Here is a 72,089-nt window from a genome sequence, read left to right on the forward strand (position 1 = left end):
GAAGGGAGCGGGGAGAGAGAAGACGGGTAAGAGGGGTTAAGAAAAGAAAATTTAAGTTAGGGTTATTTTTAATTAGGTTGGGAAAGGGTTATGGGAAATGGGCATGGGTTATTATGTGAGTTAAAATGGTTATTTGGGTCGGGATCAGTGGGTAAAATTAACAAACAAAACGAAAACGAAAAAAAATTTACTTACCTGGTACCCAAACCAGTGCGTCGCGCTAGCTGAGTGTTGGCTGGGTAAATTCCTTCTTGATCCAGCGCCAGTGTGGCGCAGGGAACTTTCCTGGACGCTGGATTGTGTGTCTTTTCTTTTATTAACTCCACGTTCTGCCCGAACAATTCATATATCACTTGCACGTATCAACACCACTCCTACCTACGATTTCTACAACTACATAGAAAAACAAAAACACTACTCTACTCTAACTAAAAAAAAGAAAAACTAATCTACGAAGGCGATAAAAATCGGGTTGCCTCACAACAAGCGCCTGATTTAACATCGGGGCACGACGTATGGCCTCGTTTACTCATTGGCTAGTAGCACTTTTGTCTTATGACGATCAATCACACCTCCCCAATAGTGCTTGACCCTTCTCCCATTCACCAAAAAATGCTTTTCTCTATTTAAAGCGCACAACTCGATTGCACCATCTGGGGTGACTTACACCACCTCAAACGGACTTGACCACCTTGATTTTAACTTTCTAGGAAATAACTTGAGCCTGGAGTTGAACAATAGAACCTTTTGTCCTGGTTCAAAGTGATGGGGTTTGATACGCCTGTCATTCCATATCTTGGTTTTCTCCTTGTAAAGCTTAGAATTTTCATAGGCGCGTACCATGAACTCATCTAACTCATCCAACTATAAGAGCCTCTTCTCGCCCGCAGCTTCCAAGTCCATATTCAACTTCTTGACTGCCTAGTATGCCTTATGTTCAAGTTCAACTGGCAAATGACATGCCTTCCCATACACCAGCTTGTACGGAGATGCTCCAATTGGGGTTTTATATGCAGTTCTATATGCCCATAAGGCATCATCTAACTTTGCTGCCCAATCCTTTTTGTTCACACAAATTGTTTTCTCTAGTATTTATTATTTCTCTATTTGACACTTCAGCTTGTCCACTTATTTGCGGATTATACGCAGTGGCGACTCTATGACGGACCCCATATTTGGCTAGAAGGTTATTTAGAAACCGATTGCAGAAATATATTCCTTAATAACTAATCAAGGAAAGTGAAGTCACAAACCACGAGAATATGTTACTATTCACAAAAGTAGGCACCACCTTGGAATCATTGGTCGGCAATGCATGTAGTCCACTACTAGCAAGATGTACTTGTTTCCTCTTGATAGTGGGAATGGTCCAATGAAATCTATGCCCCACATATCAAAAATCTCCACCTCCAGGATATAATTTAAAGGCATCTCATGCCTTCTCATGATTGTTCCTGTTCTCTGGCACTGGTCATACTTCTTAACAAATGCATGGGCATCCTTGAATAATCTTGGCCAATAGAACCCCCATTGCAACACCTTTGTAGTTGTTCTATCACCTCCATGATGACCCTCATAAGGCGAGTCATGGAAATCATACAACACTTGTTCCACCTCCTTTTTAGGAATGCATCTCCTCATCAACTGATCACCGCACTGTCTATACAAGAATGGCTCATCCCAGTAGTAAAAGTTCATATCATACAAGAACCTCTTCCTGGCATCAGATTGGATTTCAGGAGGGAGAACTCCACTTACAAGGTAGTTCACATAATCCGCGTACCACGGAGTAGGGTCATGTGTGATGGAAAAAAGTTTCTCATCAGGGAATGTCTCCTTAATTTGTCCACCTTCCTCCACGTGCTCATGATTTTCCAGTCACGACAGGTGGTCGGCCACTTAGTTTTTTGTGCCCTTCCGATCTCATATTTCTTTGTCAAATTCTTTCAATAATAAAATCCATCGAATCAATCTAGCTTTGGATTCTTTTTTCAAAAAAAGATACCTAATTGTCGCATGATTGGTGTGGACTATGACATTTGTTCTCACCAAGTAGGCCCAACATTTCTCGAATGCCCACACAACTACCATCAATTTCCTCTCAGTGGTGATGTAATTCAACTGTGCATCATCAAGAGTCTTACTCGCATAATATATGGAGTAAAACATCTTGTCCTTTCTTTGACCTAGTACTAGCCCAATAGCATGATCACTTGCATCACACATAAGTTCAAACGGCAAGGACCAATCTGGTGCCACAATAATTTGTGCAGCCAGCAACTTTCCTTAAGCTGCTCAAACGCCTTCAGACATGCCTCATCAAATTTGAACGTCACATCTTTTTCGAGAAACCTGCACAAAAGAGTAGCAATTTTAGAAAAATCTTTAATAAAGCGTCTATAAATCTCTGTGTGTCCCAAGAAATTCTGAACACCCTTCACAGAGATGGGTGGAGGCAATTTTGCAACTGCCTCCACCTTCGCCTTATCAACTTCAATGCTGCTCCTTGAGACTCTATGGCCCATAACGATGCCCTCTCGCACCGTGAAGCGGCACTTTTCCCGATTTAGCACAAAATTTGGTTTTTCACATCGTGCCAACACTTTGGCCAAATTTTTCAAACAATCATCATAAGAAGACCCAAAGATTGAAAAGTCATCCATGAAGACTTCTATATATTTTTCCACCATATCGGTGAAAATGGCTATCATGCACCTTTGGAAAGTGGGCGATGCACTAAATATATCGAATGGTATTCGCTTAAAAGCAAAAGTACCATAAGGGCATGTGAAAGTAGTTTTCTCTTGATCCTCTGGGGCTATTACAATCTGGTTGTACCCCGAATATCCATCAAGGAAGTAGTAGTACTCATGTCCAGCCAACATGTCCAACATATGTTCAATGAAGAGAAGTGGGAAGTGATCCTTGCGGGTTGCTTTGTTGAGTCTTCTATAATCAATGCAAACACTCCACCCTATCACGGTGCGAGTGGGAATTAGCTCATTGTTTTCATTCTCTACAATAGTCATCCAGCCCTTTTTAGGCACACATTGCACTGGGCTTACCTAATTACTACCAGAAATAGAGAAGATGATACCTGCACTGAGTTTACTAGAAATCTCTAAGTACAATTGTTCCGAAATAGAAAAAATTAGTACAAAAGTAAATTTCAGAAGGTGACTCTGAGGCCTGCGAACGTGACGACAAGTATACCTTGAAGTCTCCACAACAATACTCGATCAACTATCTAATTATCAACACGCTCCGAGGTACCTGGATCTACACAAAAATATACAGCAAGCGTAGCACGAGTACACCATAAGGGTACCCGTAAGTATCAAGACTAACCTCGATGGAGTAGTGACGAGGAACAGTCAAGACACCTACTAGACATAATAACCTGTGCAAATATGAATGTAAAACTAATAGGGAACAATATAAAGCTAAACATGGTAAGAATAATGTTACAATACTTACATTAAGAACTAGAAACAACAATTAACTACAAGGAGCCAACAGGTAAATACGCCGTAAAATAAGCAGAATACAGATAAAGTCCGGTGAAACTAAGTAAAGGAAAACAAGTAACATCCCAATAAAACAACCGCTTTCACACAAGGTTTATAAAAGAACTTCCTCGAGGTACCATACCTTATAACCACAATTCATAGGTCCCAAGTCACGAACCCTAAATCACAAACCCTAATCACTTGGCACCTTGTGCCCACATTACAAATTACAACCGCACGGACAACTCACGTGCTACACTGATAACTCACGTGCCATTACCATTAATACCTCATATCTGCACGGACAACTCACGTGCTAGCAATAAAAATATCTCATAACTGTACGGCCAACTCACGTGCCAATAGTAGCAATATCTCATATCCGCACGGACAACTCACATGCCAATAGTACAACTCTCACACAGAAGGCATGTATACAAGAATACATGTAAATGATCATCAAACATCAAGGTTCATATTCTCGGACTAACATAAGTGACAGATTATGGTGTATGCTTGTGTAAGTGTACTATCACAGCTCGAGTCAATCAAGTAAGATTAGAGACAACGAATGGCACGTAGGATATAACACAACAAAATCGTAATATGCATGACTCACACAAAGCAGGTACACCACTATACACATATCATCAATAACAATCCCCCCAGGTCATCACAAATCATCCCCGACATAGCCCCCCTTGTCTCATCGCGTGCGCAATAATAAAGTAAATTCCTGCCTTGTCTCGCCACACACGCATAATAAATTAATAACATTCTCACCTTGTCTCGCCACATGCGCAAACCTACATATATAGCCCGCCTTGTCACGTCGCATGTGCAAATATCGATAATAACAATAGTACAGACAACTTACGTGCGAACACCCCGACAAATCCTCTCAACAACATCACGTGTGCCAAAAACATAACAACACAATATAATAACTCGCACCACATGTGCCCATATGCCACAATATTTCCTTACAAACAAGTCCATTACCACAACCACACATAGCCCTCGATGCAATAATACTGAATACAACAACAACAACAACAACAACAACAACAACAACAACAACAACAACAATAACTTGGGAGTATGACAAGTAAATCAACATAAGAATTACAAAAAGAGAGATAACATATATCAATGATTTCAAGTAAGGATAAATCGCAATGGAAGAGATAAGATGTATCATAAGAATTACAAAAAGAGAGATAACATATATCAATGATTTCAAGTAAGGATAAATCGCAATGGAAGAGATAAGATGTATCAATGACTTCAAACAAGGATAAGTTAACAATGGAAGAGATAACATGTAATAATGAGTGCAAATAAGGATAACCAATTACGGAAGAGATAACATGTGACAATAACTTCAATTAAGGATAATCAACCACGGAAGAGACAACATGTAACAGTAAAGAGGCAACAATACAATTAAAGCATGTGAGAGTATATTTGGAAACAAAAGAGATGGCATGAACCAATCAACTTCAAACAGGGCATGTAAGGGTAAATTTAACAATGGAGAATATAACATGATAAGGCAACTTCATTCTAATGTACATAAGAACTTAAGAGTCTAAAACGGTCAATATTTCACATATAAGCCGTGTACACACTCGTCACCTCGTGTACACATCTTTCACGAAGTTCAAATAGTGGAAACAAACCAATCTCTACGAGGTAGTTCCCCCACACAATGTTAGGCAAGATACTTACCTCAAAAGCCCATAATCAATACTCTAAAATAGCCTTCCCTTTACAATTCACCTCTGCCAGACTCAAATCTAACCAAAATCGACTCAATAACATCAAATAATGCAAGAGAAATCAATTTCAATATGTTAAAGCTATGGTCTTTACACAATTCCTCAAAAGTTAACAAAAGTCAACATCGGGCACGCCTAGTCAAAACCTAGGTCCAAGGGTAGATTCCGACTACCCATAACCCCACGAGTCCATACATGTATTTTGTTTCAAAATCCGAGTCCAAATTAACTTTCAAAACTCAAATTCTCATTTTTCAAAATATAGACAAAGTTTCATAAAATTTCACTTTGATTCTCATAACTATTGATGTTAAAACTCACATATAATCATGTAATATAGTTGGAAATTGATCAAAATCACTTACCCAATGATTATAGATGAAAATACCTCTTCAAAATCGCCTCCTACCGAGTCTAGGATTCAAAGATATGAAAATGAGACTAAAAATCCTGTCCCTCAGCTTTTATGTCCAGGCACAGGTGTCGCAAATGCGACCTGGGTTCAAAAATGTGAACCTCGCAAATGCAAGAAAATTATAGCAAAAGCGAAACACCTCACATCCCTGCTGTCATCGCAAATGCGACGGCATGTTCGCAAATGAGAACTTTGGACCATCGCAAATGCGATCACTACTGAGCCCAGATCACCTTCGCAAATGCAAACACAGGGTTCGCAAATGCAAACCTAGCAGACTAAGCCATTTATTGCAAATTCGATCTCCCACCTCGCATATGCGAGTACCACAAATGCGAACATATTCTTGCATTTGCGAGACCTGCAGCACCTGTTCAACACCAGCACTAAAGCTCTCCCAAACACTCTGAAATGCCTACGAAACTCACCCGAGCCCTCGGGGCTCCATACCAAATATTAACACAAGTCTAAATATATAACATGAAATATCTGAAACCACGAATCGAACCTCCAAAACACATGAAATCAACATGAAACTCAAGAACTTCTAAAAATACAACCGCACGTCTGATTCCTATCAAATCAACTCGGAATGATGTCAAACTTTGCGGACAAGTTTCAAATGATGAAATGGACATATTCCAAGTCCCAAAATAGAAATCTAAATATGATAGCTATGAAGTCAACCTACAGTTAAACTTATCAAAATTCTAAGCCTTTAAATTGCCAACTTTCAACAAAACAATACAAATCAACCTACGGACCTCCGAATTCGATTCCGAGAATATGTCCAAATCCAAAATCATGATTCGAACCAATCTGATCCATTAAAACACCGTTATAGGGTTGTTTTCACAAAAGTCAAACCTTGGTCAATATTTTTAACTTAAACCTCTAAGGTAAGAATCACTCATCCAAATACATCCTGAAACATCCAAAAATCAAATCTGATTATACACACAAGCCATAATACACAACATGGAGTCATTCAAGACCCCAAACCACTGAACGGATTGCTAAAGCTCAAAATGACCGGTCGGGTCGTTACACTTGCTCGGTCCTTCCACCAACTGGTCCTTAATTTCTTCTTAATTCCCTAATAAAGCTCGTTCAAGGGGGTCTGTGGGGCTCATATAAGGCATCACTAAGGTCACATCATTTTCCACCATAGAAATCATGGATAGCTCTTCATAGTAGACTGACAACTTGAGTGCTTTTAAATATTGAAGACCTCTACTCGATCGCACACTCTCATTGTCATTTGTCCTTCACCAACATCAGTAATAGCTCGGCCCGTGCAGCCCGTGGCTAGGAATGGACACCCCAAGATAAATTGGACTTTCTGATCAGGCTTAAGTCCAAGATAATGAAATCAACTGAGAATATGAAAGAACCCAATTGCAATACCACTGCATTAGGCCACTTCTCGCCCAATCCCAATTGCTTGAACATAGATAGCGGCAATAAATTAAAGCTCGCTCCAAATCACATAAGGCTTGCTTGATAGTGTGTTTACCAATCGAGATCTGGATAGTGAAGCTCCCTGGATCCTTCAATTTCTGAGGTAGTTTGCTTTGAATTCTTGAACTACATTCTTCTATGAGTGCCACTGTTTCGTACTCGGCTAAACTTCTCTTATTTTCCACTATGTCTTTGATATATTTTGCATGTTTGGGCACTTCCTGCAAGATGTCTACCAACGGGATATTGATTTACACTTGCTTCAAAATGTCCAGGAATTTCTTGTAGGCATCATTGTCCTTCACTTTCTGTAATCTTTTTGGGAAAGGGGTGGTGGCTTAGCCACTATGGGTGATGGTGGCTTTGCCAACCCCTATTTAGCTAGCCTTTCTACTACAGTCTCTTATGCTACCTCATCTTCCACATTGACCGGTTTTCAGCAAAAGTGACTTATTTTCTCTCTTTGGACGGCACTTCCTCCAACACTCTTCCGTTTCGCAACGTCACAACATTAACATTAGCCTTAGTATTTTCCTCAGTGTCACTTGGAAGTGCCCCAACTGGCCGAGTATTTTGGGCACTAGCAAGTTGCCCCATTGTCGCTCTAGATTCCGAATGGTTGTTAATGGGCTACCGCTTGGTCCTGATGGATAACCATCATCTTCTTTAGCATCTCCTCGATATGGATTATTTGGTTTGTTGGTTGTTCAGACTATGGTGATCTATATTTCTATTGAGGAGCTTGTGGCTTGTATTGATTCTGAGTACCTTGATTCGCACCCCGTGAAAAGTTTAGGTAGTTCCGCCAGTTTGGATTGTAGGTGTTCCCATACTAATTTGCCTAGCCTCAATTCGCATTACCCATAAAACATACAGACTCTCAATTTGTTGGGCATCGATCAGTCGTGTGACCCTCTCCAAAAACTTCACAAAATGCTTGAACATGTTGCACCGGCTGAACTTGCTACTGATTGAGAACCATGGCCATATTATTAAACTAGTTAGCTAATGTAGAAACCTGCACCGATAATGCGAAAACAACAACTAGTTCAAGGACCCCTGTAGTTTTGTGGACAGTATGTCTGCTGTCTCTCCTTGCAAATCAGGATTACTTTTGGAGAATTGTTCAACAATGCATAAATCTCATCAAAGCTTTTCTCCAACACTTGACCATCGGATACATCATCTACCACAATCTTAGTCTCTGCGTGTAACCCTTCTATGAAGGTATGAGCCAACACTTCATTAGTTTGGTTATGATGAGGACAATCCCGAAGCAGCCCATTGAACCTCTCCCAAGCAGAAAATAAGGACTCACCCTCCTTCTGTTTAAAGGTGACTATCTCACTTCTGATATTTGCAGTTGTGCCTGAAGGGAAAAACGTGCCAAAAATTTTCGAGCCAGATCATTCCATGATGTAATAGAGTTAGCCAGTTCCACCTTATACTATATTCTCGCTTCGCCCAACAGAGAGAAAGGGAATAGTGTGAGCCTCACATAGTCCGGTGTGACTCCATTCGTGATATAAGCATCACTAATCTCCAAGAAGTTCAGAATGTGCTTTTGTGGGTCCTCATGTGGTAGGCCCATGAATTGCCCGTTTGCATGTAATAGCTGGATCATGCTCTATTTAAGCTCAAAGTGCCTAGTGATTCTTGGCTTCACAATTCTAGAGATGACATTAGCAATGCTGGCATTGACACCTCCTGTACCGCCGAAGGTTGCCCGTATGCCATATCCACGGGTAGTTGAACAAGTGCCTGGTTATCTGTGTCCCTTGCTTCTCTCAACCTTCTGTGAAATATTCTCTCAGGTTTGGGGTCAAAGCCTTGAAGTTTATCTTGGCTCTTGACCCTTCGCATTCAAACAAAGTTCCTGAGAGCAGAGCAACCAATAAGAAATATTAGACTTGTCGAAATAAACAACAAAAGTTAAAGCTAGTAAATAGTCAATATTCAAGTCCCCGGCAACGACGCCAAAAACTTGTTGCCCCCAAAACGCAAACGCAATTATACGTGGTCAAAAAGTAATATAATGTTGAGTAGAGTATTGAACCCATAGAGACTTATGTTTAACTACTTACTAATTTCACTAAAATTGTTATTCAGTAGAGTTAATCAATGCTGAATTGTGTGATTTCTAACTGATCAATAAATGTAACAATTAACTAATTTAGCAAGAAGAAGATGGTTGTTGAGAATTCAGTAAAAGATAAACACTCCAGGGTTGTGATCGATTCACCAATCCTATTATGTTCTAGCTAACTCTTTTTTCATGCAATTCGCTTGTGATTGCTAATTAATCGAGCAAATATACTCGTAGTATTCTCCCAAATTACTACTCGCCTGCCCAAAATAGATTAACGCCTATATTTCTATGAAATTAATATATCAAGAACGCATTAAGATCACGATATTAAATTAAGTATGGTGATTATGTATATTCCTATCTTAGTCACACCCCCCCCCCTCCCCCCACTTTGGAGTTAAGATCATGCTCTCTTCAATTCTTCTCTAATCTTAATGTAGCTTTCCTATGTATAATTCAGATAATTGATAGAACTTGACCGTTTACCAGGCAATCAAGCAATTAAACACAGAATTAAAAAACCAACCAAGTAATAGAAAATTTTAATCAAGAAGAAGTTAACGTCAAACAACAGTATTAAAAATTACAACCCTAGAGCTAATGGGTCTTAACCACTCATGATAATGTTAAATAATTTCATAAGTATTTGAATTGTTGAAACTACTAAGAATAATGAAGAAAAACTGAGAATTCTTGCTCCCGATGTTCCGTGCTTGTGTTTTCCTCTCAAAGTGGCGTCTCCCCCTCCAAAATAGGTTTAGTACGAGTTGGGGTCGTGTAGGGTCGAAAAACCTTATTTTGAGCGAAGTAGGAAAAATCCTCGCCCTCAATGTCCAGTGCAGCGCAACGCGCTGGCCCTGCGTTGAGGTGCGGAACCAAAAAACTTCACGCCTGGTTTCTGCACCCCAAGCAGCGACGTGCTGGCGTGGGCAATTTTTTTCTCTTCTCCTCTTTTTGCTTCAAATCATGCACTTTCATCCCACATTGCGTCCGGGTGACACCTACACATAAAAATACCATAAATTTACATAAATCATTACATTACACATATAATTTTACGAAATTCGAGTAAAATGCGAGGCGATATTCATATAAATATATAAAGTTTAAGCCAAATATCAGACAACCTATATTAGTTCAAATAAAGAAAGATTTAGTAAGCAAAATTTTAGTTGATTTCAAATTTCTAAATATTAGGTAAATAATTTTATTACGATTGTGTCCAATACAAAATCTATTTTAAAGGATAAAAAAAATGAACGACATTTCGCCAGGGGGCTTCGTGCTTTTAAAATAGTAGCTTCATTGCACGTGTCATCTTGCTTAAATAGTTAAAATTTTCATTTGACAAGAGAGTGAATATTACATTAACGGAGGAGATAATATAGACGTTTAAAGGTATAAAAATAATAATTCAATTGCGTACTAAATACACATTGTCAACCAAAGCACATAAAGTCCCACTGATGTATCCGAGAGTGATAGTCATATGGAATACAATATATAGTTTAACAAATACTATAAAAGAAAAATGCAAAATAATGAAGGTTGTAAAAGCTTGGGTAGTTACGCACCATTTGCAAATATTGTATTATTAATTCAAACTAAAATGAATTTGACTTGCCCTAGGTATTTATAAAGTTAGACAGTGTCCCAACAAAATAGTTAAAATAAAAATACAAAGAGAGGAAAAAAGACCTTCATTATAATGGTTTAATTAAAAAAGAAAAGAGACAAGAAATGGCGAACATAGAAAGGGGAACTAAGAAGCTTACAAAGAATTTTATTGATCAAAATTCCAGAAAAAGTTCATGGCTTTTGCAAAGGCTCTAGATGTCTCTTTAGCCGTGTAATCAGTCTTTCCCCTCACACAATTTACTGCTGAAACTCAAGAATGCAGTTTCCATAACTTTGCCATCAAAAGCAAGTGTTTGTGTGTGTTCAATGTTTAAACAGCTCGAATACGAAATTAAATATTACTCCCATTGTATTTACTTTTGTGATATTATAATTAGCACCTGCTTATCAGTCGCGGAATGAGCATAAAATATTCCAAATACCATGCAATCCGGATCAAATCACACAAGATATGAAGCACGACCATACTCAAAAACATGTATTTTTGCGGATTATCAAAATACCTGTACTATCCCAAGATCTCTCTTGATTGTTAATGAAACTCACAAAAAGGAAAAAAGAGAAACCAAAAGAAAAAGAAAAAGAAAAAGAAAAAAGACGAGCAATGGCAATTATCCAAAACAGAATGTAAGGCCAAGATTGTTGAACTCAGGCTACGTCGTATTAGCTCAAGTAGTTAACAGTCAAAAGGCGCAAAATAGCCAACAATCCTAGTTTAGAGGAGAATCCGCTCCATGCAAATACTTGTCAACTAGAAGTATATTTCTTATGTCTCTGCAAATCTTTCACAGTATTACTCCTCTATCTTCGCCGTCGACGTCGAATTTCCCGTCTACGCAGGTTCTTTCTCGGTTCGTCCCGGCGACAAGTCATGTTAGTAACTGCTCTAATAAATCACCATCAGTTGGCTTATCGGAATTACAGTCCCAATTCAAGCCCCCGACTGACGATCTCCGTCCTATTGAAACAAAACCTAGTAGCAGTAGCAGTAGCAGTTCAGATGATACACCTGAGAGTGAAGGAATTTCTGGTATTAAAGTGCCCAGGCAAAGATATATTGCCGCCTCCAAATCGCAGCTGTTAGGTGCCATCACTTCTACCATGTTTAATTCACCGGAGGAAGCCGATCAATTTCGTCATGTATCATTGTAAATTTCTCAACTTTTTGCTTCCTTCAACTCCCTTTTTCCATGTGCATGTATAATAACAAATTGATTTGACTTAATTACTATTAAAAGTAGTTGCTGATATTTTGATTTGTTGAACGTCTGGAACTTTGAGGAAAGTGTTCTATTAGCAAATGTGGAGTACATAATGATGCTAAGTTTTCATGTTTGTTGGTGATATACTGCAGATGGAGCATTTTCTTAAGGATAATGCTCCTACAATTTAAGGTTTCTTTGTTGGCTATTCACATTTGTGGGAAGGGAGGGGAGGAAGAGGGGGGGGGGGGAGGAGGGATGCTATTGGGAATATCCTAGTTCATTACTTTGTCGACTTGCTAGTTTAGCTTATGCTTTTTGAATAAGCATTTCACTATAGTGTAAACCATTCAACAGCTCAACTGTTGGCCAGTCACACAGATGTTGTAGAGCCAAGTTCTATTATCGATTGGGGAAGGGGAAGTGACAGCACGAAAGCAAAGAAAACCGTAAAATGAATGCGAGAAATATAGTTTAAAGGAGGAGAGAGGGGTAAAGATCTTATTGATACCATATTTTTTTAGATATCGTCTGTATAATATGGAAAGAATAACGTAGTGGAAGACTTGAGAGATTTTGTGTCGGTCCTTTTTTATGGAGAGTTTGGGGGGGGGGGAGAGGGGAGGCTCCCTTCCCTTTTTATTCTCTAGTCTACGACCATGTAGAGGAAGTGTAGTATTTTGTAGGTATGTGAGAGGAGACGTCCTCTGCTTGATGCCTATTCAGAGAGCTAAGCAATCTTATTTATAGTGAAGAATCCAACTACCCACTACTTTTGTAGGTGGTAGGGGAGGTAAAAGTGGAGTCTTATCGCAGAGAAGTGGGGGAGTGGCTTCTTTTTTCCAAGTAGTGCTTATGGAGCCCTATCCCAAAGAATGGGGGAATGGCTCCTCAAGTAGTTATTTTTCCTTGACTTAGTCTTAAGAAAAATAAGTTGGCACGGATGATTTGTGGAGTATGGTCTATATGGCTAGTGGAGAAAGCAATTCATGAAGAATATGGTTCCATAGATAGGCCGGACGTCCGTGAGGGCCTGTATTTTCTTTACAAAGGATGTTTGGAACCTCATGCATGCGAAATTCATGATGACTAGGCGGAGGTACGCAGGATAATCGTGGATCATTCTAAGACACGTGTTATTGGGTAGAGTCCAAGTTCCATACATGTGATTTGGTTGAGCGAGATCATGGACCAACTATCTTAGGGGTGGTTGATGAGTAAGTTGGAATGACAACCTTCTCCTTTTGGGCTCGGTCAAAGGCTATATCGTGGGCGAGCCATGGGCCTGACATGTGGAGGTCACAACTTGTATTCTTAGACCCATGCATAGAGCTAGTCAGGAAATTGTCAGCGAAGCCCATGGCAGGCATGTGCTATTTTGCCTACTAAAGGTAGCTGTTGGAATAGCTATGTGAATATATACATAATTAGTCCTAGTCCCGTATGTAATAAGAGTAGGTTATATATTATGTGTACTTATAAATAGGGTTCTTTGTATTACAATTAACATAAATATTTGATTTTTTTCTCGTGCATTCTCACACGGTGTCAGAGCATCACTGAGAAAAGATCGTTGTGCGTCATTCCAGCGACATCCGAGAAGAAAGAACTCAGTCACCGTGCAATTTTCCGGTGACCTAAGTGACTGTTTGCGTCAAAGTCACTATTTATCAGTGTTGTGCACAAACCAACACCACCACAAAGTCCGTCGTAGTCCCGCGACCAAACCCCAGAAAACCGCACCGGAAAAATCTTACCCACGCGCCCTCACGCGCCGAAATTTTTCGGCGAGATCTGTGCACGCGCCGGGCGCGTGAAACCCCTTCCAGCTAGATTCCGACAAACTTCCTTCGGGACAGCTTACTCGCGCAGCAATTCCAAATCCACCAGTACTATTTCTTACAGATTCCGACAACTTTGGAATTTTCCGGCTAGCTAAAGCATTTTCTGGCATGAACAGTGCTTTCTGGCGTAAAATAATGTTCTTTTTCTCTGCTGTGAACAATGTTTTCCCAGATATTTCTTCGAGTTACTGATTTTCACTATTTCAAGTTAACCCAACAATTTTTAGTCAAGAATTTGAGAAATTAATTGTAGAGAAATGGAATCGAATATTATGAATAGTTGGATGGTTTCTCTACCAGATTATATTGAGTTCCTTCAGTACAAAGCATCTAAACAGACATTTTCAGAGACAACTTTCGTTGTTCAAACATGTAATAGCGTGACTTGTGTCTCCCAATCTTCATCCTCCGTTTCTTGGGTCATTATTTCGGGTTCATATGATCACATTTTTGGTAATAAATCTCTTTTCACTATTATTTCGTATTCTCAATCTCTTCCAACAGACACAATGGCCAACAGGTCTCAAACCATGGCAACTAGAATAGGTCAAACAAGTCCACTTCCTTCCTTACTTTTAGATTCAGTTTTTTATGTTCCCGGTAGTCCTTTTAATTTCATAGCCGTTAGTCGTTTAGTCAAATCACTTAAATGATCTGATACCATGTGAGAATGCACGGGAGAAAAATCTATTATTTATGTTAATTGTAATACAATAAACCTTACTTATAAGTACACATAATATATAACCTACTCCCATTACATATGGAACTAGGACTAACTACATATATATTCGCAATTAGCTTGCAAAATACCTCATTTGATAACGGTTATCGAGCTAGCAAACAAATCCCCCCACCTCCCCACCCACCATAAAAGAAAGAAAGATAGAAAAAAAATTCCTTTGTGGATTTTGTGTGTCGTGTCCATTTATAGATCTGCAGTGCAGTCCAGAGTTGAAATGGAAGGACTCCAGTTAATTTAGCCTTAATAGGATGTATATGACTATATAGGTTCAGAATTTAAGTACACTATTGGAGTATCTAATTTCTTGTCAATTTTAGCATGCGAGGAAACATAGGGACTCCTTTACCCATCAGTTATTACTACTGTGAGAAAGCACGGGAGAAAATATATTATTGATATTAGATGATAAATAAAATACAAGAGGTCCCTATCTATAGCTATACACTACAAGGAGATATTACTCATCTTCCAATATGGGACAAGACTACGCTATACATATCTGTAAACTAACACTCCCCCTCAAGCCGGTGCATATACATTATATGTACCGAGCTTGTTACACATGTAGCTAATATGAGAACCAGTTAGAGACTTAGTGAAAATATCTGTTAGTTGATCATTCGACTTTACAAACTTTGTAACAATATATCCTGAAAGTATTTTTTCTCTGACAAAGTGACAATCGATCTCAATGTGTTTAGTCCTCTCATGGAACACCAGATTTGACGCACTATGAAGAGCAGCTTGGTTATCACACACTAGTAACATCTTGCTGATTTCTCTGAACTTTAACTCCTTGAGCAACTGCTTGACCCAAACTAACTCACACGCCACCATAGCCATGGCCTGATATTCAGCTTAGGCGCTAGATCGAGCAACTACATTATGTTTCTTGCTCTTCTATGAGACCAAGTTATCTTCTACTAGAACACAATATCCAGACGTAGAACGTCTATCAAAAGGTGATCCTGCCCAATCAGCATTTGTATACCCAACAATCTGCTCGTGGCCTCGATCCTCGAATAGTAATCCTTTGCCTGGAGCTGACTTTATATACCGAAGAATGCGAACAACTGCATCCTAGTGACTATTACAGGGAGAATCCATAAACTGACGTACAACATTCACCGGAAAAGAAATATCAGGTCTAGTCACTGTGAGGTAATTCAATTTGCCAACCAATCTCCTATATCTCGTAGGGTCTCTAAGAGGATCCCCCTGTCCAAGTAGAAGCTTAGCATTCGGATCCATAGGAGAGTCAATAGGTCTGTAACTCATCATTCCAGTCTCCTCGAGAATGTTTAAGGCATACTTCCGCTGTGAAATAACAATACCTGAGCTAGACTGAGCGACCTCAATACCTAGAAAATACTTCAATCTGCCCAGATCCTTAGTCTGAAAGTGCTGAAAGAGATGTTGCTTCAGATTAGTAATACCATCCTGATCATTGCCAGTAATAACAATATCATCAACATAAACCACTAGATAAATACACAGATTAGGAGCAGAATGCCGATAAAACACAGAGTGATCAGCTTCACTACGAGTCATGCCGAACTCCTGAATAATTATGCTGAACTTACCAAACCAAGCTCGAGGGGACTGTTTCAAACCATATAGTGACGTGCGCAATCTGCACACACAACCATTAAACTCCCCTTGAGCAACAAAACCAGGTGGTTGCTCCATATAAACTTCTTCCTCAAGATCACCGTGGAGAAAAACATTCTTAATGTCTAACTGATAAAGAGGCCAATGGCGTACTGCAGCCATGGACAAAAAGAGACGAACAGATGCTACTTTAGCCACGGGAGAGAAAGTATCACTATAATCAAGCCCAAAAATCTGAGTATATCCTTTTGCAACAAGACGAGCCTTAAGCCGATCAACCTGGCCATCCAGGCCGACTTTGACTGCATAAACCTAACGGCAACCAACAGTAGACTTACCTGCAGGAAGAAGAACAAGCTCCCAAGTGCCACTCGCATGTAAAGCAGACATCTCGTCAATCATAGCATGTCGCCATCCTGGATGAGATAGTGCCTCACCTGTAGACTTAGGGATAGAAACATTGGACAAAGAAGATATAAAAGCATAATGAGGTGACGACAGGCGATGATAACTTAAACCGACATAGTGGAGATTAGGATTAAGTGTGGATCGTACACCTTTGCGGAGTGCAATTGGTTGACTAAAAGGAGACAAGTCCGCAGTAGGTGCAAAATCTGATGTGGGGCGTGAATCACCCGTGCCTGATGCTGGATGTGGACGACGATGATAAGTCAAGAGTGGTGGAGGTGCAGAAGGTTGAATTGGATTATGTGGAGGAACTGGAGCTATAGGTGGTGGAGCTACAACTGGAGCTGTAGGTGGTGGAACTAGAGTTGTAGGTGGTGGAACTGGAGCTATTGGTGGTGGAGCTACAACTGGAGTTGTAGGTGGTGGAGCTGGAGTGACTGAATCTCCAAAAGATGAAACTGGTAGTACCTCAGAAATATCTAAGTGATGACCTGAACCTGTGAAGTATGATTGGGTTTCAAAGAAGGTAACATCAGCGGACATAAGGTACCGCTGGAGGTCAGGAGAGTAGCATCGATACCCCTTTTGTGTTCTCGAGAAACCCAGAAATACGCACTTAAGAGCACGAGGAGCTAACTTATCTGTTCCTGGAGTAAGGTTATGGACAAAACAAGTGCTTCCAAAGATACGGGGTGGAAGAGAGAACAAAGGTAAGTGGGGAAACATGACAGAGAATGGAACTTGGTTCTGGATAGCTGAAGATGGCATACGATTAATAAGATAGCAAGATGTAAGAACTGCATTCCCTCAAAAACGCAACGGAGCATGAGATTGTATGAGTAGGGTACGAGCAATTTCAATAAGATGTCTATTCTTTCTTTCAGCTACCCCATTTTTTTGAGATGTGTACGGACAAGATGTTTGATGAATAATCCCATGAGATTTCATAAACTGCTGAAATGGGAAAGACAAATACTCTCGGGCATTATCACTACGAAATGTGCGAATAGAAACCCTAAATTGATTTTGAATTTCAGCGTGGAAGGTCTGGAAAATAGAAAACAACTCAGATCGATTTTTTATCAAAAAGGTCCAAGTGCATCTGGAATAATCATCAATTTAACTGACAAAGTAACGGAATCCCAAGGTGGAACTGACCCGACTAGGACCCCAAACATCTGAATGGACTAAAGTAAAATGTGACTCTGCTCGATTATCAAGACGTCAAGGGAAATGGGAGAGAGTATGCTTACTGAGCTGACATGACTCACACTCTAGAGCTGACAAGTGAGATAAACCAGATACCATTTTCTGGTGAATCAGTAACAGGACAAGTTGTAGAAGGAAGACAAGATGTGAGTCCATGTGATTTAGCAAGGATAAGGTAATAAAGTCTGTTTGATTCACGCCCGGTACCAATGATCCACCCCGTACTGCGTTCCTGTATAAAAACATGGTCATCAAGAAATAAAACAGCGCATTTAAGTGATTTGGCTAAACGACTAACAGCTATGAGATTAAAAGTACTATTGGGAACATAAAGGACTGAATCTAAAGGTAAGGAAGGAAGTGGGCTTGCTTGACCTATTGCAGTTGCCATGGTTTGAGACCCATTGGCCGTTGTGACTTTTGGAAGAGATTTAGAATACGAAATAGTAGTGAAAAAAGATTTGTTACCAGAAATATGATCTGATGCACCTGAATCAATGACCCAAGACTCAGAGGATGAAGATCGAGAGAAACAAGTCACGCTATTACCTGTTTGAACAACATTAGCTATCTCAGAAGATGTCTGCTTACATGATTTGTACTGAAGGAACTCAATATAATCTGCTAAAGAAACCATCCGACTATTCAAAGCATCGGTTCCCATGTCGCTACGAGATGTCTGCTTACATGCTTTGTACTGAAGGAACTCAATATAATCTGCTAAAGAAATCATCCGACTATTCAAAGCATCGCTTCCCATGTCGCTACAATTTGTAGTAGTAGGGTTAACTTGAAATAGTGGAAATAAGTAACTCCTGCGAGAAAACTGAAGAAATAGCTTGAAAAACACTATTTACAGCACGAAAACAGAACACTGTTCTGCGCTGAAAACGCTCTTCACGCTGGAATCTACTATAGCTCTCCGGAATCTACTGTAGCTGACGAAAAAACTCAAAGTGGTCGGAATGAAACAAAACCAGTGAGGGTAGGATCGGAATTACCAGGCGATCCTACTGTTCAACTGGAACTTTTTCAAATTCTGGCCGGAACAGTGCCCACGCGCCGGATCTCGCCAGAAAATTTTTCTTTTCCAGGCGCGTGGACGTGTGTTTTCCGGTAGGGTTGACTGGGGTTTGGTCGCCGGAGCCTGAGGAGTCTTGTGGTGGTGTTGGTTTTTGCACAACCCCAACAAAAAGTGATTTGCTTACGGACAACCTTCTAAGTCGCCGGAAAATTGCACGGCGAAGAGGTCTTTCTTCCCGGAAGTCGCTGGAATGATGCACAGCGACGGGTTTCTCACTAATGCTCTGATATCATGTGAGAAAGTACGGGAGAAAATATATTATTGATATTAGATGATAAATACAATACAAGAGGTCCCTATTTATAGCTATACACTACAAGGAGATATTACTCTTCTTCCAATGTGGGACAAGACTACACTATACATATTTGTAAACTAACAACTACCTCTTACTAGGTACCACATGTGGGATTAAGTTTGTTGTTGTTGTTGCACTAGGTGCATGTGTTAGGATGGTCTTGCATAAATCCTTAATTAGAATCATTTTCTTCAAACTAGCAATTGTTTTTGGGCCCCCTAAAGGTTTGGTCCACATATTTATACTGTCAATTTTCTAAAGGGGCTATTTAGTTAATAATATAGTTTGCTAACAACCTTATTTTCCCACCTTTCCACTTTCCAGTAAGGTCTGGCATAAGTGTAATGAATATGTGAATGATTTGAAGAAGTCTTCTGTCAAGGAAATGAAAGAGCTAATTCCTCTTCGAGTTCTGCTCTAGAAATAGGTAGACTGCCGGATAGGACTAATATCTTACTGCGGAAGAGAATTATTAGCTAAGGCTAGGTGATGAGAGGAGGACAACCTGTCTGCTATATCATGGCTTTGGCCCTGGTTTTTCCAATTGATATAGACTGCTTTTTATAAACGTAAATGCTATGTCTCATTGTTCTTATTAATGATGAATTATGAAATCATGTTACACCTAAAAAGGTGACATTTAATTGATGGTAAAACTATGCAAGTAGAACTGACGTATTTCAGCTCTCAAATGCTGCAACATAAAATGTAAGAACAGTGGTTTAGTAAATATTTACTTTAGAACTGTGAGATCTTTCACTTACTGGAAATAATATGATGAACGCCTTTCTCTTGGTCACACGTCAACTCATACGAGCTACTCCTCTGTCTCATTTTATCTGGCACATTTTCCTTTTTAGCCTATCTAAAAAAGAATGACACCTTTTTATATTATAATCAATTTAACTTTAAATTTCATTTTTAGCCTTAATGAGATGGTTATAGCTACACAAATGTGTATGGCTTGTTCTAAACCACAAGTAATGTCTATGGCTTGCTCTAGACCACAAGTTTCATAGTTTTTCTTTATTTCCGTGACAAGTCACCGTCACATAAAATAAGACGGAGGAGTATGATTTTTTGCTATGCTGACTTGAAACTTCTTCACAGTAAAAAACCCCAAAAATGTTGGGAGAAGCCAAATTAAACTCGGAAAGTCTTTCAATTGTCCACTTGCTTTCTCCAAACTTATGTTTTATCTTTCAAGTGGAGCTAAAGAGAAGATTCATTAGAGCTGTAATTAGAAAACATATAACTCAGGGGGCCTGCATTATTCCACTTAATTTATATGACCTTACAGCACGAGTAAGAATTTTGGAACGTAATATTTCGACATCTGAATGATCTACTTTGTCAAATCCTAAATTCTAGCATGTTACCCTAGAATTCTAGTCACTTAACCCCTTCTATGGTTGTGTAAATTGAAAGTTAGAGCTTTAATTGTTGAATACATTTTTTTTTCACTTTCAGGTTTGTGTTAAAAGAATTTCTGTAATTGCAGATGCCTGGACCTGATTCTCCATGCTGAACACAAAGTCATCTTAGAGGAAATACGAGTTGATTATGATCGATCGCATGCCAATGATAGTTGTAATAAAACTGCAGTTTCATCTGGGCAAGAAAGAAATTTCACGCCAAATGGAAGTGGTTCCGACATTATGATGAGTGATGTTGAGAAGGTCGAAGACATGGATAAATATGACTGGGATATGGAACTGAAGAATCTTTGGCGTTCTGGTTCTGATCAATTCTCAGGATCTCCCTATGTTTCTTTTCTCAAATTTGTCAACAAAGACACTCTTGAGGAGTCTAGGTATGTTGCTATCTTCTATAGTAGCGTGTAATATCATAAAGTTTAATAATTAATTTAAGCTGTGTCACTATATAAGATCGAGAAAAAGAAAATGAATGCAAAAAGCTTTAAAATCTGGTACTGGAACTGACAACCGAGGTAAAACATCTAACATTAAAGAAAATAATGTATAGAACTGTCTATTGGACAGAAATTGCTATTTTGAAGAATGCCCAATCGAAATTCTTCCTGAGGGTCACAAAGTGCTTTGCCAATCTTTAATCCGCATATAGTACTGTTTCAGCATGAAGATACACTGTTGAGAAAAGAAAAAGAACAAATTTATAGTATTGAAGGCTAGAGAGTCGGAGATGCCTTCTAAATCGGAGTTTCATTATAACCATAAGAGAGTCTTAATTTGATAAGGGTTGACAAGTCAGGAAAGGAGATTTCCCAGTTTCCGTTCACAAGGTTGGCTGTAGGAATTCTCCTAATGTTGTTTGTCTAAAAGCTGAGTCTTATTATGGAAATATAGAAAAATGAAAGAAGCTGAGGAAACTTGACATGGGTTTAGACTGCTTCTAATTGAGGGAACATGACAAAAGATAAGGACATATCACTTACTATTTTATTCGAATGCTTTAGGAAAATGAGAACTATGTGAACTTAAAATACATTTTGTTGAGCTCAAGCAAGAGATCTGTGAGAGCTGCAAAAATGACCACAACTATACAACAAATATCTATTAGAACTCCTGCAGTGTCTAATATCATATGCTTTTGGTTTTTACACTGGGGTTCTCATGATAACTTTTGGTGGACATTGATTTTGCATGTGACTTAACATCTGAAATTTCCTGTAGAACTGCTGTTTCCAGTCGTTTTCAACATGCTTTCCTGCAGCTGCTTTCCAATGCGGGGTTTGAAGAATTGTCTGCTAGAGATCTGAGGCTGACATCTGCTCTAAATACTGATTATCTTCTTACTTTGCCTATATCTGTTGACTGGAAGAGGGCATCTCAGTCCAGTGCCATATTATTCAGGTTAGTGTAAATAACTTTTCTTAATTAGAAGAGAAAAGAGGAAACTCGTATTGAAATTGGTTGTTAACTACATACAAAAGGGCTCGTTATGTATGAGCTTTTTGCTATATAGCATATGAAAAATAATAATTCATTATCCAATTATTATCTTCTAAGTTGCTTGGACTCGGGTGCGGGTGTTCGATACAGGTGCGGATCTAGATGTCGGATCCTTCATAATCTAAATTTTAATATTCGACGGTACGGATCCATGTACGGATACAAGTGCAGGGATTCGACTAAAAATAATTCAAATATCTAAAAATAGAGTTATTAAAATATATCTAAATTATGAGACATTATGTGAAAAATTTATAAGGTATTTTGAGAAAGAAAAAATATTGATCAAGAGGAGAATCTGAGAAGGAGATAAAAGGGAAATGACTGACATAGAAACTTCTATATACAATTTTCTTCAATTTCACTGTAACCTTTGTTTTGATTTCAAAAATTATTGTATCTGTTCTGAATTTATCCGTTGATTTTCGTCAAAGTATCCAAAATCGGTTGACCATATCCGGTACGGATCCCACACCCACACCCATATCGTGTCGACACGGGTACGTCACCGAAAGTGAAAAGTCCGAGCAACTTAGATTATTTGACTTTCAAATAATCAATAAGAATATTTTACATGATAGCCTTAATGATTTTTTCTTCACTATCTCGTTATCCACTCAACCTCAAGGTGGTAGCAACTTTGGTTGGCAAGAAACTATGTTGCTCAGACTCTCCGAAAATGTTGTCGGGTGCGTGTCGGATCCTCCAAAAATAGTGTATTTTTGGAGGATCCGACACGGGTGCGGCATCATTTTGGAGGGTCCGCGCAACATAGGCAAGAAATACTTAAAAAATCACTGCAATAATGAACAATCGATTGTAATGTGCCTGTAACAATGAACTTGAACTTGTAAAGTATCTGTGCATCCAACCAAAACCTAAAACAAGGAGGAGTAGCCCATCACCATTATAAACTCCTTTAGGATCCCCATGATCAATGAAGAAGTGCATTCTTTAATATCATTAACCCGATTCTAGGATATACACATGTATTGAAGATCTTTTTCTCTTTAAATTTTCTTGAAAAACATTTTTCTACATTCTTCTCTGCCTCTTTTGATGGCTTTTGCTGATTGTGTTAATTTAGTTAGCATGATTTAAGAGACGTAATTATAGGAATAGAATATTTCCTTCTAGTGTAATTGATTATAATTGATTGCCTCCTTTATTTCCTTCTTCACTACTGTTTTCTTTTTCAAACCTGCTGAGAGGTGCTTTCTTTAGCTATCGAAAACAACATTTCTGCCTCTTCGAGGTAGGAGTAAGGTTTGCATACACACTGCCTTCCCCAGACCGCACACTGTGGGAATACACTGTGTACATTATTGTTGTTGTTATATTGTAATTAATTATAATTGATTGTCTTTCCTTAATTAGTTATAGAATTCATTGTATATATTCCCTTTCTCATGGAATGTAAAGACATATAGAAGCTTTCTCAATTTTAACATGGTATCAGAGCTGTCACGCCCCGAACTTGGGAAGCATGACCGGCGCTCAACCGAGTAAATCCGGCAAAGCAAGCCTAACAACATCTCATCATAACTCATGCATGATTTACCATAACGTAATTAGATCATGACTTTTAAATTGAATACATTTGGCTCAATGGCCTACAATCTTTCTCATGATGGGTGCGTAGCCTCATAAATGCTGTGAACATAAATACATGACAAAACTCAAATCTTTAAGTACATGACCCACAATGTACATGGAGCTTCTATGACAATAGATACCTAAATACATAAAATGAACTAGACCCAAACACCCACTAGAACTGTAGCATGCTCACCATAAGCTGAGTAGTGAAGAAGATCCCTATCAAAGATCCATATCATCCTGTAGAAGTATACCTACATCCATTAAAAGATGCAGCGCCCCCGGCCAAAGGGACGTGAGTACATGTGGAATAGTACTCGTATGTAAGGCAGACAAAACAACATATGAAAATACGGTAACTCAAATAAGAGGCAATTAAAGTACATCAAGAAACTATGAAACATCCCATAGAATCAAATTTCAAGTCTTATTATACTTACATCATTCTGAACTTCTTTTGGGATCAATTGAGCCATATGAATTATGCGTGGGATACAAAATATAATGTAAATATAACATGTGCAAACAAGGGCAACGAAAGTGGCACCTATATTTCGTGTTTGCTATGCGTCTTACTAGATCGTCCATAGCCCTCTCTTACTATGCACATTATACACCCATGCATTTCACCAAGATTAGGCAAGATACTTACCTCATCCGGGTAAGCCTTCAACCACAAATCGCGTAGCAACCTCGCTCTAGCCCTCCAACCACGCAAATCCAAGCCAATTATCAACCAAGGAAGTCAAACAATGCTATAGGAAGCGATTTCAATCCATATAGCTTCGATCTTTGAAGAAATTCCCAAAAATCAGCAAAAGTCAACCCGGGCTCGCGTGCCCGTAATCCGAAACCATACCAAAATCGGATGATTCATAACCTGCCGAGTCCAAATATATGATTAGATTTCAAAACCGAGTCCAAATCGGTACTCAAATCCCCAAAATACACTCTCTTAATGTGTAGGCAATAACCTTAAATGTTCCTTCAAAATTTTAGTTCTTGGTGAATAAATCCATGGGGAAACAAAATATATAATCAAATTTAAGTAGGAATTACTTACCCATAAAATAGTAGTGAAAACCCCACCAAAATCGCCTCTTACCAAGCTCCAAAACTCAAAATAGTGAAAAATGCATCAAAACACTCGAATATAACCTCTGCCGGGTCGATCACATCTGTGACCAAAAGAGCCGTATTTGTGGCCTCAGCTTCTGCGACCTAAGGCTCGCATGCGCATAACTCCACCGATTGCCAAGACTTCGCATGTGCGCACTACCACTCACAGAAGCGATCTCCGCATCTGCGCAAATCACTCGCATGCGCGACCACTGGCCACCAAAGCCATACTCGCAGGTGCGCGCATAACCTCGCTGGTGTGACCACGCACCTGCGCTACCTTTTCCGCAGAGGCGATCAATCCCCATAATCATCTACTTCGCAGAAGCGACCAAGCTCTCGCACCCGTGACCTATCCACGCACGTGCGACGCACAAGAAAATCAGAGAATTCCAGCTTCACAAACATGGTCCGAAATGATCTGAAACACACCCGGGCCCCTCGGGACCCCGTCCAATCATACCGGCAGGTCCAAAAACATTATCCAAACTAAACACCACAAATAACATCAAACCAAGAACGAAGATAAAAAATCATGGTCTTAACTTTTGAACCTTCAAACTTCGCCGAACGCATCCAAATCACACTTAAACATTCCGGATCACAACCAAGCACACAAGTTCCAATCAACGAAACGAATGTATACAAGGTCTCAAAATCACAATAGGAGTCTCATAACACCCAAGTCAACTCTCGGTCAACCAATAACTCTCCACTTCTTCAAACTGTCAACTTTCAACAAATAGAGCCAAAACATTCGAGGAACATCTAAATTCAAATCTGAACATGCACTCAAGTCCAAAATCACCATACGAACTTATTAAAACCATCAAATCCCGATTCTATGGTCGTTTACTCAAAAGTCAAACCTTGGTCAACTTTTCCAACTTAAAGCTTCCAAATTGAGAATCACTCTATCAAATCAATCCTAAACCACTCGAAAATCAAAACTAACCATGCACACAAGTCATAATACACTATATGAAGCCACTCAAAGTCTCAAATCACAGAATGAAATGCTAGAACTTAAATTGACCGGCCAGGTCGTTACAGCACCCTCCAATTTCTAAAAAATATTTATTTCTGAAAAGATTTGGAATTCGACTAAGCGCACTTATTCTCACAAGGGAAATGTTGCCCAGATCTTTGAAATTCGAAATAAGATTCATGCCACTAAGTAAGGTTAAGTTAATTATCACTGAATATTATTCCGAGTTAAATGGGTTATAGATGGACATTGACTACTATCAGGATCTCCAAGCAAAGTGTACCAGTGATACTGTTCTCTTTCAATAATTGTTTTAAAAGGAAAGGATCTATGATTTTCTGGCCAGTTTGAACTAAGAATATGATCAGATCGGGTTCAAGTTCTCGGTAAAGTTCATTTTCCTTCATGTGAGGATGTATACTCTTATGTTTAACAAGAAGAGAGTTGATGAGGGGTCATGCTTTATTTAGCACCAACGGAGAAGTCCGGGTTAACTGTGTCTTATGAATAACCAAAGATATTTACTTATGATAAAGATCACCTACACTGTGATTACTGTGGAAAGCCAAAGCATACAAAGGAGACATTGGGAAAACTACATGGTAGACCAACTAGAGATCGTGGAGAAAAATGTGTAGGTCCATCAAGGGGTCCGACTAATATTACAGAAAATGTGGAGATATCCAAGGAAATTGCTTCTGGAGAAGCTTTGTCTTCGGATGAAGTTCAGTATCTTCGCCGTCTCCTAAACAAACTTGACACTTCTAATGTTGCCACTTCCAATTACGTAGTCTGGTATTGCCTTTAATGCTTACCTTAATTCTTGGATTATTGATTCTTGTGCGGATACATACATGACAGGCTCCTCTAACGGCTTTCAAAATTGCTCTCCTAGTCCTAAAGGGAATTATCTCAGAATAACCAATGGCTTCCTAACTCATGTTTCTAGAACATTATTATCTGTTCTACATGTACCTGAGTTCCTGTTAACCTGCTATTTGTTAGCACCATCACCAAAAAACTAAACTGTAGTGTCGACTTCTTTCCTATCATCGTATTTTTAGGATCTTCAAACAAGGAAGACGATTGACGGTAGTAGATTGCATGATGACTTATATTGGATTGATGGAATTTGAGACTATGGCCAAGCCTCTTTTGGAGGAAATAATGATGTCAAACAAGAAATAATACAGTGGCATAGATAGTTGGGGCACCCATCATTTATTGTTTTAAAAGAGTTATATCCCAGTTTGTTTTTCAGAATTGAATTTGATTTTTTTGTGAAGCTTGTGAATATACCAAGCATACTGTCACGACCCCAAAATCCCACCTTAGATTGTTGTAATGTCACCTAGTCTCTAAGACTAGGTAATCCTAACACACATTGAGAATTTAGCGGAAATAACGAATAAGATAATAAATTAAACTGAAAAATATCATAATAACACCAAAATGGAACAACAATCAAATATTCTCCAAAACCGGTGGTACAGAGTCATAAGCTCTAAAGAAGTACACTAGGAATCTCTAAATACAACACTGTTTTGATATGAAAATAAACAGTAGTAGAGACAATAGCAGAAGGTGACTCCGAGGCCTGCGTGCGTCAAGGTATACGTTGAAGTCTCTGAAACGTCTGAATCAACTCACTAGGGTCTGACACGAGCAGAAGTATCTGGATCTGCACAAAAATATGCAGAAGCGTAGGTCAGGTCAATAAGTATCAAGCCTAATCTCGGTAGAGTAGTGACGAGGTCAGGTCAAGACACCTACTGGACATAGGAACCTGTGCAGAATATTAATATAATCTAAACAACGTTAAATTAAAGGCAATAAATGACAACAAAGAATGTACAAATGATAAAAGACAATAAGTAACCAATTACAACCCAAAATATGAATGGACTGAGTTAAGGTGACAAAACAATAACCGTTAAAATCAACAAGCCTTTCCAACATGGAATGTATAACAAGAATCACACTGAGGTACCACACCTCATATTCACATTTCACAAGTCACAATCACAATCTTTCTTATATCGCCGCGTGAGCCTTGCATTTATTTTTAGAAAAATATTTTTTCTGAAATATCTTCACGCGCTTTAGCCCCCTTATCTCGCCGCGTGGCTTCAAGTAATTCCCTTACTAGCAACACGCGCATAAATCCCACCTTATCTCGTCGCATGCACATCAATATCACAACATAATAATCAACTCGGACCATACGTGCCCATATGCCACAACATTGCCAAAACCAACAATACCAATGTCACTACAACACATAGCTCACGGCTCAACCACAATGTGTACAAGAATCTCAATAACAACAAAATGAACGGAAATAAGCATGGCCTCCTTATGTAATAAGACCCTTTTACATTGCCACAGGTTTTAGGGTTTAAAACCTTTTCCTAAACCTATTGGGTCTTCCTTTTCCACCAAGAAACATGATTCTATTTAATTCCTAATTATTCAGGTACAACAGGGACTGCATAATTTAACTAATGAGGCTTCCTATTATGAATTTAATTCGAAATATTTGAATTAATACCACCATAATAAATTACGAATTATTCTACTCAAAATTCATAATTGCACTCCTCAGTTCAATTTCAAAATTCTTCCATTAAACCTTATTTAACTCCCCATGTTAAGATTCAGCTACTGATCAAATAAATTAAATTACTGACAATTTAATTCTTTGATTATTTCCTTTAGACTTTCGCTTAACTTATTTCTCGAGACGGATACAAAATTCACTTGTAGGGTTTACACATGAAAACTTATAAGCTTTCATAAAGGTGTATCATTAATCTCTAGACCGAGACATAGATTCCATCAACTAACTATTACTTCGGCAATGTATATCATCATTGTCTAATTTACCAAGCATATTGACCCACAAAAGAATCTCGTCTTTTAATAAATCAAAACAATAAATAATGTACACAACTAATACTAATTATATCAAAGATTAAGAGTATAAGTACATTTAATAAACTAGAGACTTATTTTATTAAGTCAGTATAAAATACTTATATCTACTTGGTCCGTTCAATACATACAAAATGTACTAGCACAAGAAGTCAGAATTATACCATTCCCATAATCAAGGTAAATTGTATTTAATCTTGTGCTACAATCATTCCGATTATTTGTCCAATTCCATCTTAGACTGTGAATAGTCTTTATACTTATAAAAATTGATGATTGTCCACTTTCTTCATCCCCCTCTATCAAAATGATCAAAAAGGAAGGCGAGCTTGCTTCTTATTCCCGTGTAATCTTCCGTGTATAAGCTAAATTCTATACACTAAATCATCTATTATATAAGTAAAGGACACACACGAATATATGATCTATTTAAAACTATATTAAAATTGAATAAACAATTATTCTATAATAAATACTATATCCAAACCAAACTTATGGTTAATAGTATATATCCCAACAAGATTAACCTGAAAGAAGAGGGACTCGTACGAAGATTCTGTTACCATGGTGTGGGAAGACTTCTGGTAAAAGTTTAATATTTGAGGAGGGGCTCAATACCCAAACTTTGATATCATAAAAAAAAAAAGAACGAGAAAAAGACTTCTCTTGAACAATGACAGAAAATTCAACATTCAGAGAGGAACTCAAAACCAAACTCTAATAACTCAATATCCAAACTTTGATATCTTGTAGAAAAAGAAGAGAATGAGATTTATTCTGGAACAAAAAAGGGGCAGCCCGGTGTACTAAGCTCCCGCTATGTGCGAGGTCCGGGGAAGGGCCGAACCACAATGGTCTATCGTACGCAGCCTTACCCTGCATTTTTGCAAGAGGTTGTTTTCATGACTTGAACCCGTGGCATCCTGGTCACATGGCAACAACTTTACCAGTTACGTCAAGGCTCCCCTTCGAGATTTATTCTAGAACACCGACCAGAAATCGATGTTCAGATGAAGGGTTCAACATTCAAACTCTACTACCATGGGGAAAAAAAGGAGAAGAATTTTCAAGAAACAATCGCTAGAAGAATCACCAGAATAAGAAGAGGTATGTTGCCGTTGACTCAGTCACCTGCAAGAAGCGTTGTTAGAAAAACATAGACAACAAATAAAATTTTGGTCAGTGGCATAAGTGATAAGGCCAGTCGCCAGCTGGAGAAGCTACTTGTTGAGTTAAAGTCTACACCAGATGTACAAGGCAATTAAATGAGTCTATAAAACTCGTCATCCACTATTACCTTATAGTTTTAGCAAGTCCATATTTAGAGTCGTAAGTCTACATTCAAAGTTCACGTGTGAATCCCAAAATTGGATTATGCCGGAGGGTGTTTAGTTATTAAAGTTCCAAACGAGGATATCTAAAGGTGTTTATAAAGGTCCTGGACCCTCCACTCATTGCCTTAAGTTTTTGGGTTGACAGATATTTTCACATTACTGAGATCGTAAAAGTTCTGCTATAATGTGCAAATAGAAAAGAAAAGAGAAACTATATTGAAATCGATTGTTAACAACAAAGAGGACTCCTTATTTGTGGGGTTTGAGCTACGTGAAGAATGGAAAAATTCCTAATTCTTGAGATAGTATTTATTATGATATAATCATTATGTTCAGCTCAATATTCTTAATGATTTACTTGACTTTTAACAACTTTAATCCTACTCATGTTATTACTCATTTATTTTCTGTTGAGTTCCCATCTCTTACACTTTCCCTTACATCTCTTTATTGACTTATCTTTCTTTCCCACTCAATTTTCTTTTTGACAAGTAAGCTAATATACTTGTATTAAAGTCATTAACTTTTGCATGCAGACGTGGTTATGCAACTGAGAGGCAGAAGGGTTTGCTAATAGTTGAAAAACTAGATTACTTGCAGTCAAAGTTTCTACAAAGAGTTTTCTTTCTAATAGTCAAACCTCTGAAGAAAGTTAGTATTTGGTTGACTGAGGTATGTGACTACTGGTACATCAAATTTTCCTTTTTCTAGAGGTACCCTGAAAAGTTGCATTCCAAGGGTCCCCCAATATGTTTTTGGAGGGGCAATTTTGTTGGTTTGGTGGTTTTCTTCTGCCAATTACCTATGAACCTGATTTCTTGGATTTTATAGCGATCACAGTTACAAATTTCCATGGATCTCCAAAAGAATTGGAAACATTCGCCAATTAAGTGCATTCCCTTTAAATGAGCTGCTTCAAATATGCAAAAGGAAGCTAAACAAAAGAGTTATTAAAAAGTTTTATATTTGTGGCAAATGATCGTCATTTCAAATATTTCACTCAGAGGCTCTCCTAGATCAACAGATTGTTTTAATTGAGACAGACATGACAAGATTACGAGAAATCCGAAAGTTATGTGCTAAGGGAAGCAGCAAGCAATGGCGGAAATAGGTAGTCTATTGGCCATTTTTGGACGATAGATGGTAGAAAATGATTTTAAGATTGCTCTTTTTTAAGGAAAACATGTGAAGGCTGCTGCCAACTGATTCTCAAGCTCAATCATTCTGGTCTTGGTTGGTTCTTGATTGCATATTACTTGAAACCATGTTGATTTGCTTTATGATGATGCTTCTACTTGATGGTATATAGTTCTTTTTCCTAATACATTTAGTGGTTTGATGTAGAAGCAAAGATTTCCCTTAATTTTGAAGGTCGTTACAATCATTCTAAGATTGCTATTTATTCTTGATCCAGGTTTTGGAAAGATCTATCACAGAAGATAATGCTCGAATTTGGGCCCAAAAAGTCAAGCTTTGGTTGAAGGATTTTCCCATTTTCCAGCAAACATCTAGTGACAACCAACACATATCAAATAAGCCATTTGAAGTTGACGCATTATCAGAAGATGACCTTCCCCTTCAGAAAGCTGCACAGAATGCTGTAATTCGTTATGAAGAAAATCTTTCAGCAGCTGGGCCTCGTGGTAGGCTTCTAAAAAAGCTGCTGATGCTGATTGGAGTTCTACCGTCAACACATAAACAGCAATTTGAACTTGAAATAGATGATAATGAAACTGAATCTCATTTAAGGTTTGTCCACTTGAGTACTAAATATTATATGGCTATGTGACTGAGTTTGTGTGTTCTAACAGAACTTGAAACACTCCTTATGTGTAAGAAAAACTCATATTTTACCTAAATCTGAGAAAGATTTTTGTTGTTGTTACTGCTGCTGTTGTTGTTAGTTTCTTTAGTTTAAGACTGAGATCTAAATTTCGTTGAGTTCTTAAATGACTGTTTCATCAAAAGAATCTTCTGTGTAGGCCAATCTTTTTGTCAAGGATATCACTTAGCGATATATGGGAACCCGCATCACTGAAATTATGTGCAAATGATCTTTGGAGAATGTTGAGAACTTCTATTTCCATTCTTCTCTCAAAATCAACTCTCCAGGTAACTTCAATTACATTCATGTTCAGTTCGCATAGCATAGGTCATTAGTGCCTTAATATCCACTCTTTGTCTTCATAATTGCTTGAAGCACAATGAATATCATGGGCTCTTCAATTCATACTACTTAAAAAATATTACTGCCTCCGCTTCAATTTATGTGAACCTATTTCTTTTTTAGTCTGTGCCAAAAAGAATGACCTATTTCCATATTTCGAAACAATTTACCTTTATGCAATGATTTATAGTCACACAAAATATATGTGCCTCATTTACACTACAAGTTCAAAAGTCTTCTCTTTTTTCTTAAGCTTCGTTCCCAATCAACTAGGTTAACATAAATTGAAACGGAGGGAGTACAATTTATTCCGTTTGCATTATTGTTCTTTTTTTTTTTTGGAGATTGCCTTTCCTTTTATCTTATATTTTTTATAAGCAAAAATCTTTTATACCACCAAACCAACTGCAATTCATTCTTTTTCTCTTCCATTTTTGCTTTCTTAAAACTGTACATTAGTGGCCTCGAGTTCCTCCTATATATTCTTCATAAACATTGGATATTTTTCCGTGGTTGGCAAATATTATACCTGACCATAGTGCTTAAAATAATTCATTGCAAATGTTGCATCTCATATATTACTTTGCGTACCGAATACCCTGATCTCTAGCAATAGCAATGGAATGCACCTTAAGAATACTTATGCTGAACCTAAAGAATATTTATGCCTTCAAAATTGTTCTTAGTCAAGTAAACTTCATTACAGCAAACATTTAAACACTTATGTGCTCATCTTTTGCTAGAAAACTTTACTCTTAGGATCTGCATCCTCATACGATATGAATGTTTATATGATAGGAGCCAGCTTACCAAGAGTTGATTTTACTATACATCAAGGAAACTTGGGAGGGAGGTGATGTGGATAAAGATGAGTTCCCTTCTTTGCAGCTGAAGATCTACGAGAAAATCCCCATTCCAGATCTACCAGTAAATCCTTAATCATGGAATATACTTGATCAACTATTGAATTACTTGAAGTTTATGATTGTATCTTTTTTCCATCCACATTTTGATTTAGTATGTACTTCAGTTAATTATGTTTGTTACTCTTTGTAGGTTGTTTTTCCGCACAAGAAGTTGTCTTTCCGCATACTAGATTCGGTATGAGCCGAAAATGAACTAAATTTATTCCCTAGCGAGACTCAACACTCACATCCTTCCAGTATGGAAAAAAGCATTTTTCTACAGCTTGATTTGTTGAGACTTTGACAATGGTGTTCAGCATTCTGCATTAATGTCGCTTTTTCATTGATATGTTAAGCCGATTTTCAAGTGTTCTTATAAATCTGCCTGAATCTTCTATTAAATTGAAAGGAACTTGAAAATTATAATGTTGTAAGGTTAGACAAGCAAACCTGCTGGTGGGCTTTTAATATATGCTACAGACCAATGAGTGCTTGATTAGTTTGGTCAAAACCAATACTCAGGTTGGATGTCTAAATGCTTATCATAATGGCTTGCACATTTCCTTAATTGGTTAAGTACAATGAACTAAATATAATCTGTGACATAGTAATTCATATACCAAAATTCAGGACCTTGAGATGAAACCTTAAACTATTACATTTTGGTATCAAGAGAAAAGAGGGTGAAAGGAAAGCATTGTTAGAGGCTACAGAGAAGTGAATGGAAAGGATTATAATTACAAACTTGAGCGCAAGAATCATAAACACTCAAAGGTTGTCCATACAGAGAGGACAAGGCTCCAGAAAAATTAAGTCTTTCCTTTTCTCATTATCGAAAGTGCAGAACAAACAAAGTATTTAAGTTAATGAAATCATAACAGAATATTTAAACTAATGAAATCATAACTGACTCTTAGAAATTAGCAACAGATAACAAAATGGTTTAACTGACTCCTAGAACTTAGCAACAGATAACAAAGTGGTGCTGGAAGTGGAAATCATGGAAGAGTGCCCTTGATTTGTGCGAGACCCAAGAACTCCAGTAAGTTGTTGACTTCTTATTTGCTGCTGACTTGTTCTGAGTTGCTGACCTGTTCTTTGCTCATGTGACTCGCAGGTGCTGACTTATATTTCTTCCTAGAATAAGTTTTTAAGGGTGGTGTCGTATCAGTGCATTCCCCTGAAAACTCGACTTGTCCTCAAGGCGAAAGGTGGGAAATTGATCAGCAATGAACTCATAACATTCCCAGCTTGCTTCTTCAAGAGGTGTGTCTTTCCGTTGGATTAGCAGCTCGAGAGAAGGAACACCAGCTGTATATGTTCAGCAATGGGAAAGGATCTTTTCAGGAGTCAACCAATTTCCATTCAGAATCGATGGGTAGAGGGGCTGGAACTGCAGGAAGCAGTTGTCGATGGGCTGGTCGAAGGAGAGAAACATGGAAGACGGGATGAACCTTTGAATCTACAGATAGTTCAAGCTCATATGCCACTGGTCCAACACAACGAAGAATTCTGTCTGGGCCAAAGAAGCGAGGGGAGAGTTTAGCATATCGATGACCACTAAGATGGTATCATATCCACCCGATTTAGGCAGACCGGAAATGAAGTCTAGTGAAATATCCTCCCAAATTTGTGCTGGTATTGGAAGAGGTTGCAACAAGCCAGCAGGTGCTAAAGCTTGATACTTTGCTTGTTGACAAACCAAGCAATTCTGGACATACGGGCCAACATACTGCTTCATCTTTGGCTAGTGTTGAGTCCCACATCGGTGGGATTTGGGTTTCTTGGTCTCCTTATATGGTCTCGGGCAATCCTCACCTCATGAGCTATCTTTTGGGGTTGAGTTAGCCAGCCCCAACCCAATTTATTGTTACCAATGTTGGGCCCCTATTTATGTTGTTCACGCTCCAGTTTGCAGGCCTGGGCGTGAGGGGTGGGTTTGGGTTTCTTGGTCTCCATATATGGTCTTGGGCAATCCTCACCTCATGAGCTAGCTTTTGGGGTTGAGTTAGGCGCAAGGTTCATTTATCAGCCAGAGAAAACCAGAAGAAAGCCTCTTAAGAGTCTTCAGATCCCCGATGACCTGCTGCAGGTGTATCATGTGCCTCAGAAAGAAGTTTCTGATGAAGAGAGCTATTGTGTGGAACCACTAACCTCTCTTTGTATAGAGCTTGTTGTCCACCACATGGAAATCGGGCTGAGTGATTGGGGATAGATCAACAACTGTCAAGACCTCACGAGTGTATGGATCCTCGCAAAGGGCTTCAGCTCAATAAGAAAAATCCTATGGATATTTTAGGCTGCGATGATCTGTTTGGACAAAGAAATGGTGTCCCAAACGGTAGTGTTTCCACTTCTGCAATGCTAACACAAGGGCAAGCAATTCACGATCATAGCTGTACTTAAACCGGCTGGAAAAGAAAGACCCTTACTGAAATATGCAATGGGATGATCATATTGTAGAAGAATAGCCCCAATACCCTCAGAGGATGCATCGCATTCCACTGTAAATGGCTGGGTAAAATCAGGCAATCGTAGAATAGGGACGGTGGTCAAGGCTTGCTTGAGTCGAAGAAATGCTTTCTGCTGTCGAGGACCATTTGAAAGCATTCTTCTTGGTGAGTTCAGTAAGCGGCCTAGCAATCAAACTGCAACCTTTGACAAATCGGCGATAGTAACTTGTCAAACCCAGGAATCCATGTAACTCCTTCACATTAGTTGGTGCTGGCCAACTCAAAACTGATTGGATCTTTTCCTTATCAACACCAACTACTTCGGCTGACACTATATGTCCCAAAAAAGAAATTTTGGGCTGTCCAAGAGACATTTGGATGCTTTGGCATAATAGTGATTCACCTTAAGCAACTGTACGATAATCTTCAAATGAGTGTTGGTCAAGAGTTGGGCTACATACTAGAGTATCATCAAAAAAGACTAGAACAAATTTGCGCAAATGGGGTCGGAATAAGTCATTCATGGCAGGTTGGAAAGTAGAGGGAGCATTAGTAAGGCCAAAGGGCATGACAGTAAATTCACAATATCCAGAATGGGTTCGAAAAGCTGTTTTATGGATGTCAGCAGGGTGGACGCAGATTTGATGGTAACCGGAGCGAAGATCAATTTTGGAAAAATTTGAGGCACCATGTAACTCATCAAGGAGCTCATCCACATTTGGAATGGGTTATTTATCTGATCTGGAACAGTGATTTGGTTGAGGCGTCTATAATCAGTGCACATGCACCAGGTGTTATCTTTCTTTTTGACAAGAACAGGGCTGGAAAAAGGATTGGTACTTGGCCTGATGAAGCCTGAATTGAGCAAGTCAGAAACCCGCTTTTCAATTTGACTTTTGGAAATATGGGTGGCGATAGGGTCGGATACAAGAAAGACATATCATCGGGTGTCTGGTAATATCAGAAGTATTTTTCAGTCTTCAAGATCCAACCGCAAAGATCTCCTCCATCAAAACGAGGAAATTCCATCTTGGTGTGAGGCCGGCGAGAGGGGTTTTTCACCCACCACAGTAAGTCGACGTCGGCATCGATGTCGTCAACCCATGATGATCTTCCGGTATTGTGGGGCTCTGTGCCAGTAGCAGTAACCTAAGTTGCTCGGACTCGGGTGCGGTGTCCGATACTGGTGCAAATCTAGAGGTCAGATCCTTCATGATCTAAATTTTAAAACTCAAGGGTATGGATCCAGGTACGGATACGGGTGCAGGGATTCGGTTAAAAATAATTCAAATATCTAAAAATAGAGTTATAAAGATATATCTAAATTATGAGACATTACGTGGAAAACATAAAAGATATTCTAAGAAGGAAAAAGTATTGATCAAGAGGAGAATCCGAGGAGATAAAAAGAAAAGGACTGATATAAAAATTTTCATATACAAGGTATTTTCGTTTTCTTTAATTTCACCATAACTTTTGTTTTGATTTCAAAAATCATTATATTTCTCCGTCGATTTTGGTCAAAGTACCCAAAATCGGTTGATCAAATTTGGTACGGATCCCACACCCGCATCCACGTCGTGTTAACATGGGTGCGACATTTGAAAGTGAAGAGTCCGAGTAACTCAGGCATTAACCTTACCTTTGGATTGAGTTTTCACAGCAGCATCCATGGTAGTCATTTGAGAGGTAGGGAAGGCTAGTATTTTAACTAATGAAATCATAACAGACTCCTAGAACTTAGCAACAGAAAAAAAAGTGGTCTAACTGACTCTTAGAACTTAGCAACAAATAACAAAGTGGTGCTGGAAGTGAAAATCATGGAAGAGTGCCCTTGATTTGTCCGAGACCCAAAAACTCCAATAAGTTGTTGACTTCTTCTTTGCTGCTGACTTGTTCTGAGTTGCTGACCTGTTCTTTGCTCATGTGACTCACAGGTGCTGACTTATATTTCTTCCTAGAATAAGTTTTTAAGGGTGGCGTCGTATCAAGCACACATATTCTCATCAGTTGTACCATATGCGGATATGCCCATTGCCCCTCTAGGAATTAGCTGTTTCTGCGGTGTGTATATGGATATTAAATTTGAAATTGGGGACAATGTCAATATGTAGCCTGAAAATACCTAAACGTTAGTATCCACGTTCTTTGATAACCATTGTATTGTAGGCCTTTATTCCCTTAAATCAAGTTTTCTATTAATTTTAGTTGGTTTCCTAAGTATTGATGTGACCGAATTTCTATTGCCATCTTGTGATATTTTTCTGGGAATTTCTTTTTAGAAAGAAGCATGAATTAGATAATCCGGCACATCTTTGAAATGGATAAATAAATGAAAGACATTAACACATCGGCAAAACAACAGTGCCTAATGTGATCGGTAAATCAGATACAAGAAAGACCTATCATACAAAGAGGGAGTTCTAAGTAGAAAATTTTTGGTCTAAGCTGTATCAGAGTAGCCACTACACGTGCTTACTGAAGTCTTTTTCTTTCTCAAGACCGAAGCCATGAAACTTTTAATCATTTCAGCTTTTATTTAGCCCATGCGTGCATATCTAGAAGGAGTAAATAGCTTCAGAAGTCCAAACTATGCAGCATTTTATAGATACAAGGGAAAGCTGGTTTCATGCAGCTTCCATACCTGCACTTTTACTAGCGCAAATCCTCCTAAGAACTTCAACCTATGGATAGGATCCTTCGCTTCTCAAGCACAAAAACCTTAGTGAAAGTTGTTGAATTATGTGATCAACTTATCTAAAAGCTTGTATATTTTTATTTAATTATGTCTTGTACATGCATTCTCACATGCGGTTTTGGTTTTTTAGATGGGCCAACTGCCAAGCACGTGAAAATACTTTTTGATGGAGGGTGGTGGTGAGATTTGAAATCAGGACCTAAGTTACTCGGACTCAGCAATTTGGGCACCGTACCCGTGTCGACACGACACTGATATGGGTAAGGGTGTGGGATCTGTGTCGGATCCGGTCAGACGAGATCGGGTGTGTTGACCAAAATTTTAAGGAAAATTTCCGTAAATAAAGGAAGTAGTATAAATCACTTTATATTTTTTATTGTACTATCCCATGAAAAGTGGCTTTCTTGTCAAAAAAGTGGGGTAGTGAACTTTCTTGTCAAAAAAGTGGGGTAGTGAACTTTATTGTCTAAAAAGTGGGGTACAGAGTGACAGCAAAATACATCCTTCCTATCATTTCTTTTCCTCCAAAAGACCAAGAAAATGGACAAAGAAGCCATTCTCTCTCTCTGCTTCATCTCGACTTTCTGTGACCAAAGCCAAAAAAATTCAAATTTTTTTCTTCATCCAATTTATAGCTATATTTCTAGATTTTTAATATATTTTTCGCCGAATTCCCGCACCCGTACCCGTACCTAGATCCATATCCTCGAATCCTAAAATTTTGATCATGAAGGATCCGACCTTTGGATCCGTACCCGTGTCGGATACCCGTACTCGAGTCCGAGTAACTTAGATCAGGACCTCTGCTTGCTCTAATAACTTTGTTAAATTGTGTGTCCATCGGTTGACAACCATGATGTCTCAGGTTCAAATCCCAGTGACAGCAAAAACACTAGGTGTTTTCTTCCCATCTGTCCTAACCTTTGTGGACAGAATTACCCGGTACCTATGTTGGCAGGTATCCCGTGGAACTAGTCGAAACACATGCAAGCTGGCTTGGACACCACAATTATAAAAAATAATTGTGTCCATCTAATCTAAAAGTTTGAACATATCATACTTTTATTTGCTTAATTATGTCTTCAACTTTGGGAATTTTAGAGGGATCAAATATTAGAAGGAAACTTCAAAAGATGATAATAATATATGTATCATTGATCAAAGCACTAACAACATGTGAAACGAATGATCAATTGTCATAACCTTTTCCATATCGACCTTATTTTTATTTGAAGATATTGCTATTTTCCTTTAGCCAGTGTATTGAGAATGCTCGCTCTTAATACTAATTGTTGCAATTACTTTTGGAGGTTTTATAGTGTATTGAAAAAAGGGATGATGCTTTGTTATAGCTGCTTATCCTGGAAGTACTTCACTTTTGTTTGTAGGTACGCCTTGACATTGCCTCAGTACTTGGACTACTGGCATACTTCATAAACTACAAATTTGAAAACATATTTTCACTGTATGATTTCTCAACTTTTTCATGATTTCGACTCAGTTTTTGATCCATGATGCAGTTGTCAAAATTATGCACAATGTCTAGTTGGGACATCGTCTTTCCTTTAATCCTAACCCTAACCGACTCGAAAATCTTTTAAAGAGAGAGAGAGTACTTTCTAGGCACTAGCGTCCATCCAACTCCTCTTTTCCTTTTTATGGGTTCTTAAAATAAGTGAGCTTGGCAAATTTTGTTGTTCTGAGTTTTACTTATCTTTGTACATTAGTTAAATCATATTCTAACATTCTTATTTGAAGCTTATCTTCTAGTGACTATTGTATGCTGTTGGTACCGCTCTGGTTTTGGTTTGGAATTAGTATTATAGGTAACCATGCACATAATTTTGACACTTTAAGATTCTCAAACTTGTGGTTCAAACCGAACTTGCATCATCCTCCACTAGCTGATCGTGGCTTCTCTAGTGTAATTTATTTAGTTTGATATCAAAATCACTCTAAACACAACTATTCTGATTACTCTGTATGCTGCAATTGTATTAAGTAACTTGATTATCTGATTACAGATCCGCAATACTTTTAGATGTGATTGCAGTCAGTGCTCTTGTGATATATGTGAGCCGTGTGGTCTTGGGTTACAAGCAAACATGGGATAGATATCAAGTGAGTTCAGCACTTCCATTCTCCATTCTTTTTTATGAAGTACTAAATTTTTTATGCCTGCTCATTTCTTTTAGCTATATTTAGCTTCTGGTCAACAGGACACTTAATGAGAAAACAATGGCAAGTGGCTTTGGTTCTGTTTACTTTCTCCTGGATGCTTCTGAACAACAGCAGGTAGCAGAAGCCTCTAACGTTATATCGTTGTTGTCTATACAAGCGAAGGAAATTGGTTTGCTGAGGACGTATCTAGACACCTGATTCTTTCATTCTTCCCTTCTTGCAGTACAAAGAAGCCATATTAGCATATGCAGTCCTGCTGAAAGAAAACAGCCAGGTTTTCCTTGGCCTTCTGAATATCCCTAGTGCACTATTCTTTCCTTGTTAATTGATGTACTTAATTCTTTTCAATGATCCTTGTTTTTTCTGTATTAATAAAATCTTTTTATAATTTCCTATTCTGCATTCTAAGGTTTTCTTTTCTGTATAACTACCAGGACAGTGCACTTATAGTGAATGTTAACAAGCATAAAATTTCTGTGCTTCATTTTTACTACTTGCTCTTTTTTCTTCTTTCAGATTATTTTTACTTCCTAGGCTAGATCAATATATAAAGAGTTAATACCTTAAAATAGGGGTGGCAAAATGGTTAAAAGAACACAGTTAACCACCCATATTATCCACTAAAAAAAAGGTTGGATAATGAACTTTTTAAAAATGGGTCAAATATGTATAAGAACCATATTATCCATTTAGAAAATGGATAACCAATGGGTATAACTTTTACATTTGTAAAGTCTCAAATTGGGGGTTCCTCAAGTTTGGGAGACTAGAAATTCTCCCAAAAGTGTTCATATTCAAGAAGTCATGGATAATATGGTTACCCATATTATCGGTTGGTTAACCCGTTTTTTATCCGTATTAAATATGGGTTGGGTCGGATAATTTATCCGTTTTTTCATTACCCGTTTTCGACCTGAACCCGACCCGCCCGTTTGCCACTCCTACCTTAAAACCCCCTTAAACTATCCAACTTTTGTCAGTTTCCTACTTAAACTATCTGTTGTCCACCTCCTTGAATTATATTTCCCCAGTTATTAGTAACTCCCCTGATGCTTATCTGGCAAAATGTGTAAAATAACTCGCATAAAGGCGCGTGAAGGGTGAAAATAGCCATTAAAATGGCTCCACCTGACCGTGTGTAATGGCTAATTAAGCTTACCCTTTAACAAAATTATTATCTTTTCTTTATTTCCTTTATATTTTAGGTTTTCTTCTTTATTTTTTCACCTTTCTTCTTTATTTTTTAACTTTTCTTCTTCATTTTTTCACCTTTCTTCTTCAGTTCTCCATATGTGTTTTCTCTGAAAGTTTTTCTCTTGTTTCCTCTGAAATGATTCTCTTTCTAGTTTAAGTCTTCTTTAATTTGTTACCCATATTATTGAAGAACATCTATTTAAAATTAAATCTTCTTATTAAACCCAACACCAGTAGAGAATGAAGTTGAATATCTTAAACCTTGTCTGTGTAGTCTAGAATTGGAGAATATAGTTACTGGCCGATTGGTTTTTTATTTGTGGAATATTATTTTGTGTAATCTTGTTTCTTCCTCACTATTCTTTATACATCATTTTGTACATTAAACCTAAGGGTACAACCACAATTAAACCTAAAAATAACACATTGCATGAGATCCTTTTGTCCAAAATACTTAGAATTAATCAATCATCCGAGAGTAATACAGAACGAGTAAACTTCATCTAAATTTTTGTACAAAACATAAGTTAATATAGTTATTGTTGAAAACATGATTAAGTATATAAATGTGTGTTCTCTCTAACAGTTTAACCTTTTAGATGAGATGGTCAAAGGTCCTGGGTTCGAGTCCCACCGCCACCCAATATCAAAAAAAAATTCACGTGCTTGGCTTATAAAAAAGAATCAAGCCCACAGGTGCGGGGGCGTGTTGAAAACATGATTAAGTATATAAATGTGTGTTCTTTCTAACAACTTAAGTTTTTAGATGGTCACACACTTCAACAGTTATACAGACTCACCTCTAAAAATTCAACCAGGAGTTTTAATATATAGGGGAATATAGTTTAGAAGGGGTTTGTGGACAACAGATAGTTCAAGTACGTAACTGACAAAAAAAAAATATTTTAGGAGGGTTTTAGGCTTAGCTAAATAGTCATGTATAGCGTCACATGGCACATTTTTTGATACTTAGGAGCGTGTGCCATACGCAATGCTAGAAATGCAACGAGGGTTTTTTTTATAGCTAGGGGAATATAATTTAGGGAAAAATAGCCACGTATAGCGCCACATGGCACATTTTTTTATACTTAGGAGCGTGTGCCATACGCAATGCTAGAAATGCAACAAGGTTTTTTTTTATAGCTAGGGGAATATAGTTCAGGGGATTTGGGGGGTACCGGATAATTTAAGTAGGAAATTGACAAAAGTCGAATAGTTTATGAGGATTTTTACGGTATTAACTCATATATAAACCAACCCACCCATGGCCAATAGCCTACACCACAAACAACAATAGCTGATTCTTTCTTCCTTTTTTAATTTTTTTTATTCTTCTCTTCCATCATTATATGCCCCAACAGGTACTTAGCGCTGCAGTTTCAAGCTTTTGCAGTCAAAGCCTCAATATCTAGGGGCATCACCCTTTTTATATAATCCACTCCTAACTGTTTTCATCTGAAATGCAACTAAAATCTCTGAAATCGCCATTAAATTGCACTAGCAACAGAAATCAAATAGGCCCACTTCCATCTGCACCTTCCATTTACATTCCTGACTATTCTCTTCAATGCAGCGAAAACTTAATCTGTTTGATGTTTCCTTTTCCAATGAACCAAATGTGTGAAGTTTCCTTGATAAATCTCAATGGAGGTGACTCGGCAACAAAGTCTTGGAAATTTGGGTGCTAGTGAGTTAAGAGAGTTAAGCAGGGACTAATCTAATATTCATGAAATCTTAAAGTCTAGTGAAGTCGTCTTCCTATTCTTAATTGGGGCTTGAATTGGATCTATAGTCCCTGCGGAGTTGCCAGTCCTAATGGAATCAAATCAATTAAGAAATGCTGCACAAATATGGGGGTTTCAAGTGCCCATATCACTTCTTGGATTATGCACATATTTTAGTGGTGCTCTCTGGTTTTTGTTGCTTTAGTTCTTCATTCTTGTGATGTCAATCTCTCAATACCTAATTGAATTTCTGGATTCCATCACTCCCTTTAAATGAAAGAACCATAAGGATTTTAACGGAACACCACTACGTGCAAATGGAAGCATTGCACTTTAGATTGCACTTCGTTCGATTGATCTTCTTCTTTTCTACCTACATGATCATTTAGCTGTTCATGAATACACTGTCGCGAGAACATGGTGATATAGGATGGTGGTTGGTTTGGAGCTTAGTTGCGAAAAGTTATTTTAGTGGAAAGGCATGTTTTTCTTCTTCATTTTCTTTTAAAGGTTATGAAGAAAGTTAGTAGACATAGTTTTTGTTTACACATAGAAAAATGATAAAGCATCTGGTAGGAGTGTCATTACTTTGATGTAGACGGATTCTTGCAGGGGAGAGGGTTGTCATGCACTTAAACAATGAGGAAATTCTTTCAACTTGTCAGCTTTTCTAATAGATCTATTACTTCGTCATGAATCTCTGTTATGCCTTTGAGATATCTCATTGCCATTGATGGAGCATTCATTGTCCTTTTATCCACGAATTTGAAAATGGACAAGTTTGTCTTTCTACTTAGGTAAAGATTTCTTGATTGCTACGAACTTCTGTAGAACTTAACCATCTGAGATCCTGTCAAAAATTATTTGAATGCAGGGAAGTTATGCTGGAAATGTTGGAGCCAGATGTGAGAAGTTTATTTATGATCTGTTGGACGAAAAGGTAACTTGGTGATTGAATTACTTTGCAGCTATAGCTATTCATCTTGACACTGTTGCATTATGTGCAGGTTGAAATGCCTGTAGACAAAGCTATAAGTACATTGGTGAGGCTGGGTATTGTAATAGAGGACTCTTTAAACGGGCACACTGTGCTGCAGGCAGTCCCTTGCTTCAAGGCATATGAGATTCTTAAACAACATTGGAATAGCTTGCTCGGCTAAGTTTTGCTACATAGAAAGCTGTAGATTTTTAGCTTCTAATCCTTAAAGAGGAGTTCAACAAAAGTATTTGCTAGTATGAATGCAGTAAGAGATGGTGTAACTTTGTTATAATTAGGAAGGATGAATCATATCATATTTTTATACTATAAGTGGGAACATCCTAAATTAAAACTTATCATTTTATTATATTATGTTACTCTAACATTTGGGAATATCCAAGTTAAAACTTAATTTACAAAAATATCTTTTAAAAAGCCAAATGACCATTTTATCCTATAAATACTTTTTCTTTCTTTGGGTTTCTTCCATATTAAAAAATTTACATAGTTTATTTACAAAATTCTATACGTGTCTAAATACATTACAGAATTCAAAGGAGGAAGGTGAAAAGAATTCCGTTTTCAAACTTTTACGTTCCAAAAACTATTGATACTTTAGAATCTTTTAATTTTCTCATATGAATGAAGAGTCCTATTACCATCTAAACGAGTTAAACCCTCTCTTCCCTTCAATAAGAAAAACTCCTAGATTTCTCTTCCCAATACATTCTCCTAGCATTGTTGCTGCACCTTCCTTTAGCTCAGATCCTATGGGTTTGGCTGATGAATTTCTTTCTAAAGGTGAGCATTTTCATTCAAACTGTTGGGGTCATATTTGCCACTGACAATTACTGATGCACAAATTCTCCATAACATGCACATCGGTATTCGTTTCTTTTCAATTAGATATAATTTCTATCTTATGTAGGTATAATTATTTGCGTTCTGTTAGGGATGTAATGATTTATCTAGAAAGTGAGAATATTTATTGAAAATTCTTTCATTTGCATTATCCTCATTATTTTTCTTTTCTCATTTATTTTTTTGATTGATTCAGCTATATATATAAGTTGGTGTCTTTAGGATTTGTACTACATAGCTAAACTTAAGAAAAGTGCTTTTTATGAAATGTTTTTTTTAAGTAGTATCCATACATAAAACCATCAACAACTGACCAGCAAAAAAATATATAAGAATTATAGGATGTCTCATTCACTTCAATTGACTGCCTTTGATTCTTTTTAAATGTTTACCATTTATTATTTGGATTGAGTTTTAAATTGATCATTTATTATTTAAGCTTAATTTGGTATTATAATCCTTCTAATAGATTTCAGTCATGGCAGAGCAATCAAAACCTCGAATACATAACAACAACAAGAATATTGTCTATAAGAAATTATCAGGTAAGATTCGATCATATCAAATATTTGCACCTGATAACACAAAAGATTAGCTCATTACACATCATACCTTCCTAACAAATTTTAATTGTTCAATTTTTAGGCTCAGGGGATGTCTATTCATTTAGCATTCATAATCAAGTCATTCAATTATGTTATATGTAGATTGTTCATTGACTGGGAACAAACGTGCTAACACACAATATGTCCAAAATCTAGTTGGATAAATACATCAGAAAATGAAAGAGATTTCTACTTAGAAGAATTGATTTTTGCCTGATAATTATGGCGGGATCGTGGAATAGCGTATACTCTCCTTCCTCCTCCTCATAGTAGGCAACTCCTTGTCGTCAGTCTCCATTACATTTAGATCCTAGTTTGTTAAAAGGTGTGATATGCAATGCTCAATGTGTATAAGTTTGATGTGTGTTAATATATAGTTTCCTTGTTAACAGAAATTCTCACGTGATTGTTATTTTGAAGGGCAATAGATGTGCTGGTGAGTTGAAGCTCAGCTAAACGAAGTTTTTCAATATTAATTAAGTTACTTCCTCCATTTCAATTGATGTGTTTTACCTTCCTATTTAGTCTGTTTCAAAAGCAATGCCTCTTTCTAAACTTAGTAAGTCTTTAGCTTTAACTTTTCACATGACATATTAAAGACCACAAGATTCAAGTAGGGGCGAAGCTACATATCCTAAAGGGTGATCGGTTGTGATCAACGATCACCCTTACTCGGAAAATTACACTGCGTATATAGGTAAAATATTATGTTTTAGAGGTATATAACATATATTGAATACTCTTTGTCAGAGAATGTTTTTCACTTCTTTCAAGTTTGAACTCCCTTGAGAAAATTTCTGACTTCGCCACTGGATTCAAGGACATTTTGATACATTATACACATTTTTAGTTTAACACCACAAGATTTTAAAAAAAAATTACTTTCTTAAATTTCGTGCCTAGTCAAACTAAGATGCATAAATTGGAATGGCAGGAGTAATAAAACCTTATTTAAGATCAACAATGTCCGAAGAATAAATATATTGGCTATATGTCAACTGAAAATGAAAATATAGAGAAAGTAATTGATTATAAAAAGATATGATTTTCAAGTTATTTTATTGAGGTTTTGCTTTAAACCACCTATTCTATTGAGTTGTTCAACTAAAGCACGACAACTAAAGCACAACTTGTTCTTTTTTCTTTTTCCTGGTGATGTTAGGTATGATAGGTGCCACTGGTGCATGACGGACGGGTAACGTTGCAACGGATTTATATATAGTTATATAGTCCTACTGGAGCTTAACAATGAAACAGTTAATTCTTTTAGCTGAAGCTATGCTGACTCTTTAACAATGCCGTTGTATTCTTATTGGATTCTTAAAAATATATTACTTTTTGAGAATTCGGCAACATACACCCAACAATATTTTTAAAAAGTCTAAACAACGTAAGTGGAAAGTAGCTGTCCGAAACCGTTTGAGCCTAGTTAGTAAAACAAAAACAACATACAAGTTGGGTCTGAGTAGCTTGATTTGTTTTACAACATATTCACCAAGTTTAACATTTTGCTACTCCAAGAAGATGAATAGCTTAGATAATATATAATAGCAGCCATATCTACCCATAAAATTTCTCACCCACCACACTCTTTCTTTGAACCATTGATAACCTTTGCTGACTGGATAACAAAAGTTTCTATTTTCCATTATGATTATTCAGACTTCCTGTCGGTCTCATATCAATCACTTTTTGAAACAGTCAATGCTTTCACATTTTCTTATCCTTTTTCTTTTTCACAATTTCTTATCCTTTGTGTTTATTGTTTTGATTCGACTGTCCATGAGGTGTAGTAATTCATTCCAGTATTTATACAAGTTAAAAAAATATAATACACTCAGTGACACGGACCCAGAATTTCTCGTAAGCGGGGTCAAAAAAATATTGTAAAGCCATAGTAAAGTGGACAACATGCATCATTTTAAAGCTTTTTTCCTTGTTATTTAAGTAGTTGGACAAAAGGATATCGATGTTGATGTTATCGTGTAAGAAAACAACAACAACAACAACAACAACAACAACCCAGTAAAATTCTACTAATGGGATATAGGGAGGGTAGTATGTACGCAAACCTTACCTCTACCCCGAAGAAGTAGAGAGGTTATTTCTGAAAGACCCTCGGCTCAAAAAAAATAAAAAGACAAAAGGACAAAAAGGAGATAATATTAGTATCACAACAGCAATCATAGGAAAAATAGGAACATAATGCAATCCACAAGAAAGATGCAAAGCAAAGGGAGACAATATTAGTAAATATTAGTATCACCACAACAATCATAAGAAAAATAGGAACACCATGAAATCTAGAAGAAAGATGCAAAGCAAAAGCGATAGTTAGTAAATAGGACATGCACTGAAAAGCGAAATAGTAAGACATAACATTGCCACTAGCTATCTTAAACAAAAACCCTACATGGCTAGTCCCACAATGGTACGAAGTAAGGCACGACTCGACTACCTCCTAACCTACAACCCTAATACTCGACCTCCACATCTTCCTATCAAGTGTCATGTCCTCGGAAATCTGAAGCCTCGCCATATCATGCATGATCACCTCTCCCCAATACTTCTTAGGCCGCCCTCTACCTCTTCTCGTGCCCTCCACAACCAGTCGCTCACACCGGAGCATCTGGGTTTCTCCTCTGAACATGTCCAAACCATCTAAGCCTCGATTCCCGCATCTTGTCATCAATGGGAGCCACATGCACCTTCTCCCGAATATCATCATTCCTAATCTTATCTATTCTAGTGTGCCCACATATCCACCGCAACATCCTCATTTCTACTACTTTCATCTTCTGGATATGTGAGTTCTTAACGGGCCAACACTCAACCCCATACAACATGGCCGGTCTAACCACCGCTTTATAGAACTTACCTTTGAGTATCGGTGGCACTCTCTTGTCACACAAGACTCCACATGCTAACCTCCACTTCATCCATCCTACCCCAATACGGTGTGTGACATCCTCTTCGATCTCCCCTCCCCTCTGGATAACCGAACCAAGGTACTTGAAGCTGCCTCTACTTGGGATAACCTGCGAATCAAGCCTTACATCCACGCCTACTTCCCCTGGCTCAGCGCTGAACTTACACTCCATGTATTCTGTCTTCGTCCTGCTCAGCTTGAAACCCTTAGACTCAAGAGTCTGTCTCCAAACCTCCAGCTTCTCGTTAACACCGGCTCACGACTCATCAATCAGAACTATGTCATCGGTGAATAGCATGCACCATGGCACATCCCCTTGAATATGGTGTGTTAACGCGTCCATCACCAGGGCAAATAAGAACGGACTGAACGTAGAACCTTGGTGTAACCCCATTACAACCGAAAAATACTCAGAGTCGCCTCCAACTGTCCTAACCCAAATCTTAGCCCAATCATACATGTCCTTAATCGCCATAATGTAGGGAACCGACACACCTTTTGCCTCCAGGCATCTCTAAAGAACTTCTCTAGGAACCTTGTCATACGCTTTCTCTAGGTCAATAAACACCATGTGCAGATCCTTCTTCCTCTCTCTGTACAGTTCCACCAACCTTCTAACAAGGTGTATAGCTTATGTAGTCGAACGACCCGGTATGAACCCGAACTCGTTGTCGGATACAGACACTATCATCCTCACCCTTGCTTCAACCACCCTCTCCTATACTTTCATGGTATGACTTAGTAATTTGATACCCCTATAATTGTTACAACTCTGGATATCACCTTTGTTTTTATACAATGGAACCACCGTACTCCACCTCCACTCATCCGTCATCCTCTTCGTGTTAAAAATAATATTAAACAACCTAGTCAACCACTCCAAACCTACTCTCCCCACATACTTCCAAAATTCCACTAGAATCTCGTCTGGCCCGGTCGCTCTGCCCTTACTCATCTTACGCATAGCTCCCACGACCTCCTCAACCTCAATACGCCTGCAGTACCCAAAGTCACGGTGACTCTCGGAATGCTCCAATTCGCCTAGCACAATATCCCGATCCCCTTCTTCATTCAGAAGTTTATGAAAGCAAGTCTGCTATCTCCTCTTAATTTGGGAATCTTCCATAAATACTCTACCATCTTCGTCCTTGATGCATCTCACTTGGTCCAAATCCCGAGCCTTCCTCTCTCTCAACTTGGCCAGCCGGAATAACTTCTTCTCCCCACCTTTTTTCCCTAATTCCTTGTACATACGACCATAAGCCGCAGTCTTAGCCTCCGTGACCGCCAGCTTAGCCTCCTTCCTAGCTGCCTTATACCTCTCCATGCACACTCGCCTCTCCTCCTCACCTCTGCTCCCCACTAACTTCAGATACGCTGCCTTCTTTGATTCCACTTTACCTTGGACCACTTCATTCCACCACCAGTCTCATTTGTGCCCACCAGAGACGCCCGTCGAGACCCCTAACACCTCTCTCGCAGCCTCCCTAATACAGTCTATTGTTGCTGACCACATAGTGCTCGTGTCACCACTGCTCCTCCAAGCTCCCATAGCCGACAACCACCCCTCCAACGCTTGGGCTTTATCCTTAGTTAAGGCTCCCCACCTGATTTTCGGTCTTCCTCGAGTAGACCTTTTCCTCCTCTTTAACATAATACCAATGCCCATCACCAAGAGCCTATACTGTGTCACGACTATCTCACCCGGAATCACCTTGCGATCCTTGCACAACCCTCTGTCATACCTCCTGAGGAGGAGATAGTCAATCTGAGTCTTCGCCACCGCATTTTGAAAAGTAACCAAATGCCCCTCTCTCTTTTGAAAGCTAGAGTTCGTAATCACCAACCCAAAAGCCTTAGCAAAGTCCAACAACGATGTACCTCCTCCATTCCTCTCCCCAAAATCGAAGCCTCCGTGCACCTCGCCATAACCACCTGCGGTCGACCCAATATGCCCATTGAAATCCCCTCCTATGAATAACTTCTCAGCAGGCGAAACCTGGCGCACAATCTCATCTAACCCTTCCCAGAAGCGCCGTTTAACCTCCTCATCTAGGCCCACATGTGGCGCATAGGCGCTAACGACGTTTAGGGTGCACTCTCTAACCACCAACTTAATAATCATCAGTCTATCATTCACTCATCTAACCTTAACAACAGACTCTCTAAGTTCCCTATCTACCAAGATGCCCACTCTATTCTTACCTTTCTGGACTCTTGAGTACCAAAGTTTATACCCGTCTGTGTCCCTCACCCTCGACCCTACCCACTTTGTCTCCTGGACACATGCTATATTGACCCTCCTCTTCTGGAGGATCTTCGCCAACTCTATAGATTTACCTGTCAATGTACCTACGTTCCATGACCCAATTCTCAACCTACAGACATCTTTGTTCCCTTTACCTCCTGCCCCACCCCTAAACCCTGCCCTACCTCCCGCCCCACCCCCCGTTCCCCCCGAGGACATGACCTCACTCGACCATCCCAGACCACAGCCACTATACCTACGGTAGAGTCAGGGAAATCACTACCACACACAAGGCAACAGACTAAACCAGAAGAAGACAAGTTACAAAAACAGGCACACTAATACGGTGAATAAACTAGTACGAAGTAAGATGACAACAATTTAACTCACACAACAAAGAGAAACTGAAAAATGGGAGGTACCAACTCCCGCGAGTAGAATAGTAAATTCGAAGCAAGAACAATAGAACCTGAAGTCACCACTAGTGCCGAGAAAGGTGTTGTCCACAACAGTTATGTTTTGGAAGTTCCCGCCCGCTTCACCCGAGGCTCGCCGAAAAATTATTTCAGCCGCCACCGTCACTAGGCTAGATCAGTGCGCCAGAAAATAGAGGGACGGGGGTTGAAGAGACGAGGTATAGGGGAGAGAAAGAAAGGAGAAGAAGAAAAGGGAAATATAAAAAAGGGGGGCAAATCTGAAAAGCAGATCTGGAAAGCAAAAGGGGGAGGTGAGTAACAGGGAAGAAGAAGAAAGCAGGAGAGAGAGAGAGGAAAAGAAGACAGTGGTAGGTTGGGTAGTGGTGGGGCTCTTACCTAGTCCGGTGGTCACCGGAGGTCCGGTGAATGGTATCAGAGATAGACGTTAGAGCTTCTCGTTGAAAAGAATAAGAGATTGAGGAAATGACTTTGCCTAGAAAGAAAAAAGATAAAGTTTACTTTTGTGATGACCCGATAGGTCATCTAGAGTTTTAAACTTTAATTCTGTATTTTTAAATCTCAAATATCTCCTTTTAGCCTTTCTCGAATTTCGTGCGCAATCCGTGTTATGTTTTGGAAGGTTTTTATGTGAAAAGAATTGATAAAATATGAAATTGTGCCTTAAAGATCTATTTGAACTTATTTCGGTCAACGTATTGAGCAAACATTCCCGTATCCATGTTTTGATAGTCCCTGTGGGTCCGTATCATGATTTAGAACTTGGACGTATTCCCGGAATTGAATTCGGAGGTCCCTATCTCGGGTTATCGCATTTTGTCGAAAATTTAAAGTTTAAAGGTTTAAAGAATTTATAAATTAGACTGATGTTTGACTTTGTTGACACCGGATCCGGATTATGGTTCTGGAACTTGGTATAGGTCCATTACGATATTTATGACTTATCTGCCAATTTTGGTGCAAAACGGAGTGATTTAACGTGATTCAGACATCCGGTTGTTAAAATAGAAATTCTTAAATTTTATTAAAATTTTCATTTGATTTAGTGTATGACTCATAGTTCTATGTATTATTTTGGCGATTTGATCACGCGATCGAGTTCGTATGAGATATTTGGATTTTTGTACATATTTGGTTTGGAGCCTCGAGGGATCAGGTGAGTTTCAAATAGGCTACAGAGTGGATTTGAACTTAGAATCATAGCTGATGCCTTGTGCTTCTGGTGTCTGTTGCAAAATCTGGCTCGCATTTGCGAGCATGGGCAGGGGAACTGATCTCGTATTTGCGAACTAGTAAAATTCCTGTCAGGTTCGCATCTGTGAACCACTTCCTCGCATTTGCGAAGAATGGGTGGGTAGCAAGGGATCACATTAGCGATAGATAGGGCGCATTTGCGAGAGGGCCACAGTTCACAATTACGAACAAATCATCGCAAATGCGATGATAACAGAGATAGAGCGTCTTTGCAATTGCGAAGTATGTCTCCCGTTTGCCGGGTTCGCAATTGCGAATCCCAGGTCGCAATTGCGATACCTGCGCCTAGTCAAAAGCTGAGTTAGGCGGGATTTTTGTTCATTCTTTCAAAATTTCAACCCTAGAAACCTTAGAGGCGATTTTTCCAAGGGCTCTTCTTCCTCAATTCATCGGTAAGTGATTCTAACCTACTTTCTTTTAATTACCCATTATATTAAGATTTCAACCAAAAAATCTAGGATTTTCATGGTAGAGATTGGGGATTCGGGTAGAATTAGGAATTTTTATAAATTTGGAATTTAGACCTCAAACTGAGGTCGGATTTCGAAATAAATTACATAACCGGGCTCAGAGGTAAATGGGTAATCGGGTTTTGGCCCAAATTTTGGCTTTGGACCAAGCGGGCATGGGAGTTAACTTTTGTTGACCTTTTCAATAATGACCTAAATTAAACATCTTTCATTCGTGGGTAGTTCCTAAGGCTTATATTGAATCATTTGGTTGATAATTTGCTAGATTTGGTTGGTTCGGAGGCTTGTTTGAAAGGCAAAGCCGTGGTTGAGCTTTGAGTCAATTTTGGAGCGAGGTAAGTATTGTGGTTAACCTTAACTTGAGGAATTAGGACTTGTTTGCCTACTTGCTACGTGTTTAAATATTTGGGTACAACGTATATGTGAGGTGGCGAGTACTTATGCATTGTTATTGGGTTAAAGCATGCGGGTGGGACTTATTTATTGTAATTTATATCCTTATTTGATTACGATATCCATGCTTAGACTAGTCTATTACTAAATTGATCATTCTTTACGCAATTATGAACTATTTATGATAATTGAGTATTTATTTTTGGAAGTTGAGGTTTGGTATTGTGGAGCCATTGTTGACGTAAGGTTTATTCATGCTTATTCTATCTCCCTAATCATATATATATTCACTACTACCTGGTAAGGGAGAGTTTTAAATCACGAAGGGTGATGCCGTGCCGATTATTATTTTGTTATTGATTAATACATAGTGAGGAAGAGAGTTAAAGCACGAAGGGTGATGTCGTGCCGTATTTATCGTTTTATGATGAAATTGAGAGTAAAAGCACGAAGGGTGATGCCGTGCCGTATTTATTATTTTATGAAGAGATTAAGAGTAAAAGCACGAAGGGTGATGCCGTGCCATTGTCGTTGTTCCATGGTGAGGTTGAGAGTAAAAGCACGATGGGTGATGTTATGTAGTCTTTATTCATTATGTTATCTGTTTCCATTTGTTGGTGATTTACTTGACAATTTTATGTTGTCTTTTCTGTTATGTCTATTGTATCCTGTTCCACCTTCGCATGCCCTCCCCCCCCCCCCCCCAATAGCACATGTTTCATCTTTATTGTTGTTATGTTGTTCGTATATTTTCGTTTGCACAAGTTTAATTACGTGGGTGTCCCGTCATAACCTTGTCACCACCTCGTAGATGTTAGGCTCGTCACTTATGAAGTACATTGGATCGGTTGTACTCATACTACACTCTGCACTCCTTCTGCAGATTTTGGTACTGGTCCCAGCTGTCCGTGAGGCGCATCAGCTCGGATTAGCTCATTTGGAGACTCGAGGTAGATCTGCTGGCGTCCACAGAACTAGAAGTCCCCTTTCCTCTTTCCTTATTTTCTGTTCATCTCATTCGAGACAGTTGTATTTATTTCAGACTCTATTTGTAGAACCTCTAAAAGCTTGTGTACTTGTGACTCCAGATCCGGGGTGTACTAGATATTGGATTATTATGCTATTTCGTACTTTATTTTGGCTCCATTTCTGTTTAATTGGTTAAATTGTTCGAAGTGTTTAAGATTGACAAAGAATTACTCTAACGTTGACTTGCCTAGCAAATGTAAGACACCATCACGATTCCGAAGGTGAGAATTCTGGGTCGTGCAATTTTCAAATAGATACTCTTAAATTTTTTTCTTTAAATTTATTAAACTGTAACACACTTTCAAAAAAATCTAATAATTTTCTTACAGAAATAGCAAAAGAAAATTCTATACATACAAATAATAGTAAACTAATGAAGTAACCAAAAAGAAAAGACTGTAACGGAAACAAAACTAACAAAGTGTAATAGAAGGAAGAAAGTTGTACGGCAATCTAAACAAATTTCTTAGGATATATGTGTGTGTATGTGTTATTATCGAATTAGTAATCCACATACGTGGGCTTATAATATTTATTTACTCAAATAAAAAAAAATCAAACTTCACAGGGTGCTTCTAGATTTTACTACTAAACTAAAAAAACTCACTATTAGTATAGAAAAGAAACCTGATAAACTAATACTAATGAAATAAATGGTTAAGTGTCAACCCTTTAGTTTACAAGGAACCCGTAAAGCAATTTTTGAGAAAGAATAACAGTCTCAGGATAATTTTATGAAAAAGGAATGATAGCCTTCTACAAATTTAGACTCGATCTCGAAACCTTCTACAAATTTTGAACCCACTCGACCAGCGTTTCATAGCCTTCATGTTTGTCAAGCGGATTCATTTGCAAAAATATATCAGCCAATTGTCTTTTTCCAATATAATTTATATACATAAATAGCAATATATTTTTGCGAAACGTATTTAATTGAACCTACAACTTCAATGTAGGTCCACACCTGAGTACACTTAATAATTAACTGTCTAGAGACCACCATTTAGTTAACTGCAATGTGAAGGGCTCAAATCAATATAGTAGTTGGGTTCCCTGTCAACTATTCAGAGCACAATAATAGACTTAATTTTTAAATAAAATAAAATAAGAATATAGCTAAAGGGCTTAACGTTTACCCAATTAATTAGATTAGGTGCGTTGCAACTAGCCTAAAAAAATTAATAAATAATAAAGCAACTTGGCCTAATACTGCAGCCCCATGTAAGCACTGTTTGGTTTTATCCTCTGGTTGTTCTGAATAAACAACTAGTGTGCAATGTCAGTTTACTTTTGAATAACTCAACGTTCCTTAGCCGCCTGTAATTTGCTTGTTGCATACAATTATTAGAACAAAAGTTGCCGTGTTGACTGACTGAAACCTTTGCCACTGCTTCTTATATAAACAAGAAATTAACACCAAAACTGGAAAAGAATAATAATGTCTTCCTTTTCAGAATCAAATCTTGGCAACTATGGCTTCCTTATTATCGGTGCCATTGTCTCTATCATCCTCATCAATGCAATTAAGACTATCATCAAGGATAGACTCCATTACTTCAACAACCAAGGTTTGACATGTCCTTTTCCTGTTGATTTACATGTATTAGATTGTAATTTATAGGGCCTTCTTAATTAAATAAACCACAGACACCTCTTTATTTTGCTCAATCATAAACATTAGACACCTCATTATTTGCTTAATTATGTCTCCAACATCGTGCAGCTAGTGAAGGAGGAGAGCCAAGTAGAGCTCCTCAGAAAGTTTTACCAATTGAGATGTCCTTGGATGAGCTAAATATACTAACTGATAACTTTGATGAGAAAGCTCTGATTGGAAAGGGATCTTATGGCTGCGTTTTTGGTGCTAAATTAAGCAATGACCAACAAGTAGCAATAAAGAAATTGGATACTAGTTCTTCACCAGAACCAGATTCCGACTTTGCAGATCAGGTTGATATTCTCCTCCTTTTCGTGTAACTAGTTGTAAGTATTACTCCATTTAAGAAGATATTTTCCATTTTACATATGCAGTTAGCAATGGTTTCAAGACTTAAGCATGAGCATTTTGTGACTCTAATGGGTTATTGCGTGGAAGCAAACAATCGAATCTTGGTTTATGAGTTTGCAACCATGGGCACGTTGCATGATGTATTACATGGTAATAGGCTTTCCAATCTTGGTATGAATTCATTAAGAATAACCCTTTGTATAAGTAATTGTGATTCTTGGATGTAGGTAGAAAGGGAGTACAAGGTGCTAAGCCTGGTCTACTTCTTACCTGGAATCAGAGAGTTAAAATTGCTTGTGGTGTAGCTAGTGGCCTCGAATATCTACATGAAAAAGTTGAACCTCCAATTATTCATCACGATGTTAGATCTAGCAATGTACTACTCTTTGATGATTTCACAGCAAAGATTGCTGATTTCAACTTGACAACCTCTGAATCTTCAGAGGACTTTGGCTACCATGGTCCAGAGTAAGCCTTGCATTGTTAAAACTTACCCTAACATTCCTAGTTAGCTTATACTGAAATTAGAGGCATATATTCTTGTCCTGTATGGTGCAGGTATGCCATGGAAGAAGAGATAACAAAGAAAAGTGATGTTTATAGTTTTGGAGTTATTCTATTGGAGCTGTTGACAGGAAGGAAGCCAATATTAGATTATAAAGGGCAACAGAGTCTTGTTGCATGGGTAGGTTCTTATATATCCCTACCTAGCTAATTGATCTCATCTTTATGCACTCATTCATCCTCAAATCTTCTGCAGGCAACTCCCCTATTAAGTGAAGATAAAGTGAAGGAGTGTGTTGATCCCAACCTAAATAATGACTACCCTCCAAAGGCAATTGCCAAGGTTTCTTTTTCTTTCAACAAAATTCTTGTCAAACAAGGCCTAATATTTATTTTTATTTTTATTGGGCATAACGTAACCACTATCGGGTTATTCTCAGGTGGCTGCTCTTGTAGAACTTTGTGTTCAATATGAGGCAGATTTCCGGCCAAACATGTCAATTATGGTCAGGGCACTGAAGCCACTTCTCAATGCAAATTAAACTAGAACCTCAAGCATACAACATTATTCTTAATTGAAACAAGCTGCAGGGACAGTTTTAAGTACCAACAGGGCTGTGACCCAAGTCATGGTTCCGTTGCCAATCCAAGGAAAAAGGAAATCTTGCTAAAGGACTATTGGAATGTTGTTTTCTTAACTGATTTGTTTAAGATTAAATATATTATGTTCTCATTTTCAAAGTGTGTGCAATGGATGTTTGACTACTCGAAGACTACTACTTGGCGATGATTTCCAAGTTTCCATGTTTACGAATTTGGCATAAGTAGGTCTCGTCTCGTTTAGTCTTTTGGACATGAATAAGGATTCAAATTTCCATAATACTCGCATCGTTTTTTGGTCAAACGCAAAAGATAGAGATTCCTCCATCGATCCCAAATCCATTATCTAATGGGAAAAGGTCTATTATTCCTATACCTTAGATAACTAGTTTACGTTTAAGCCGTTATCTTTCTGTCCAAATATAACCTTACCGCTAACAAAGTAGATAGATTCGCCCCTAACCCTAACAGATGTCCACCTCTCCTTGTAAACCGCTACCTGGGTATCCCTTTTCACCTGTCCTTCCTTTTCCCGTTACAACTTGTTTGGATTGTTGTTACATGTCATTTTATAATGTATCATATTGTATTGTACTGTACTGTATTATATTGTATTGTTTGATGAATATAATGTTTGGATAGATTATATCGTTTGCCGTCGTTTCATGATGTCACACACTAACAATATAAACTTGCAATATTACTAAGAAAAAAATATGATACATAGTAGAATTATTATATTAAAAAGGATAAAGGATAAAATATGATTATTTAATAATAAGGAAGGGCAAGTTGAGAGAAAAAAGCAAGGTAACGACACCACCATACCAAATCCGTCGTTCCATAAAGTGACATTTTTCGTGGTTACGTAATGATGGATTTAACGATACAATAAAATTTAAGTGATAATAAAAAAAATATTTTATTTAAAGTAACAATATAATACAATACAATAAGTACCAACCATTCGAACAAGCTGTTAAAGGCAAGAAATTCAAACAAGCTCACACAAATAAAAATCGCCGATGAGATTAACAGCCCAAAGTATCACTACCCAATGGAGCATGTCAGATCTTGTTGCCAACAGCCACTTTATGTCATAAAAGATATGTTTGCTCTTCGTATCTTGCTTGATTACTTTGATGGCACCAAACTCCACAAGATCTATAATATTTACCCGTAAAATAGTACAGTTAAATTTATAGCGTGATTTATAAATAAACGAATCGATTTGTCTCAAGGATAATAAATAAATTAGAACGAATATAAGATTAATGAATAAAATTAAAGAAGATAACAAGTCTAACTAAGGACTTAGCCTTTCCGATGACAAGAGTAAATGCAATGTTTAAGTGTTTCAATTGAGCGTAATAAGAAAATAGATTATAGCTTTTGTGTGAAGAATGTTTTATGTCCCTATAATGGTTATTAATCTTCCTATTTATAGCTCTATTTAGGGAGACAAGATCCTCAAATCAAGTTCCTCTTGAATGAGAATAAAATTGTCATTAATGGCTACATAACGATTGGTCTTGAATGTTGATATTCTCTATAACGTTTGCTCATTAAATTCTACCCAATATCAAATCTTTGAATCTTTATTGTTAGCTACTCTGACTTCGGGATCCGTCTAATACCGGCCACACACTCTCGTCTGATGCCAATCATCTGCCGACTCATATTCCACCTGTCTTTGGTTCCACGTGTCATCTCATCATTCCGCCAACCGTCACTGATCAATTTTACCCCATACAGATAGTCCCCCTACTTTTCGGCAACACAACTCAGCATTATCGGGAAGTGGATAAGAGTTCTTTTCTTGGAAGGAAAGTTCCTGAACGGTCTCTGACATTTGAAAAGATGCACGTCTTCTCGCATTTAATAACCCAAACACGTGTTGTTCCATGATTCAGCAAGTAGTTTTGCTGATTTTTGAGGTAATCATGACCACGATTTCTGCCAACTATAACTTCTCCACTACTCATCATTTTTATTCTTTACTTTCACTACTCTCACAACTCCTTCTTCATCACTAAATCTCCCTAGAACTTTTATGCAATACTCAACTTCCTCGGTAAAAACTTCTTCACAGATCTCTTACCACCATGTCTTCTTATACTGCTATCTTCGAAAATATTGGCCTTCTCTTTGGTGGAGGCCAAAAGAAGAACAAAACTAAAGAGGTTGATGTTGAGTCTGAACCCTGACCATAAAAGCCATCATACTACTTCATCTTAGCATGGCATCTGATCCCTAAGAACACAAACCACCTCTGAACTCAAAAAACAACAGGTTCTGGCATGTCTGCAGATTCTCTTCTTCTATTCACCCTTCTAACATCCCTTTTGTGAATGAAGAATGTAACTGGGGTAACGTCAAAATTCTTATCCATGATGCGATAAAGCGAGTTACCTACTCAAAGTCGGGGTTCATGTATGTCTACACGTACCCTTTTACTTTGGGTCCTTTCACCTTGGGAGCGGGTGAAGGAATTGACCTAATAATTATAGAATTTTTTCACCAATACCAAGTTTTTTTGGCACAAGTAGACCCATCCATATGGTGTACGGTGGCCTGCCTCTGCCAACTATGCATTGAAACTGGGGAAACCCTAACCCTTGCGCATATGATGATTCTTTACTCCCCAAAGATCTTCTGTGGAGGTGTGATGAATCTCAGCAAGCGTGGCCACCATGCCCTTCTTACTAGTGTTGATGACGATGACGACCATGGATGGATGAAACAGTTCATTATCATTGCTATCAGGGACATCATCCCGACCACAACGCCAGCTTTTCCCAAATCATGGAACCTTTTTCATAAGTTTTCGTATATTTGTTTCTTTTCTTCGTGAAAAAACTTTATCCCAGCTAACATTTTATTTTCTTCGTTCCAGCTACTCGCTGGGAACCACTACGGGTTCAAGGCCTGGACCAATGGGTACAGAAAATTTTGGATATTACCACTCCAGAATCCCGACGGTGGAAGGAGATGGCTCCCAAACACGAGTGGAGAGCCAAGAACCACGGCATGCAAAAAGTTCTTGTTTATTTCAATATCAACAACTTAGGAGTGATCTGTTAACTATTCTTTTGTTCTACACAGGACTTTCGAAGGGTTCCATCATGTACCCTGACGTCGAGGCTCTCGATGACCCCAATGAGGCCGAACGAGTATTGCAAAGTGCCCTTAGCTGGAGTAGGGCTCGCAGATCTACTCGAGCCTCCGGTGAGGGTGCCTCCTCTCGGAGTCCCTAGTCTAAAAGCAAGAAATCATAGAGGAAGTGTACCTCATCGACTGGGGCTCATGAGAAGATCATCAACTGAACCGGTCATAGTGGTCATTGATGATGAAGAAGGGGCTAATGATAAAGGCACCCCTCTTCAAAGAAGTAAAAGGTCTTCATTAGCTCAATCGGGTGCTCAGTCGGTACAACTTCAAAATCCATCGTCAAAGGAAGTTCAGGCACTCTAGGGGGAAATGGGTTTTGTTGAAAATGCCGATTCCCGCTTTTCGATCACTGCCGATGTCCCCAGTTTGAGGAGTTCAGCCCTAACCTTCCTTTGTCATCCACTACTGAGCCAGCCACAATTGCCAAGCCTTCTACACCAGTTGTTTCTTCTCCATCTACACCAATATCTCCTTAGCCACTAACACCAATTTTCCCTTCTCCACCAGCACCGACTGTTTCTCCTCCACCGGAATCAGTCGAACAAGTAGGGAATGCCTCTCCTTCATGGTCTCCCAACCACGGGAACATGGGAAATACTTACTCGACACCTTTTAAAGATCCTCGTGTAAGGCAAAGTGCTACTCTTTCAATTTCAAAGGAATGCCATATTCTCTCCCAGCCGGCTGAGCTTGCCAATTACCTGAAGCCGCTGGCTTCAGCGAAGTATTGGAAAAAGATGGACTCCCTTTCTGGGGAGTGCCTAATAAACAACAACATGTATTGCTCAACGCAGGTAGCAGCCTCACTTCTCTTTATTTTTTTAGTTTTTTTTCGATTTATATTTTGAAGTAACAACTTTGATTCCATCCCTTTTTCAAGCCAATCTTCTTGCCTCCGTGGGCCTGTAGAGGTTGATCCTGGTCAAACAAGGGCTTGCTTCAAAACGAGATCAACTTTTGACTGAAAGTAATCAGCTCGTCGAGCGCCTCCTAGTGCTGGAGGCCAAAATCGCTCAAATAGATGAGCTCGAGGCCCGACTACAGCAGTCTGAACAAGATAGGATAGCTCATAGCCAAGAAGCCTCCTAGCTATATGGGAACCTTAAAGAAGCAAAGACTTACTGAGTTGAGCTTCATGATATGGCGACTGCTGTTGCCGAGCGCCAGTCAGCCTTCAAAGAACAAGTTAATAACTTGGAGGCTGGCTTGCGTGCCAAAATCGAGGAGGCTAATATTGTTTAGGAGAGAAGGGAGAAAATGGAAGAGAGACTCAAGAGATTCATGGAGCAGAACTGACTTCACTCAACTACCAACGTTGAGCTTGATTCCAAAATCAGCACAATGAGGGCTGAAAATGAAGAGCTCTAAGCCAAAATTGATAAGTGCCGAGCAAAACTCTAGGACCAAGAAGATTCCCTTGTCTTCGAAAAAACCTACACCATGTATCATATGAATAGGAAGACTTTGGAAGAGGCCAAAGAAGGCATTGCCAACATCGATTACTGCATTGCCCAGGCCCGGGGATTGGAAATAACCACTCGTGAGAGCCTTCCCGCTCGGCCCGCTGCATCTGATACCTCGAATACTACTTCTGAGTATTCAGGATCCGAAGTGGAAACTGAAGAAGATGAAGGACCTGAACCGGCGGTGGAACAACCTTCTTCCACTAGGAAAAATGAAGACCCTTCTCTCTCTTCTTGTTCTATTAGCAAAGAATGATGTATAAATGTTTTCTTTTACCTTTTATAATTATGCCAAAACCTCTTACCGTGTTTGGAGCTTTAATTAATAAAAGAAACTTTTGCCTAAGTGATATGCAAAAATTATTCTCTTTCATTTAATTGACAAAGCCTCGGGAATATTTCTGCATCCGAAAGCTTTTGTTTTTGGGCATAAACACTTCCGGAATGTACCTTTTACTATGAGGGTTTCATAAGAGAGGGACCATATATTAACGGCGCTCTTGAAGAGGACGTCTCATATTCATTGTGGTATAAACATTTGAAGTTTTTGTTAACTCTCAAATGATAAAATAAATTAACCTATCATTCGGACAAGAAATAAGATAAAAATAAAAGGACTTTGATTTATTCCTTCTATCTTTGAAAGTACAGTTACATAAACATTTATTTTCTTAAGTAAATAAAGCTGCCAATATATGTGGCTAACGTATACAACTTATTTTTATGGGGCTGATCATGCAGTCCCTGGTCCTGATAGTGCATCAATCCCGGTTCTAACAGTCCCCGGTTCTCGTAGCATTTTTACTATTTTGTCATGCATTGTTCCCCCAGTGTTCGGATGCTAATCATGAGAATTCGAACACTGGAGGTCTTGCATTCGCCGTGACATTCCTTTCATAGCAAGATTTTCTGTTGCTTCCTCATTAATGGAAGCAGCTTGTGGATGGAAAAACAATCTGTTACTGGAGGCCGATGAGACTCTTGAGTAATGCTATGGGGCCAAATATTATTCAACCATCCACAAGTTGATTGGCATATGTGTTTATCCATATAGAGCTCTTGGTTAGTTTACCGATGATCCTTCCTTCGTAATATGCTTTACATTGCTGCCTCGTTAAAAACCTTGCCAGAAAAATCCAATTGGGACAAAAACTGGTCGAAGTGAAAAAGCGTGCGTCACATACTTTCAGTATCTGTAAGGATTTTCAGTAATAATACCTTTTGAGGTTAGTCACATTTTAATTGCTTGGCAATTTAACTCCATATTGATTTTCCAACTCGTATGAACCTTTACTGGTTATAGCTAAAACCCGGTAAGGTTCTTCCCATGTCGATCCTATCTTCTTGGCGTTGACCTCTCGGGTGCTTTGAGTGACTTTCCTTAGAACCAAATCTCCTACTTTGAAATATCGAAGATTTGCCCTGCAATTATAATACCTTTCCATCCTTTGCTTTTGCGCCACCATCCTCACACTTGCTAGATCTCGGTGCTCTTCAAGCAAATCTATCTTGACCAGCAACGCTTTATTGTTTGCTTCTTAATTTGCTCGGGAAAACCTCAGGGTTGGTTCCCTCCACTTCTATTGGTATTAAAGCTTGCGAACCGTACATGAGCAAAAAGAGGGTCTCTCCCGTGCTTGACTTTGTTGTGGTCTGATAAGCCCGGTAGCTCATCCGACCACTTGCCCTTAGCATCTTCTAACTTCTTTTTAAGGTTTTGGATAATTACCTTATTGGTTGAATCCGCCTTTCCATTAGCACTCAGGTAGTATGGAGGAGACGTAATTCATTTGATCTTCAATACTTTAAAAAACTTTTTGACTTTAGAAATTACGAATGTGGCCCATTGTCACAAGCTATCTCCTTTTGGTATTCTGAATCGAATCGACAGATTATGTGGTCCTATATGAAGTCAACCCCTTCACGTTCTCCGATCATTTGGTAAGGACCTGATTCAACCCATTTAGTAAAATAATCAGTTAAAACCATAAGAAATCTTACCTTCCCGGGCCCTTGTGGTAAGGGACCGACTATGTCCATCTCCTATTTCATGACTGGCCACGGTGACACTACCGAATGCAGCAATTCCGTTGGTTGATGCACTAATTGTGCATGGCGCTGGTATTTGTCGCATTTTTGTACGAATAAATTTGCGTCATGTTCTATCTAGGGCCAATAGTAGCCGGCCCTGACTAACTTGAGAAGTAACAAGTCTGCACCGGAGTGGTTTTTGCAGATTCCCTCATGGACTTCCCTCATCACGTTGTCTGCTTCTGATGCCCCCTAGACACCGAGCCAATGGTCCTTGGAATGACCTCATGTACAACTGTCTATTAATAAGACAATAACGGGTTGCTTTGGTCTGTAGCGCCTAGGACGCTTTTGGGTCCTCGGGTAATTTACCATGTCTAAGGTATTTAATGAAATCGTTCCTCCATTCCTATATTAAGTTGGTTGAATTAACTTCACAGTAGCCGTCTACATCCAACACCGAATGCAATAATTGGACGACCGCACTGAAATTAGATCCTTTCCTCTATGTGGATGAGCCCAAATTAGCCAATGCGTCTGCCTCCATGTTTTTTTCCCTCGGGATGTGGACGATTGACCACTTTCTGAATCGTGAAAGTAATGCTTGAACCTTGTTCAAGTATTGTTGCATGCGCTCCTCCGTTGTGTCAAAAACTCCATATACTTGGTTTACCACCGGTTGGGAGTCACACTTTATCTCGATGACCTTAGAACCCAGTCCCCGAGCTAGATCGAGTCCTACAATTAAAGCCTCATACTCGACTTCGTTGTTAGTTAATGGTTCGTTCTGATGGCCTGTCTCAGGGTTTCCCCCAAAGGAGTGATTAGAACCACTCCAAGACTAGACCCTTTTTATGTTGGAAGCTCCATCCGTAAACAAGGTCCAAACTCCTGAGACCGTTCCCGATACCACAACTGTTTCTTTAGTAGCCAAAGGCATTAATTTTGAACTAAAATTGGCCACAAAGTCGGCCAAAACTTGTGCCTTGATTGCAGCCCTGAACTTGTATTCTATGTCAAATTTACTAACTTCGACTGCCTACTTAGCCCACCGACCTGACAACTTGGGCTTATGAGGGACATTCCTTAAGGGAAAGGTTGTCACAACGTCTATTATATGACATTAAAAATAAGGCCTAAGCTTCCGAGAGGCATCTACGAGAGCTAAGGACAGTTTTTCGAGGTGCAGATATCGTATCTCCGCTCCTGATAATATCTTACTAATGTTATAAATAGGAAATTGCGTACCTTCTTCTTCCCGAACCAAGATGGCGCTTACCGCTACTTCTTAGACTGCCAGATAAATTAACAGTTGCTCACCTTTCCCCGGTTTTGACAAATAATGGAGGGCTAGATAAGTACCTTTTTAGGTCCTTCAGTGTCTGTTTGCATTCCGGAGTCCACACGAAGTAGTTCTTCTTTTTCAGAAGTGAAAAGAAGTGGTGGAACTTTTTCGAGGACCTTGAGTTAAACCTGCTTAGGGCCACCAACCTACCGGTTAACCTCTGTACTTCTTTCACATCTGTTAGATAGTCCGGGATATCCTCGATGACTTTGATTTTATTGGGGTTCACTTCGATCCCTCTTTGTGAGACCAGAAACCCCAAGAATTTATCGGAGCCAACTTCGAAGGCACACTTCTCCGGATTGAGCTTCATATTGTAGTTTCTCAGAATGTCAAATGTCTCCTGGAGATGTTCTAGGTTATCACTTGCGTTAAGAGACTTAACTAACATGTCGTAAATATAGACTTCCATCGTCTTACCTATATGTTTTTCGAACATCTTATTAACGAGCCTCTGATAAGTGGCTCCGGCATTTTTAAGCTTAAAATACGTCACATTATAGCTATATGTGCCAAATTTTGTGATGAAAGAGGTCTTCTCTTGATCTTCCGGGTTCATCCTAATTTGATTGTACCTGTAATAAGCATCAAGAAAACTCATTAACTCGTGCCCGACCGTAGCATCAATCATTTGATCGATGTTTGGAAATGAGAATCACTCTTTAGGGCATGCCTTATTTAGATCCTTATAGTCAACACACATCCTAAATTTGTTATTTTTTTTAGGCACTACTACTACGTTAGCTAGCCATTTCAGGTATTTTACCTCTCGAATCGAACCGATGTTAGGTAATCAGGTTACTTATTCCTTAACAAACCTATTCCTGACCTCTGCAATAGGGCGTTTCTTTTGCCTTACCAGTGGAAAGTTTGGATCCAGACTTAGTTTGTTGACCTCCACTTCCAATGGAATACCTGTTATATCTGAATGTGACCATACAAAGTAGTCAACATTAGTTTTAAGGAAATCTATAAATTTTAACCTAAGTTCGGGACTCTTCCCCGTTCCTCAATGGAATTTCCTTTCCAAAAATTCCTCGAACAAAGGCACTTGTTCGAGTTCTTTCGTGGTTGATTTGGTCGCATCTGCCTCCTCTGGTACCCGATATAATTATGATGACTCCCTATTTTTATCATCTTTGATTTAGGTGGGAGAAGGCATCGGTTCCTGTAATTGCTATTTGCTGTTTTCTATGTCTTTGCTACTGGAAATGGTTACAACGTTCATCTCCCTTGCCGCCAGTTGGTCTCTTCTTCTCTGTTTGATCCGTTCTAGTGTCGGGAACTTCAACAGTTGATTATAGGTCGAGGGCACAACCTTCATATCGTGTATCCACGGCCTTCCAAGGATCACATTATATACCATCACATTATTGCGACATCTGCACGTGGTCAAAAGCTGAGTTAGACGGGAGTTTTATTTATTCTTTCAAATTTTTAACCCTAGAAACCTTAGAGGCGATTTTTCCAAGGGCTCTTCTTCCCCAATTCATTAGTAAGTGATTCTAACTACTTTCTTTCAATTACCCATTACATTTCATAATATTTCAACCAAAAAATCTAGGATTTTCATGGTAGAGATTGGGGATTTGTGTAGAATTAGGGATTTTTGTAAAATTGGAATTTAGACCTCAAACTGAGGTTGGATTTCAAAACAAATTACATAACCGGGCTCGGAGGTGAACTGGTAATGGGGTTTTGGTCCAAATTTCGGCTTTGGACCAAGCGGGCCTGGGAGTTAACTTTTGTTGACTTTCTCAATAATGACCTAAATTGAACCTCTTTCATTCGTGGGTAGTTCCTAAGGCTTATTTTGAATCGTTTGGTTGATAATTTCCTAGATTTGGTTGGTTCGGAGGCTTGTTCGAAAGGCAAAGCCGTGGTTAAGCTTTGAGTCGATTTTTTTAGCGAGGTAAGTGTTGTGGTTAACCTTAACTTGAGGAATTAGGACTTGTTTGCCTACTTGCTACGTGTTTAAATGTTTGGGTACAACGTATATGTGAGGTGACGAGTACTTATGCGTTGTTGTTGGGTTAAAGCATGCAGGTGGGACTTATTTATTGTAATTTATATCCTTCTTTGATTACGATATCCATGCTTAGACTAGTCTATTACTAAATTGATCGTTCTTTATGCAATTATGAACTATTTATGATAATTGAGTATTTTTTTTGGAAGTTGAGGTTTGGTATTGTGGAGCCATTGTTGACGTAAGGTTTATTCATGCTTATTCTATCTCCCTAATCATATATATATATTCACTACTACCTGGTAAGGGAGAGTGTTAAATCACGAAGGGTGATGCCGTGCCGATTATTGTTTCATTATTGATTAATATATAGTGAGGAAGAGAGTTAAAGCACGAAGGGTGATATCGTGCCATTGTCATTGTTCCATGGTGAGGTTGAGAGTAAAAGCACGATGGGTGATGTTGTGTAGTCTTTATTCATTATGTTATCTGTTTCCATTTGTTGGTGATTTACTTGACAATTTTATGTTGTCTTTTCTGTTATATCTATCGTATCCTGTTCCACCTTCGCATGCCCCCTCCCAATAGCACATGTTTCATCTTTATTGTTGTTATGTTGTTCATATATTTTCATTTGCACAAGTTTAATTACGTGGGTGTCCCGTCATAGCCTTGTCACCACCTCGTAGATGTTAGGCTCGTCACTTACGGAGTACATTGGATCGGTTGTACTCATACTACACTCTGCACTCCTTCTGCAGATTTTGGTACTGGTCCCAGCTGTCCGTGAGGCGCATCAGCTCGGATTAGCTCATTTGGAGACTCGAGGTAGATGTGTTGGCATCCGCAGACCTTGAAGTCCCCTTTCCTCTTTCCTTATTTACTGTTCATCTCATTTGAATGGAAGAGAGACTCAAGAGAGTCATGGAGCAGAACCGACTATACAACCACCAACGTTGAGCTTTATTCAAAAATCAACGCAATGAGGGCTGAAAATGAAGAGCTCTAAGCCAAAATTGATAAGCTCAGAGCAAAAATCTAGGACCAAGAAGATTCCCTTGTCTTCGAAAAAACCTACACCATGTATCATATGAATAAGAAGACTTTGGAAGAGGCCAAAGAAGGCATTGCCAACATCGATTACTGCATTGCCCAGGCCTGGGGACTGGAAATAACTGCTCATGAGAGCCTTCCTGCTCGGCCCGCTGCATCAGACTCCTCGAATACTACTTTTGAGTATTCGGGATCCAAAGTGGAAACTGCAGAAGATGAAGGACCTGAATCGGCGGCGGAACAACCTTCTTCCACCAAGGAAAATGAAGACCCTTTTCTCCTTTCTGGTTCTAGCAGCAAAGAATGATGTATAAATGTGTTCCTTTACCTTTTGTAATTATTCCAAAACCTCTTACAGTGTTTGGAGATTTTATTAATAAAATAAACTTTTGCCAAAGTGTTGTGCAAAAAATATTCTCTTTCATTTAATTGACAAAGTCTCGGGAATATTTCTGCATCCGAAAGCTTTTGTTTTCGGGCATAAACACTTCCGGAATATACCCTTTACTATGAGGGTTTCATAAGAGAGGCCCCATATATTTATGGTGCTGTTGAAGAGGACGTCTCATGTTCATTCCGGTACAAGCATTTGAAGTTTTTGTTAACTCTCAAATGATAAAATAAATTAACCTATCATTCGGACAAGAAATAAGATAAAAACAAAAGGACTTTGATTTATTCCTTCTATCTTTGAAAGTACAGTTACATAAACATTTATTTTCTTAAGTAAATAAAGCTGCCAATACATGTGGCTAACTTATACAACTTATTTCTACAGGGCTGATCATGCAGTCCCTGGTCGTGATAGGGCATCCACCCCGGTTCTCGTAGCACTTTTAGTGTTTTGTCATGTATTATTACCCCCAGTGTGCGGATGCTAAGCACGATAATTCGAATACTGGAGGTCTTGCATTTGCCTTGAAATTCCTTTCATAGCAAGATTTTCTGTTGCTTCCTCATTAATGGAAGCAACTTGTGGATGGAAAAACAATCTGTTACTGGAGGCCGATGAGACTCTTGAGTAATGCTATCAGGCCAAAAATTATTCAACCATCCACAGGTTGATTGGCATATGTGTTTATCCACACAGAGCTCTTGGTTAGTTTACCGATGATCCTTCCTTCGTAGTATGCTTTACATTGCTGCCTCGTTAAAAACCTTGCCAGAAAAATTTAATTGGGAAAAAAACTGGTCGAAGTGAAGAAGTGTGCGTCACATACTTTCAGTATCTGCAAGGATGTTCAGCAGTAATACCTTTTGAGGTTAGTCACGTTTCAATTGATTGGCAATTTAACTCCATATTGATTTTCCAACTCGTATGAACCTTTACTGGTTATAACTAAAATCCGGTAAGGTCCTTCCCATGTCGATCCTATCTTCTCGGCATTGACCTCTCGGGTGCTTTGAGTGACTTTCCTTAGAACCAAATCTCCTACTTTGAAATATCGAAGATTTGTCCTGCGATTATAATACCTTTCCATCCTTTGCTTTTGCGCCACCATCCTCACACTTGTTAGATCCCTGTGCTCTTCAAACAAATCTAGCTTGACCAGCAACACTTTGTTGTTTTCTTTTTCGTTTGCTCGGGAATACCTCAGGGTTGGTTCCCTCCACTTCTATCGGTATTAAAACTTCTGAACCGTCATGAGCGAAAAGAGGGTCTCTCCCGTGCTTGACTTTGTTGTGGTCCGATAAGCCAGGTAGCTCATCCGACCACTTGTCCTTAGCATCTTCAAACTTCTTTTTAAAGTTTTGGATAATTACCTTGTTGGTTGAATCCGCCTTTCCATTAGCACCCGGGTAGTATGGAGGAGACGTAATTCGTTTGATCTTTAATCCTTTCAAAAACTTTTTGACTTTAGAACCTACAAATGTGGCCCATTGTCACAAGCAATTTCCTTTGGTATTCGGAATTGACAGATTATGTGGTCCCATATGAAGTCAACCACTTCACATTCTCTGATTTTTTGGTAAGGACCTGATTCAACATATTTAGTAAAATAACCAGTTAAAACCAAAAGAAATCTAACCTTCCCGGGCCCTTGTGGTAAGGGACCGACTATGTCCATCCCCTATTTCATGAATGGCCACGGTGACACCACCGAATGTAGCAATTCCGTTGGTTGATGCACTAATCATACATGACGCTGGTATTTGTCGCATTTTTGTATGAATGAATTTGCGTCCTGTCCCATCGAGAGCCAATGGTAGCCGGCCCTGACTAACTTGAGAACTAACAAGTCTGCACCAGAGTGGTTTTTGCAGATTCATTCATGGACTTCCCTCATCACGTAGTCTGCTTCCGATGCCCTTAGACACCGAGCCAATGGTCCTTGGAATGACCTCCTGTACAACTGTCTATTAATAAAACAATAACGGGTTGCTTTGGTCTGTAGCGCCTAGGACGCTTTTGGGTCCTCGGGTAATTTACCATGTCTAAGATATTTAATGAAATCGTTCCTCCATTCCCATATTAAGTTGGTTGAATTAACTTCACAGTAGCCGTCTACATCCAACACCGAATGCAATAATTGGACGACCGCACTGAAATTAGATCCTTTCCTCTATATGGATGAGCCCAAATTAGCCAATGCATCTGCCTCCACATTTTTGTCCCTCGGGATGTGGATGATTGACCATTCTCTGAATCGTGAAAGTAATGCTTGAACCTTGTTCAAGTATTGTTGCATGCGCTCCTCCGTTGTGTCGAAAACTCCATACACTTGATTTACCACCGGCTGGGAGTCACACTTTATCTCCATGACCTCAGAACCCAGTCCCCGAGCTAGATCAAGTCCTATAACTAAAGCCTCATAGTCGACTTCGTTCTTAGTTAATGGTTCAGTTCTGATGGCCTGTCTCAGGGTTTCCCCAGAAGGAGTGATTAGAACCACTCCGAGACTAGACCTTTTTATGTTGGAAGCTCTATCCGTAAACAAGGTTCAAACTCCTGACACCATTCCCGATACCAGAACTACTTCTTTAGTAGCCAAAGGCATTAATCTCGAACTGAAATCGGCCACAAAGTCGGCCAAAATTTGTCACTTGATTGTAGCCCTGAGCTTGTATTCTATGTCGAATTCACTAACTTCGACTGCCCACTTAGCCCACCGACTTGACAACTCGGTCTTATGAAGGATATTCCTTAAGGGAAAGGTTGTCACAACGGCTATTATATGACATTTAAAATAAGGCCTAAGCTTCCGAGAGGCAACTACGA

General features: G+C 38.7%; 3 protein-coding genes and 1 non-coding gene across 8 annotated transcripts; 3 read left to right on the forward strand and 1 right to left on the reverse strand.

Moving 5' to 3' along the window:
- Positions 1-8,417: 8,417 nt before the first annotated feature.
- LOC117276110 (small nucleolar RNA R71) lies at positions 8,418-8,524 on the forward strand. Its single transcript, XR_004506336.1, has one exon. It is a non-coding gene; the product is annotated as a small nucleolar RNA R71 (small nucleolar RNA).
- Positions 8,525-11,523: 2,999 nt separating this feature from the next.
- Positions 11,524-44,869, forward strand: LOC104093515 (uncharacterized). 5 transcript variants are annotated; one of them, XM_009599265.4, is made up of 14 exons: positions 11,537-12,041; positions 20,796-21,107; positions 21,949-22,128; positions 30,738-30,873; positions 31,616-31,950; positions 32,184-32,313; positions 33,167-33,295; positions 33,425-33,469; positions 39,813-39,889; positions 40,449-40,545; positions 40,630-40,719; positions 40,829-40,879; positions 44,398-44,463; positions 44,531-44,869. In XM_009599265.4, the coding sequence occupies exons 1-14, from the start codon at positions 11,662-11,664 to the stop codon at positions 44,681-44,683; spliced, it is 2,181 nt and encodes a 726-aa protein (XP_009597560.1). In that variant the 5' UTR covers positions 11,537-11,661; the 3' UTR covers positions 44,684-44,869. The 5 variants fall into 5 exon arrangements, 4 of the variants coding, with proteins under 4 accessions (XP_070053018.1, XP_009597561.1, XP_009597560.1 ...); XM_018769898.3 differs by having other exon boundaries at positions 11,904-12,041; positions 20,765-21,107; XR_685670.4 differs by lacking the exon at positions 44,531-44,869 and having other exon boundaries at positions 11,528-12,041; positions 40,644-40,719; positions 44,398-44,462.
- A 5,124-nt stretch (positions 44,870-49,993) lies between these two features.
- LOC138907760 (uncharacterized) lies at positions 49,994-51,022 on the reverse strand. Its single transcript, XM_070198369.1, has 2 exons — positions 50,557-51,022; positions 49,994-50,307 (listed from the first exon to the last, which is right to left on the reverse strand). The coding sequence occupies exons 1-2, from the start codon at positions 51,020-51,022 to the stop codon at positions 49,994-49,996; spliced, it is 780 nt and encodes a 259-aa protein (XP_070054470.1).
- A 5,046-nt stretch (positions 51,023-56,068) lies between these two features.
- LOC104093516 (probable protein kinase At2g41970) lies at positions 56,069-57,981 on the forward strand. The gene is made up of 7 exons (XM_009599269.4): positions 56,069-56,293; positions 56,449-56,675; positions 56,757-56,883; positions 56,961-57,201; positions 57,292-57,418; positions 57,494-57,580; positions 57,678-57,981. The coding sequence occupies exons 1-7, from the start codon at positions 56,164-56,166 to the stop codon at positions 57,777-57,779; spliced, it is 1,041 nt and encodes a 346-aa protein (XP_009597564.1). The 5' UTR covers positions 56,069-56,163; the 3' UTR covers positions 57,780-57,981.
- The last annotated feature ends 14,108 nt before the right edge of the window (positions 57,982-72,089 follow it).

Source organism: Nicotiana tomentosiformis, chromosome 3 (assembly GCF_000390325.3).
Source record: "Nicotiana tomentosiformis chromosome 3, ASM39032v3, whole genome shotgun sequence".
Taxonomy (NCBI): Eukaryota; Viridiplantae; Streptophyta; class Magnoliopsida; order Solanales; family Solanaceae; genus Nicotiana; species Nicotiana tomentosiformis.

Coding starts and splice junctions, on each gene's coding strand:
- LOC138907760 (XM_070198369.1), bottom strand. CDS start 51,022: ATGATTATTAAGTTGGTGGTTAGAGAGTGCACCCTAAACGTCGTTAGC. Junction 50,308..50,556: donor GCTCTTGGTGATGGGCATTG/GTATTATGTTAA, acceptor GGTGGAATGAAG/TGGTCCAAGGTAAAGTGGAA.
- LOC104093516 (XM_009599269.4), top strand. CDS start 56,164: ATGTCTTCCTTTTCAGAATCAAATCTTGGCAACTATGGCTTCCTTATT. Junction 56,884..56,960: donor GTTGCATGATGTATTACATG/GTAATAGGCTTT, acceptor TCTTGGATGTAG/GTAGAAAGGGAGTACAAGGT. Junction 57,419..57,493: donor AACAGAGTCTTGTTGCATGG/GTAGGTTCTTAT, acceptor AATCTTCTGCAG/GCAACTCCCCTATTAAGTGA.
- LOC104093515 (XM_009599265.4), top strand. CDS start 11,662: ATGTCTCTGCAAATCTTTCACAGTATTACTCCTCTATCTTCGCCGTCG. Junction 39,890..40,448: donor TTTGAAAACATATTTTCACT/GTATGATTTCTC, acceptor ATCTGATTACAG/ATCCGCAATACTTTTAGATG. Junction 44,464..44,530: donor ATGATCTGTTGGACGAAAAG/GTAACTTGGTGA, acceptor CATTATGTGCAG/GTTGAAATGCCTGTAGACAA.